This window comes from Lathyrus oleraceus, chromosome 6, assembly GCF_024323335.1.
Source record: "Lathyrus oleraceus cultivar Zhongwan6 chromosome 6, CAAS_Psat_ZW6_1.0, whole genome shotgun sequence".
NCBI classification, from domain to species: Eukaryota; Viridiplantae; Streptophyta; class Magnoliopsida; order Fabales; family Fabaceae; genus Lathyrus; species Lathyrus oleraceus.
The window spans coordinates 38494573-38566661 of NC_066584.1; the positions used below are offsets into that span (position 1 = coordinate 38494573).

At 37.9% G+C, this 72089-nt stretch overlaps 3 protein-coding genes across 3 annotated transcripts; 2 read left to right on the forward strand and 1 right to left on the reverse strand.

Moving 5' to 3' along the window:
* The first annotated feature begins 3208 nt into the window (after positions 1-3208).
* Positions 3209-5875, forward strand: LOC127091890 (wall-associated receptor kinase 5). The gene is made up of 3 exons (XM_051030612.1): positions 3209-4088; positions 4199-4360; positions 4508-5875. The coding sequence occupies exons 1-3, from the start codon at positions 3257-3259 to the stop codon at positions 5725-5727; spliced, it is 2214 nt and encodes a 737-aa protein (XP_050886569.1). The 5' UTR covers positions 3209-3256; the 3' UTR covers positions 5728-5875.
* Positions 5876-5934: 59 nt separating this feature from the next.
* On the reverse strand, positions 5935-7802 carry LOC127091891 (rust resistance kinase Lr10). The gene is made up of 2 exons (XM_051030613.1): positions 7140-7802; positions 5935-7065 (listed from the first exon to the last, which is right to left on the reverse strand). Exons 1-2 carry the CDS (start codon positions 7753-7755, stop codon positions 5951-5953), a joined length of 1731 nt encoding a protein of 576 aa, XP_050886570.1. The 5' UTR covers positions 7756-7802; the 3' UTR covers positions 5935-5950.
* Positions 7803-13631: 5829 nt separating this feature from the next.
* Positions 13632-29328, forward strand: LOC127091892 (cysteine-rich receptor-like protein kinase 41). The gene is made up of 4 exons (XM_051030614.1): positions 13632-14651; positions 20168-20200; positions 27756-27779; positions 27938-29328. The coding sequence occupies exons 1-4, from the start codon at positions 13754-13756 to the stop codon at positions 29146-29148; spliced, it is 2166 nt and encodes a 721-aa protein (XP_050886571.1). The 5' UTR covers positions 13632-13753; the 3' UTR covers positions 29149-29328.
* The last annotated feature ends 42761 nt before the right edge of the window (positions 29329-72089 follow it).

The following is a 72089-nucleotide window of genomic DNA, read 5'->3' on the forward strand; positions in this document are numbered from 1 at the left end:
AAAATTCGATAGTGTTAAATTTTTTTGCCTATAAAATATAAACTACTAGCACTTTTCAAAAATCCTAAAAATTATCTCACATTTAAAAAATCAGGTATTTTTTCAAACATTTACCATAAATATTTAGTGAGAATATAAAAATAATAAAAACCTTTATGTGGGAGTGTTCGGTCTTGAATTTTTTTTAAGTCGGACTAAAAATTCAATTATTATATGAGATCAAAATATATTATAGGAGCCTGACCCTAGACGGATTGCGGATTATATGATGCGGATTATATGAACGTAAGTATATTTGTTTGTTTTATAATAAAATAAAATATTTTATAATATTTATTATATAAAATATATTACTTTAAATTTAATACATTTTTAAGTATTACGATATTTTTAAAAAATAATCTAACATTATTTCAATACAATACAAGATAAAAATATTCAAAATAATACACAAATATCTAATATAACACAAATTAATAGAATATGAGAAAGTTTTAAAGTGGAATATTAAATAATTAAATATTAATTTGATTGTATTAATTACTATTGATTGTATTATCTAGTAGACATTCTTTCAACCTATTAAACAATACGATAATATTAAACTTCGATATTTCATACTGATACTAGACCTAAATCTATATATAGAGTTTAACATATCCAAACGATGAAAAATCTGGATCTAGTAATGACCAATACCTTTCAAGTATTAAGTCACACCATTAAAATATATTTTAGGTATCTAATCCAAAACAAGAATTATGAACAAAGAATTTATGAATATTAATGTATTAAAAGAATTACATAGAACACCATGATGACATTTGATACATGAGTATTTATGATGACTACATCTAACCCCAACAAAAGAAAAAATAGTTATACTTACTCATTGTAGCTTTACAATTAAGCCCTAGAAGAAAGAAGCTGAAAAAAATTTATTGTTGATTCCTTGGACAATACTTTCGCCCTTAATCTTATTCTCGTTTTTCCTCCCATATTGTATTTTTGGTATATAATGCATTTCTCCTAATCCCTACCAAATTTACACCATAAGTATTCTTAAAAGAACCGGCTGAACCCCTATTTATAGAGTGCTGATTTGCCTTTCTTGTCAAACAAAACTTGAAGCTCTCTTAGCGCACCTGCTTTCTTCTCCCATATAAGTTTTTCCAACTTAACTTACAAGTTATCTTTGCTACCTATCCTCGCTTAGCATGCCTCCAAGATCGCTTATTGAGAAAAACCTTCTTTTCCCATTAAGTAACTTAACCTTAAAGTCATAACCGCCATACCTCGCTTAACGAGGTTGATACTACGCTAAGTGAGGTTTCTTGCTTAGTCTTGTAGTTACTTGGCTCTGAAATCTTATTTTTTCTTCGTAGCTAGAAAGACAATGTTCTTGGCTTAGCAAACTTTTGTGATTTTTTACTAGCTTTTGTGTTTTCTTGGCTCTTTTTATCTGTACTTAATGAATACATAGTTAAAAAGTTCATACAAACGTTTTCTCGTGATTTACTGATAAATTGGACATTTTTCCATTGATTATTTGCAAAATAACTTGACAAGTGCGTATGAATTTTACATATTTTTTGCACTCATTAATCTATTAATGTAGAACATGTCCGCACGCGTCTCTAGTTTCTTCATAATTTTGCAGCTTTTGAGGTTTCTCTAGAGACCTTAGAATCCCGTTGTCGAGGATTCAGACTTACAACATGTTCTTCTTTCACTCAGGAGCTGGAGCATATACATCATGTCTTTCTATTCTTCAGGAATTATGTGTGAGTGAATAATGAGGACGACGAAATTCAGGAGCAGTATGGCTACCACTCCTTCCCTTAGAATTGAGAAGATGAGTTATATATCCTCGATATCAGTTATGCCAATGGGGACCGACTCTGATGTGGTAACTTGGTTGCCCCAGGAGGTACCTCTCGTACAATGTTGTTCCTTGGTGGAGTGTATTTACATTCTCTTAAATTCTGGTATCCTATCAGTCAAGAATTGTGAGATATATTGGTGTATGAGGTTATAAACTTTGTGTAGCAAGTTGGAGACTCCATATACCCTAAGATTTGCTTGCAGCAGCAAGAGCTTGTCATTTGACTTTTGATGTCACCATGCTCGATGAATATCATAATAGATTTGTATGAGGAAAAGATTAAATCAAGAAAATAGATCAATGATATGAATTTTTGGTGGAGAGACATTAGTTTTTTTTTCTGAAATGGGTGGAAATTAGAAGTCGATTCTCACCTACGATATTACTATTCAATTAGGAACTAGAAGTGGATGAAGGGGGTGGTGGAGTAATGTCTCTCTGCGCTGGAGTAATACTTTTGATGCGACGGATCGGACTTGAAATGTTAGCCCTCCAACGCTCAAGTGAGTGAGGGAGTCAAAAGTAATATGAGAGTGAGAACGAATTTAAATATCCGAAATAACGCCATTTTTCCTTATATATCAAGAACGGTTGAAATCATTTATGTGTTATACGACGTGTTGTACTAACAACTTTTTAATTGAATTACTGGGTGATTGATGCATTGGAGGACAGAAATGTCTACTTTTGATTAAAGTGAAAATCTATCTATTTTTTAAAATCTTTTTAATTTAAATTAGCTCTTGAACCATTAGCCATAGCAAGATGGCTCAAATGTTATTTGAAATTTATCATTCTTGATATTATTAAGAAGATTTTGATATAACTATTATTTACATACTAAATATTTTAATGCTAGGGATATTTTCATACAAAAATAAATACTCTCCGAATTTTATAGGCTAGACCATGCCTGCTATTGTCTTTTCTCTTAAAATGTTATACCGAATATAAATAAAAGAGGTGGTAAAGACATGGTTTTCAATTAATTAAAAATGATGCCTCCAAATTTAATCTGTTCTTCAAACTTGTCATTTTTCTAATATTTTAATTGTATATGTATAATTATTGTTTAAGAGAGTAGTTTTAAAGTATTCCACTTCAATCCACCAATCGCTTGTACACTAATAGCCCCCTTTTAGTTTTTCTATCTCTAAAATCTATTTGCATTTTTAAACCCAATAAATCCAACACATATTTGCCACGTTCGTTCTTTTATGCAATATTACCAGGTCAATCTTCATTCCAAGTCAATAAAATTTAACTAGCACCCAAAGCCGGCCAAGAAACCATAAAATAATCTTTACAAACATCACATATAAATCAAACCCTCTCTTCTTTTCCTACAAAGCAATTCAAGAAACAAACACAATGAAACCAAACACAAATCTCACACTATTATTATGCACAACTTTCTTGGTTACAACATTTGCATCATCCTTACCCGGTTGCAAAAACACATGCGGAGACATAACGGTTCCATTTCCATTTGGTATATCCACATCATCAATACCAAATCAAGGACCATGTTTTCTAGAACCAAAATTCAATCTCACATGTGAAAACAACACAAACTTAATATGGGGTGATGTTCATGTCTTAAACATAAGCATCCTCCAAGGCCAACTCGAACTCCTGTGTTTTGTCTCAAGTTATTGTGACAGCAAAAACAACAACCAACCAACTTTAGACACTGCCAGTTTCAGCATATCAAGAAAAGAAAACAAGTTCATAACTATCGGTTGCGACAATTACGGTTTTATCGACAGCAATTACGACCAAGAAACATACACCACGGGCTGCTTAACAAGATGTAACGGTAACCGAAGGCGAATCGAGAACGGAACGTGTTCCGGTATTGGTTGTTGTCAAGTTGATATTCCACCTATGATGAGGAATATAAGTGTTAACGTTTTCGAGTTTACTAATTCGACGGAATCATTCGGATGTAGCCATTCGTTTGTGGTTAAAAATGGGTTTTATAATTTTTCTGTTTCTGATTTGGATAATTTTTCTCATGAGAAGCTTCCTTTGATACTCGATTGGAGTGTTGGGAGTGAAAACTGTAAGGCTTCAAAAGGTGAAGATGGTTATGCTTGCAAGGCGAATAGTTATTGTGATGATAAGGATATTGATTTTGGTTATCAATGTAAATGTAAAAACGGTTATGAAGGAAATCCCTATCATCCAGATGGCTGCAAAGGTAATCTATCTACTTACTTTTTATTAAGTTGGACGTTATCATCAGGGTTCGAATCGAACGACAGTAATCACAATTTTTTTTTACTATACAATTATTTTTTATGCCTACAGACATTAACGAATGTAAGACTTCGAATAACACATGTATAAGTGATGAACATTGTCGCAACGAAGATGGATTTTACGAATGTTTTTGTCCACATGGACAATCGGGAAATGGAACATTGGAAGGAGGGTGTCATAGACGCGATGTAATTACCAAGGTTGCCATCGGTAAGTTCCTAAACATATCCGAAATTTATTTTATCAGACATGTTTGTCGTTCTGAAGACTATCACATCAATAATATTACGCTCATGATTACAAATGTGCGAGTGATTTTTAGTACATTTACTTAACTTCGATACATTTCAAATGCAGGAGCAAGTGGTGGATTAATTGTCCTATTTGTGGCGATTTCTTCTCTATACTTGACATGCCAAAAAAGAAAACTAATCAAACTGAAACAGAAGTTCTTTCAACAAAATGGTGGCTTCATTTTGCAACAACAACTCTCCACAAGAGAAGATGCATCTCAATCAGCTCAAATATTCACAGAACAAGAACTGAAAAAAGCCACCAACAATTACGACGAAAGCTTAATCATTGGCAGAGGAGGTTATGGTACAGTCTTCAAAGGAATTTTATCCGACAACAAAATCGTTGCTGTCAAAAAGTCCAAAATAATAGACGAGAATCAAATCGAGCAATTCATTAACGAGGTAGTGGTTCTGTCTCAAATAAATCACAGGAATGTCGTTAAACTCTTAGGATGTTGTTTGGAAACAGAAGTTCCTTCTTTAGTTTATGAATTCGTTAGCAACGGTACACTTTTCGATTTCATGCATAGTACTAAAGGTAAAGAAAATAATCCAACATGGAAAACACGATTAAGAATCGCAGCCGAAACAGCAGGAGCTTTATCGTATCTACATTCATCTGCATCAATACCAATTATTCATAGAGATGTTAAGAGTACCAACATTCTCTTGGATGAAAATTACATTGCAAAAGTTTCCGATTTCGGAGCATCAAGATTGGTTCCGATCGATCAAACCGAGATAGCAACAATGGTGCAAGGAACACTCGGATACTTGGATCCCGAGTATATGCAAACGCATCAATTAACCGAGAAAAGTGATGTCTATAGCTTTGGAGTAGTTCTTGCGGAACTTCTAACGGGTGATAAACCTATTTCTTTTAATAGGCCTGAGGAGAAAATTAGTCTTGCTATGCATTTTTTGTCTTGTTTGAAACAAGATAGAATTTCCGAAGCTATTGAAGTTGGAGTTATGAATGATGATAACAAGAAGGAGATTATGGAGGTTGCTATTCTTGCAGCAAGGTGTTTGAGGCTTAGAGGAGATGAAAGACCTAGCATGAAGGAAGTGGCTATGGAGTTGGATGGTATAAGGTTAATGGAGAAGCATCCATGGAATGATACAGATCAAAATTTTGAGGAGAGTCAACGGTTACTTCATGAGGCATCTTGTAGCATTTATAATGAAGGTGAAAATGGTGATAGCTATAATCTTGGTTATACTGTTGGGTTTGATAGCTTGAAGGATCAACCATTGATTGCATTGGATGATGGAAGATGATTGTGAGATTTCAAAATATGTATTTGCTTCAATTATTTTATTGATTTTGAAAGGGTTTGTAAATTAGAAACCATGGCTTACTAGAATGTAGTCAAGAAATAAAGTTTTTTTTTTACTTCATTAGACCACACAAGGAAGTGTGATATTATCCTAATAACTTGAGTTGGATAGATTTAAATGCATGTTGTTTGCAAGTATGAAAACAATATGGAAAAGTAAAATTCTATTCTAATTCTTGAATCACATCTAGTTCTAACTTCAAATATCCTGCAGCAGTATTTGCAGTTCTATTAGCCGAAGATGAAGCATTGAAAGGATTTTTTGGAACTTTTAACTTGTCTCCCTCTCCTTGTAGCATCTGCAGCACGGTTTTCATAGACGGACGATCCGCCGAGTGCCACTGAATGCACCAAAGTCCTACGACTGCAAGTTTCTTTGCAATTCTAAAATCTCCCTCTTCATCAATTGGGATATGTATGTCTCTCCCTTCGAGCAAACCGTGGATCCAATCTGGATACAAAACTTGGAAATTTTCTTCACCTATGGTCACATTAGTATTCTTTCTTCCTCCAACCATCTCCAACAGCAACATACCGTAGCTGTATATATCTGACTTATAAGAGACATTCCCAAAGTTTCTAGAAAAAACTTCAGGAGCCATGTACCCTAACGTTCCTCTCGCTGCAGTCATCGAGACCGTACTTTGATTTTTCGAACACAACTTAGCTAAACCGAAGTCTGATATTTTTGGAACGAAATTGTCATCTAACAGCACATTATGTGGATTGATATCAAAGTGAAGAATTCTATGATCACAACCCTGGTGAAGATACTCAATCCCATTGGCAATGCCTATAGCAACATGTTGCAATAAGTCCCAACCAAGGAAAGCATCCTTGTTGTTGGGCGGAGATATGAATTTTTGTAGTGAACCATTCGGGAAAAAGTCGTAAACCAAAGCTCGATAAAATCCATCCGCGCAGAAGCCAAGCAAGCGAACAACATTAACATGGTGAATTTTTCCCATAGTTCCCACTTCATTAATGAACTCTCTCCCATCTCCTTCTGTATTGTTAAGCATCTTCACAGCAACCATAATTTGGCTCGATAGTTTGCCTTTATAGACAGCTCCATGAGCTCCTTCGCCTAGTTTTTCGTTGAATTGATCTGTAATTCTCTTGATATCGGCGTAAGAGAATCGTGTAGGCTTTGAAGCTTCGTAATCCTTCAAAAAGTTTTCAAGTCTAGTTTGATCTTCACTTTTCATCCGAAAATACAAGTATACTCGAAAGAAAACACCAATAAAAAAAACCAGCATAGTTGAACCAACAATTGCTCCTGCAAATTCATGATTTAGTTTAACAAAAAAATTGAAATATTAACAGAAGGTATATATAATCAACTCTATTCACCTGTTGTTTCTAAAATAATAGATGTGTGGTTCTTTGACTTGTTGTGTAACTCGTACTCTAAACATCGACTGTCAAAATTTGTTTCAGTCCAATTCAATTCAAGATTGTTTAGCCTTATATAAAATGCGTCTATTGGCAAAACTTTATCAAATATTCTTGTGCAGCTTAATAAGTCTAGATCAACGATACTTTCGGTCGGATCGGCTACATATATCGGACAAGACAACATGTCTTGGGCGCCGGGGTTTGTATCGTCCCAGCTTTTGAGACGGTGTTGTCGAACTGAAGAACAGTTAAAGAAAGTGACATTGTTGCTGCTAAAGCGAAAACCTGGTTGAAAATGGAATGGATAAAATAGTGATACGTTGTGTCTTAGAAAGAGACTAGAAAAACAGTTGTGTGAGTCAGATAGGACTATACGTTTCCTTTTGCAATCTATGTCTTCGACAATGAATTTTTCAGATACTGGTAGTGAGGGAAATTCAAGGATTTGCTGCTTGTTATTAGAACAAGATAGACGAAAGGGGCATCTAATGGAGGAGTAGTTATTATTCAGACAATTTACAAAGTTCATTATCTGCAGAAGTAGCAGTGCTAGGATTATTGTGACTGACATGTTGAAGATAATGACTTTTCAAACTTGCTATAATTTCATATATAGCATATAGCATATAGCAAGTCGTCTCAAAGAAAAGTTTGCATTATTGATTAGACTAAGGGAAAAGTATATGTCTTTAAAATTGAAAATAATGCATAAGAAATATTCAAAGTCCAAGACTATAATGTCATCTAAGGAAAAAAGAAGAGACTAAAGATATAACAATTCTTCCCCTTTATTGTATGTTAAAAAAATAAATCAATCCTTGACAAATTTTTCTAACAACTACAATTTTTTATTGATTACCGGTAGGGCTGGAAATGAATCAAACCAACTCAAAAATAGTTCGAGACTCGATTCGATAATTAATTCGTTAGACTTAATTCATGAACCAAATTAGTCGAACTTGAACTCAAAACTAAGTTCGTAAACTAAATGAGCTGAACTTGAGTTATGTATAGTTCGACTCGTTAGGTTCATGAATCGACTCGATAAAATATATATATATATATATATATATATATATATATATATATATATATATATATATATATATATATATATATATATATATATATATATATATATATATATATATATATATATATATATATATATATATATAATATTTTTAAATTATATATCTCAATAATATCATTTAAAAAATAATGTTTAGATTTTAACCTTTTAACTTATCAAATTAAATATTTTAAAAAATACTTGTGACATTTTTTTTTACAAAGTAAAATACTTCTAACTCAAAAAAAAAACATAATGCACCGTGACGTTTAATTTTAAAGTGTCATTTTAAACTACTTCTAAATTTGTTTTTTAAACTACCACTTTAAAAATAACGTTTTTTAAATATTGTACCATTTATATGATTTAATTTGTATCCTTTTATATTATTTTTGACTTTATTATTATTATTAACTATTTTTATTATATTTGTAATAGTTTTTGAGACAAACTTAAATTCAAAAAGAATAGTTTTTGAATTAGACTTTTAAGTTTATCTCTTGAAAGCTTTATTTTGTTTTAATATTTTCCCTTTAAAAAGAATAATTTAAAATGTCAAATATAATAAAAAAATTTAAACTTTAAAAAATGACTTTTTAGTCCGTGAAGTAAACAAACTGAACCTAACGAACTGAACCTAACGAGTTAAACCGAGTTGTTCAAGAACTTAAAACGAGTCGAGTTCGAGCTTAAAAAAAAGTTCGTGTCGAACTCGAGTCGAGTTTCGAGCTAAACCAATTCTTATCGAGTCGAGTCGAGCTGACGACGGGTTCGACTCGACTCGACTCATTTCCAGCCCTAATTACCACTAATCTTACACTTTCATTTTAACAATTTTTTTATATAGGGAAATTTAGGTAGGTCTCTCCGTTTTTGAAAATATATACTGATGCGGGAAGGATCATTTTGATTCGCGTACATGAAGTGAAAATGAAGATTTAACGGATAACTCTTATACAATCTTTTGTTTTGGTTCAATATGTGAAACCTTGTTTTGCAGATGATCGATATGTTTTTAACAAGGATAATAGTTTTTGATGATGACAAATGTCTTTTGCAAAGTCAGGCATAAACAGTTATGCGGATAAAGATACAAACCTAAGTATTAGAGTTTAATGGACTTGACTATCTATAATGACAATCAAATGGAATATAACTCAAGTCTAATCTCAAGGCAACTCAAGCAAGTGTCTACAAAAGAAAGTATCTGACAAGAAAGTCCTATCTTGATTAGTCTAAGTGAAAATTTTGTAGAGAATAAGAGCATTCTCGTAAAAGTGCTTGGCTAAAAAAAACACACATACACACACTAAAATATCTTTTCAAACTAGTTTTTCTCAATACAATATCTTTAAAAATATCTTGAATTTGTGTCAGATGAATTGGGAGTTGTCATAATAACTTTGGACAAAATTTTGTCTTTGTTAATCGATTGACAAATTGACCTAATCAATTAGATCAGTTTAAAATTGAGCTCTAAACGTTTAGGACAACATCTTAATGATGGACAATGACTAAATAACTATTCTTTTCTATTTTGAACTTATAATCGGTTATATTTTGAATATCTAATCGATTGGCATTAGGTGTTAATAGATGTCTTACAAAGTATTAAATGTTAGAAAATTAATTTAAACGAATGGATCGAGGCTAGAATCGTGAACGGAATCACTTTCCTTATAAATATTCCAAGCACTATCAAATGTCTTACAGTTGCAACGCAGAAATACCCAAGATAATTCAGCCTATACTCAAGTTTTCACAAGACTGTTGAAAACTCGAATGTAGGAAAAAGTATTTGGAATTTTAGTAAAGATAATGTATGTTTTTGTTATATTTTTATGAATCCGGGATGAATTATTTATAGGCCATATTGGTGTTGTTTCACAATCGAGAAATAGTGGGAGCACTCAATCGAGTCACATTCCCGTGATTAGAAGCACATAAAGCGACGACAATGTAGAAACAGAACTTCGACGAAGTAAAAGAGTAAGAATTGCTAAAGACTATGGGCCAAATTATGCGGCTTATAATGTAGAAGAAGATCCAATAAACCCTCAAGAAACCTTGTCATCTCTGGATGCAAATTTATGACAAGAGACTATTAATGATGAGATACAATATCAAGAAACTAACTAGACCTGACACTTTGTCGACTTCCCTCATGGTTGCAAACCAATCGGTTGTAAATGGGTTTTAAAAAAGAAACTAAAACCTGATGCAACTATTGATAAATACAAGGCTCTCCTTGTAGCCAAGGGTTTTAGACAAAAAGAAAATATAGATTTCTTTGACACCTTTTCTTCAGTTAATAAAATTACATTCATTAGGGTACTTATTTCAATAGCTACTATTTATAACTTAATAGTACACCAAATTGATGTTAAAATAACTTTTTTAAATGGTCACTTTGAAGAAGAAATCTATATGGAACAACCGAAAGGGTTTGTGATCTATGGACAAGAAAACAAGGTTTGTGAGTTAGAAAAGTCTCTGTATGGACTAAAACAAGCTCATAAGCAATGACATGAAAAGTTTGACAACTTAATGATACCGAATGGGTACAAAGTGAATGAAAGTGACAATTGCGTTTATTACAAAACTGAGAATCACATATGCATTATCATATGTCTCTATGTTGACGATCTACTGATATTTAGATCAAACATTCAGACCATTAATTATGTGAAATCATTATTGTGCAACAACTTTGACATGAAAGACCTCGGAGAAGCAAGCGTAATCATTGGTATCAAGATCACGAGATCCAAACAAGGATTTTCTTTGGATCAATCACACCATGTGGAGAAAATCTTAAAGAAATATAAATAATTTGACTGTAAACCTGTGTACACACCATATGATCCAAGTGTGAAATTGTTTAAGAACACTGGTGAAAGTGTCAAACAAATAGAATATGCGAGCATCATTGGTAGTCTTAGGTATGCCACTGATTGTATTAGACCCGACACTTAATATTTCGTAGGATTGTTGTGCAGGTTTACGAGTAGACCAAGTAACGAGCACTAGAAAGCTATTAAGAGAGTCATGAGGTACCTTAAAAAGACCATGCATCTCGGCCTACATTATCAGAAATTTCCTGATGTACTGGAAGGGTAAAGTGATGCATATTGGAACACCTTATCAGATGATTCCAAAGTTACTAGTGGGTATATATTTAGCATAGGTGGAGGAGCAGTATCTTGAAAACCAAAGAAATAGACTATCCTGGCTCAGTCCACAATGGAATCTGAGATGATAGCACTAGTCATTGTTAGTGAAGAAGCAAGTTGGCTAAGAGACTTGCTAGCTGAGATCCCTTTATGGGAAAAACCTATGGCAGTTGTGTTGATCCACTACGATAGTACCGCGACTATTGTAAAAGTTGAGAGTCGTTATTATAATGATAAAAGACGTCAAATAAGAAGAAAGCACAGCACCATCAGAGACTAGGGTCAGTCCAATCATATCGGAGGCTCCGTTCTAATTTCAAAAATGGGCCCAAATTTAAAAAAAAAAAAATACAATTGTAATAATTAAAAAAAATATATCAAAAATATAATTATATATTAATTAAAAATAAATTTAATTATAATTATTTTGAATTTTGATCAATCTTGATTTTTTTGTATATATTGAATTTTTATACTAACATTTCTTTCAATTATTGAGTTTTTAAAATAACATTTTATGTATTTTTATTAATATTTATGAAAAAAATTGAAATTTTCAAAAGTTGGGGGTCCTGTGCTGCGGCACATGCTGCACTTGCTCAGGGTCGGTCATGTCAGAGACTGTATCTCTAAAGAAGCTGTGAGAGTAGATCATGTACGCACTGATGAAAATTTACCAGATCCTTTGACGAAAGGAGTAGCTAGAGAGAAAGTCCACAATACATCTAAGAAGATGGGACTAATGCCTATAAAGAAATGAGTTTCTCATGATGGTAACCCGACCTAGATAACTGGAGATTCCAAGAAATAGGTTCAATGGGTAATAACAAGTTAGGAGTAATATGAGATGATCATGTAAGTGAAGCATGAATCTTAAAGAAATAAGAGGATGAGATAATAGAAGCTCTTAATGAGATTTATATTCTGTATGAGGGAGTACCTAAGCTAGATGAGTATTCTTGATAGACTCATATTTGTGATTGTGGAACTTGGGCCGATTCCTATGGAATTTCGGGGAAGAATTCCTAGAGCCTTCACTAAATCGAGATACATGTGCAGGGTCATTAAAGCACGAACTATTAGAATACACCTAAAGAAAAGTTTGTGTGTGGGTCTAATGTCTGAGATATAGTTCAAGACAATTGTGTCACTCTTGTTGAATCAGAATCCTACTTGTTACGCAAAGGTTCAAGTCGTAGACATCTTTGCTTATGCACAATCTTAGAAACGTTTGACGTTACTTCTAAAATCACCTTTTAAATTCAAGTGGGGGATTCTTGAAAAACTTGATGTCAATTTGAAAAGTTCATCCTATTAATTAATGAAAGTTAATTACGTGAAAATTAATTAATTAATATTAATTAATTTTTGATTAATTAATAATTATAATGCGTCACTCATCAAAACCTAATTTTAACCTAGTTTTGACTAAGTAAATCCCTCTCATTATTTTCTCTCCACTCAGTTGAATCTCTTACCCACAAATAGAGTTCCTCAGTTCAGTTGCATATCACTCCAGATTTCTGAATTTTTAGAATCTCTCTTCTCCATCTTTATTCTCTTCATCTTAAATTATTTGTATTTTTCTTTATTTCTTGAGTGGTTTATTGTGTCCTCGACTGAATTTTTTCTTCGAACCATTTATTATAGTGCAAGTGATAATCGTAAAATTGAACTGACTGTTTTATCCTGGAGACGGTGTCGAAAATTTTATCCTGGAGACGTTGTCGAAACTCAACTATATTGCATAATTATTGACAGTACATCGAAACGTTTTAAAAAAAAGACCTACGCGACTCGTTTCGATAATAATTTTCTTTGGGGCAAATTTTTCAAAACCGAAAAACAACATTATGTGTTCAATTATGAAACGATCCTTAGGTGTTTAATCGGTATCAATCTAATAAGATATTAGGGTGTAACCATTCTACACACCTAATGTTGAATCTTATACGGTTATGGTATTTATTGATTGACCCTTGACTCGGACCCAAACAAATATTTAAGTTAGTGAAACTTATATGAATTTAATATAACAAAAGAGAATTTTTTATTCCATAGGATAATGAATCTAGAAGGATTGAATTTTCATAGATTGTGAAACAACAAATTCACAGAGATGAATCGTTCAAAAAGTATTTTTTATCATAATCTCCTGTCAAGAAAAATTTATATTTTATAGTTATTATACCAATAAAAGTCAAGAAAGATGGCTAAAAGACTTTTGAGTCTTAGAAAGACAATTTTGTTCTCAAACACATGTTCGCTTTCAGTTGATAATCAATGATTTAGCTCAAAAGTGAAAACCAATTTTCAGCATCAACATGTGTAGAAAAAAATCACTCTTATGTTTCCTCCAAATATTCATGCTAGTTGCTGTGATACTACTTCATCATCAAACATGTGATGCAACAATTACTAATAACCAAACATCCTGCCCACCTTCCTCATGCGGCAAAATCAAAAACATAAAACATCCTTTTCGACTTCAGAATGACCCAGCAACCTGCGGTGATCCGAGGTACGAGTTATCCTGCGAAAACAACATCACAACCTTAACTTTGTTTTCCGGTAAATACCATGTGAAATCAATCGACTACAAAAACTACACAGTTCGGTTAGTTGATCCCGGAATTGAAGAGGGTGATTGCTCCTCTATTCCTCGCTATTACTTTTACACTTCTAATTTCACAAGTTATTACAATTATGGCTACCAGGAGGATCCATATCAAGTTTCCCAACCAAGAATAATTTCTGGAGATGATATTTATCTTGATACTGTATCATTACCAATGTTCCAGCACGTAATTTACATGAATTGTAGAAATCCTGTACGGGATGATCCAGTGTATTCGGATACAGTTTCTTGCATCAGGTCACAGTCTTCTCAAGGTGGTTATGTTTACGCAGTTGCTGGGGATTTGAAGGTTAGCAACTTCAAATATGATGACTGTCATGTGGAGTTTGTTACTGCTATCTCTTTTTTCGGCTATAATAATAGTGGAGCCGGTGGATGGGACATTCCGAATCGAAAGTATTCGTACAATGAAATTCATGAGATGTTGGTGGGTGGATTTGAGGTTTCTTGGATGAATTTTGCTTGTGAAAATGTTTGTGGAGATCCATTTTGCTATTTGAGTGAAACCACTTGGAGTATTGAATGCAACGATCCGGCTGATCCATGTGTAACCACGTTGGGATTTCATGTTGCTTGTGACAAAGGTAACAACAATTTTACATTTTTAACTTTTGATATTTGGAAACTTATAATTTTCTAACATAATTTTTTTACTTTTTATCATATCATCAACTATTTTGAATGAATGCATTCCAATGAGTTTCAAAAGGTGGTGACATAAACTAATAAGTTTTATTCACACTAAGGGCAATATATGTCCTAGTTATTGTCACATAGTGCAGGCACCGACCATGGATCTGTAAAATTGAGGATCAAAGAAGGTTCGAGAGTCGTGGACTTGTATAATTGTTAATGTCACTCATCTTTGCTCTCGCAAGTAACTCTTTGATGTACTTTGATTGAGTTAGCGAAAATTATCCATTGGTCTAAGGCTTAATTTATATCCCCGTGAAGTACTCAGATTTGTCAAGTCATTTTAGAAAAAAAAGTGTCATGTAGCTTGTTGATTAGATTATGCATTAGATCAAATGCAGGCCCTTTAGTTAGTATGTAATCAACATACACAAGTACATAAAAAGTTACACCATCTTTACAATACACAAACATAGAATGGTCACACCTTGAGGGAGAAAAACCAAATTGAACTAAAGCTTGAACTTGTTTCTCATGCCATACATTGAGGTCTTAGTTGATCCCATAGAGAGCTTTGCTAAGTTTTCATACAAGAGCCTTGTATTGGTGAACGAATCCTAGTGGTTGTGTTGGTTCATAAGATGAAGAAGATGGAGATGTAAGAAGAGAGGGAGAGAGAGAATAACAAACTTCCACTACTCTTTTAAAACAGTTACAGCAAAATAGTTGCACACACATTATTCTACACAGACCGCGCTTATAGCTATTGACAGCCACACTAATTTATATACACAAACAATAATGTCATGTTATACTAAAATACTGAATTATCCTTCAACATGATCTCTTAATTCAGAATTTAACTAATCAAAACTAATAACACCATATTCATCCCTCAAATGGAGAAATTGATCAATCTTGAACGCTTTCGTCAGAACAACTGTCAGCTGCTTCTGGATGCTCCATTCCATAACTTCTAGCACTCTATTATGAACCTGTCTTCTCAAAAAATGATACTTAGTCTCAATATGCTTGCTTCTCCCATGCATCACTGAGTTCTTGGCAAGACTGATTGCATACTTGTTATCAATCATTAGCTTCAGAGGTTTGTTTACCTTGATCTTCAAATCCTGCAGTAAATTCATAAGCCAAACAGTTTGACATGCAGCCACAACACCTGCAATATATTCGACTTCACAGGTTAACAAAGCAACATCTGGTTGCTTCTTGGAACACCAAGAAATAGGACCTCCTATATATTTAAACAAATATCCATAAGTACTCCTTTTGTTAACTTTATCTCCACATTAATCAAACTTTGAGTAAAACATCAGCTATGAATTAGTTTTTTCTCTAGAAGGGAACAAAACTCCATACTTCAGAGTCCCCTTAATATACCTAAAAATCCTGACATCAGCTTGGTAATGAGACCACTTTGGTTTACTCATGAACCTACTAACCATTCTAACTACATAACTTATATCAGGTCTGGTATTACACAAATACCTCAGAGAGTCAACTAACTGCTTAAAAATTGTAGCATATACATCATCACCTTCAGAATCAGAATCGAATTTGTGATTTGTTTCTGCAGATGTGACAACAACCTTATAATTCGGCAACTCGAATCTCTTCAGAAGCTCAAGTTCATATTTCAGCAGATACAAAATGATACCCTTCTCAGAGTACATAAACTCCATCTCTAGGAAATATGTCATCTTTCCTATATCAGTTATCTCAAACTCATTCATCAAAACTTTCTTGAACTTAGCTATCTCATGTTCACAACTTCCTATTAGCAATATGTCATCAACATACAGACATATACCAGAACCATATTGCCTTCAGAAGTATGTTGAACATAAACAACATACTCCATCTCACACTTTCTGAATCCTTGGAGCTTGAAAAATGAATCAATTTTCAGATTCCAAACTCTAGGAGCTTGTTTCAGTCCATATAACGCTTTATGTAACATGTACACCATCTCTTCCTAATTATTTTTCACAAATCCAGAAGGTTGTGACACACATATGTCTTGTTGTAATGGACCGTTCAAAAATGCAGATTTCACATCGAGATGCATCAGAGGTCAATTCTTGTTAGTAACTATCGCAATCACTAGTCTAATTGTCTCGTGTCTCGCTACAGGAGAAAATACCTCAAAGTAGTCTAACTCAGGTTTTTGTAGAAAACCTTTTTCCACTAACCTTTATTTTTGTTTACCAATTGATCCATATGGCTTCAGTTTCTCCTTGAAAACCAGTCTGAAGTTGATGGATTTCTTCTCCTATGGAAGCTCAGTCAACTTTCAAGTCTTGTTTCTTTTTATAGCCTCGAGTTCTACTTTCATGACCTTCATCCATACTTTCTTCTTGAGCGATTCTCCAGTACTCACTGGTTGAAAGTCTACTAACATGGCACACTGAATGACTTCTCCTTCAGAGTCTACTTCAGTATCTTGCAACATGTTAAACTCTGCAAACCTTCTTGGTATTTGTATGATTCTTTGTGGCCTCTTAAATTGTTTAGAATCTCCTTCGAATGTTGGAACAATATCAGATGATGGAACACCAAAAATACCACCTTCAGAGTCTGGAATATTCCCGTAGTCTGTATCTTTAGAGGTTAACTTGACACCAGAGTTGGATTGAGATTTACTCCAATCTCACACTTCTGATTCCTTCACAATGACATCTCTGCTGATTTCAACCTTGTTAGTGACAAGATAGTAGAGCTTATAAGCACATGTATTGTGGTACCCTACAAGAAACATAACTCTGCTTTTATCATCCAACTTGCTTCTCGCAGCATCTAGAACATGTTTGTAACAAACAAAACAAAACACCTTCAAATGGCTCACATTTATCTTATCTCTAGTCCACTTCTCTAAAGGAACAATTTCCTTCAGCTTCTTGGTTGGACACCTGTTTTGAGCACATATGCTGCAATGGAAACAACTTCTTCTCACAAGGTGTGAGATCGATTCTTCTCCTTCGGCATGCTCCTTGTAATATCAAGCAAAGTTTGATTTCTACTTTTACCAAGACAATTGTGCTAAGGAGTGTATGGAGTAGTCGCCTCATGCTCAATTCCATTCTCCTCACAAAACTTTATGAATTCTTTAGAGTTATAATCACCTTCATCATCGGTTAAGAGAATTTTCTGCTTCTGACCACTCTGATTCTCAGCCTTGATTCTGAGTTTCTTAAATTCAGCAAACACCTCGTGTTTGAACTTTATAAGGGATACATGTGTCATTCTTGCGAACTCATCAACAAATAACACAAAGTATTTATTCCCTCCAAGTGAAGGTACTGGAAATTGTCCACACACATCAGAATGCACCACACTCAGAGCATGCTTTGCTCTTGGAGTCATTTCAGATGCAAATGGAAGACTTGTTTTCTTCCCTCTCATGCACACACTGCATGACTTATCTGGATTTTTAATTATAGGAATTCCATGTACTAACTTCTTTAAATTCATATGCCATAAGCTTATGAAGTTCAGATGATCGAATCTTTTGCGCATCAGCCCACTTTCCTTCACAACATTTATTGCACTAAGGCATTCAGAGTCTGGGGTTTTAACACTCACTTTGAATGTTCTATTCCTTCCATATTCTGACTTCATAATCAGCTTCTGATTGCAGTCATACAACTTCAAAAGATTGTCCTTCATGGTAACTGAAAAAACTTTCTCAATTAATTGACTTACACTTATCGTATTGCTTTTCATGCCAGAAACATACCACACATTCTGAATCAATGTTGATTTACCATTATTCAAAAATACTCTGAAATTTCTCATACCTTCAGCATTGACGTATTTATCATCAACACGTCTGATCTTTGTCCTCTTTATAAAGTTAAAGTCAATCAGCCATTTCTTATTTCTAATAAGATGATTTGAGCTGACAGTGTCTATATACCACCAGTCTGCTAAATACGCATCATCATATTCAAAAGCCATTAATATCACAAATTCATCATCAGAATCTTCTCTGGCTACATTTGCTTCTTCTGAATTCCTTTCCTTGTTTGACCAACAATCAGCAGTGAAGTGGCCAAACTTCTTACAACAGTAGCACTGAGCTTTCCTCTTGTCATACTTCTTCTTCCCCTTCTTAGCACTCCTCCTCCTTTCAGAACTTGAGGTTTCTGATTTCTGAACACCATTAGATCTCTTCCTGACTTTTGACCAAGACTGCTTCTGATATTTCTTACAAGAAGCTGTTTTTAGAGCCTGCTGCTCTACCTCAATTTCAGAGTTTCTCTCAATCAGACGCAACTCTTGCGTCTCTAGACTGTTTTGCAGTTTTTCAATTCTCATGGTGCTAAGATACTTAGAATGTTCATTTTCTACCACAATGTAATCAAACTGAGGAGTGAGATATTTAAGTACATTCTCAATGATACTTTCTTCAGAGAGAGTTTCTCCACACGACTTAATCTCATTCGTGATCAAAATCACTCTGGAGATGCAGTCAAGTACCTTCTCATTGTTCTTCATGCTGAGATTATCATACTGCTTACATAGAGACTGAAGCTTTACCTTCTTCACTGATGCATCACCACCGTAGCACCGTACCAGTGTGTCCTACGCAGTCTTCATCGTCGTCGAATCAACGATTTTCTCAAAGACGTTCACATTCACACACTGATGGATGTAGAACAACACCTTCTGGTCCTTCTTCCTCAGATCACGCTGAGCATTCCTCTGCGCATCCATTGCATTTTATGGAAGTGAAATCGGAACATAACCGTCGTTAACGAGATCAAGAACATCTTGTGCACCAAACAACACATGCATCTGAATCATCCACCAATTTTAGTTCTTGCCATCAAACACTGGAAGCTTAGTACTCAGACTATTGTTTCCGTTCATCTTCAACTTTGTGCAAATCATTCAGATCTCACCAAACACTAGTGTTTCCCAATCCCGCATAATAAAGAAATGTGATTTTGTTATTATTCTGATTCAGAAATTCAATATGAATTCAAGAAACGTAATCAATCACACAACGTCTCACCATTCACTCGTGTTTCCCTGTGGATCTGAACCGGAGCTCTAGATAACAATTGTTTGGGCACAAGATGAAGAAGATGGAGATGTAAGAAGAGAGAGAAGAGAGAATAACAAACTTTCACTACTCTACTAAAACGGTTACAACAAAATGGTTGCACACATATTTTTATACGCACTTACGGTTATTGACAACTACACTAATTTATATACACAAACAGTAATTTTACGTCATACTAAAATACGAACTACCATTCAGCATATTGAAACATGTACACTTATTTTTGAAGATTGTCATGTATTATTGATGTCTATTCGTAGAATATCCCATATATAAATATGTGATTTTTTATTGACAATGAATATAAATTAAAGGTTTTGTAATTATGTCCTCAAACTTTGAAAGATAAGTTGACTAAATTTTTTATTTTTATTTCAGGACCTCCATCAAAGCTTCGAATGTTTGTAGAAGGTAAGTAGAAATTTTCATTCTAACTTCTTTAAATTTACAAACTCTATTTTAAAATAAATGAGCAAGTATATTTTTAATCCTTGCAGATATATTATTTTTTATTAATCCTCGTAAAAAATTATTTTAATCTTTTAATCTATGCAAATATACAACTTTTTACTTCTAGTCCTTGTAGCTTTGCTCTAGTTCTTACAAAATCTGTCCATACTAAAATTGCTCATTGTAATTTTTATTTTAGTCTTTATTTCGAATAACTAAAGTAAAATATTATATTTGTATACAAAGGAGGGCTAAAGTTGATAAAACAAATTAACGCATAAACTTATGTGGGTGGTTAGCCCTATTACATTGAGAAAATTTGAAGTACTTGTTGGACAAAGTGAACTCTAAACGAGAAAGCATGAGATTCGTTTAGGTTTGATTCTTTTCATTGGTTCTTTATGAAATGCACAACAACACTAGAATCACATTCAATAATAAGGTGTTTTTTTGTTGGGAGAATTTTTTTTGTCACTAGGGAGCATTGAATGTTATGGGACTTCCATATTTTAGAGAAACACCTTTGTGAGAGACACACCACATATTCACCTAAAACCTTAAGGTGATAGATGAGTGGGTTCTCTCACTTATAAATTCTCAAGTCTCCACATTTGCAACTAATGTGGGACTATTACCCATACTATTCACATTTGATACATTTTCAACACTCTCTCTCAAGTGTGAGTCTACAATGCTCCCCATCAAGTGAAAGTTTTTCTTACTTCCATAAACTCTTGTACCGCACAGAACGTTTCTTACTCACCACACTAGCGTCGTTGACACTCTTCAACAGAACGTTTCTTATTCACCACACTAGCGCTGTTGACTTTCGATATAAGTAAGTCGGTCCATTTCTCAAACCAAAGGCTCATGATACCATTTGTTGGGGGAGTTTTTTTTTCATTAGGGAGCATTGAATGTTGTGGGACTTCCTTCTTTTTGGAGTAACGCATTTGTGAGAGACACACCACATATTCATCTAAAACCTTAAGGTGATAGGTGGGTGAGTTCTCTCACTTATAAATGCTCAAGTCTCCATATTTCCAACTAATATGGCACTATTACTCATACTACTCATACTTGATACATTCTCAACATTTTTGACATGTAGACAATAATCATTATAAACTCATAAACACAAGTGTGAGGTCCCATATTTGAACATATTGAGCTAGACCTTATAAACTCAATAATCATCTTTTGATCTTCTTGATTTTGCACAATTCCAATTATTGTAATAAGTTCCCAAATATCTACCATTAAGTCTTAGAAGTACCTAAACTAAAGATAAATATTCTCAACCAATGGTGACCACTATATTTGAGATCACCCTCCCAGGCTACAAAATTGTCAACATTAACTAAACCATATACATCATAAGCAACTCAGTAAATAGGAGACTTCTAATGGACTTAAGCATTATGATACTTATTAACTTACCCCTTAGTCAGTAACCAAACTGTTAAAATGTAATTCAAATTCAGATTCTGTTTCATTTAGAGTTAATTTGATTTTGCATTTTGATTACATTTGACTTGGGCTTGTGTATATAAGCTAAAGCTTAGTTTAGTGTATAATAGAATTTTGTAATCAATTATGTTTTAAAAGTTAGTTACATTTCAGTTACAGATTCTCTCTTTTCTTTCTCTTCCATCATCTTTTTCATTTTCAACCTTGTGCACCAACAATTGGTATCTAGAGCTCCATATCAGATTTAGATCGGGAAATACGAATGTACGTGAGGCATGTGTGATTGATTTTGTTTCTGAAATTTACAATGAATTGAAGTTCTAAATCGAAACAGAATCACGTTTCTTGATTCCGGGGGATTGGGAAATACGAGTATTAGTGAGGTTTGAGTGAATTTACATAGGAACGAAGATGAACGATGGAAATGATATCTTGAACATAAAGCTTTCGATATTTGATGGAATCGATGGATGATTCAGATGCGTGTGTTGTTTGGTGCTCAAGATGTTCTTGATCTCGTCAATGATGGTTATGCAACGATTGCATTAGATGCAACTGAAACAGAAAGAAATACGCAGAGAGAAACGAGGAAGAAGGATTAGAAGGCCTTGTTCTACATTCATCAGTGTGTGGATGTGAATGTGTTTGAGAAGATCATTGATTCAACGACAACAAAGATTGTGTGGGACACACTGGTATAATGTTATGGAGGTGATGCATTAATGAAGAAGGTGAAGCTTCAGTCTCTATGTAAGTAGTATGAGAATCTGAATATGAAGGACAATGAGAAGTACCTGATTACATATCCAGAGTGATTCTTATCACAAATGAGATGAAATCTTGTGGAGAGACCCCCTCTAAACAAGTCATCATTGAAAAGGTACTGAGATCACTTACTTCTCATCTTGATTACATTTTGGTAGAAATTAAACATTCTAATGACCTTAGCACCATGAGAATTGAAGATCTACAAAGTAGTCTAGAGGCACAAGAGTTGCGTCGGAAGAGAGGTAGAGCAGGCTATGAAGGCATCTTCTGATAAATAGAATCAGAAGCAGTCTTGGTCAGAGGCCAAGAAGAGACATGGTGATTGTTATCAAAAAGTTAGAAGTCTCTAACACTAATAAGAAGAAACATCGGTAGGGAAATGAGAAGTTTGACAAGAAGAAGGTTCAATGCTACTACTGTAAGAAGTTTAGTCACTTTGTTGTTGACTGTTGGTCAAACAAGGAAAGAAAAATCAGAAGTAGCAAACATAGCCAGAGGAGAGTCTGATGATGAACATGTGTTATTGATGGCTTCTGAGTCTGATTGTGGATATGTGGTAGACTTGTGGTATATGGATATTGGCTGCTCAAATCACCTAATAGGAAACAAACAATGGCTGATTAATTTTGACTCTAGAAATAGGACAAAGATCAGATGTGTTGATAATAAGTATATGAATCTTGAAGGAATGGGAAATGTCAAAGTCAGAGTGAAGAATGGAAAAAAAATTATGATCAAGGATGTTTGGTATCTTCCTGGCATGAAGTGCAATCTGATTAGTGTAGGTCAGCTAATTGAGAAAGATTTCTCAGTTACTATAAAGGACAATCTCTTAAAGTTGTATGATTCAGATCAGAAGCTGATTATGAAATCTGAATAGGGAAGCAACAAAACATTCAAGGTGAATGAGGAAACAACTAAAACTAAATGCCTTAGTGCAGAAGGTGTTGGAGGTGACAGTGAGTTGTGACACAAGAGATTGGGTCATCTGAACTTCAGAAGCTTAGGGCATCTGAGTTCTAAGAAGCGGGTACATGGCATTCCTAAGATTGTGAAGTCTAAGAAGTCACGTGAGATGTGCATGAAAGGTAAGCAACCTTGATTGTCATTTGCATCAAAAGTAGCTACAAGAGAAAAACATGATTTAGGAGTAGTGCACTTTGATGTATGTGGACCATTTGAAGTACCTTCACTCGGTGGAAACAAGTACTTTATGCCATTTATGGATGAGCTCACAAGAATGACATGGGTAGCACTTATCAAGTTTAAGCATGAGGTGTTTGTTGAGTTTTAGAAGTTCAAGGTGAAGTGTGAAAAACAAAATGGTCAAAAGCTGAAAATTCTCAGAACTGATGGTGGAGGTGAGTACACCTCATCAAAGTTTAGAAGGTTCTGTGAGGAGAATGGAATTGAGCATGAGGTTACTCCTTCATACCCTCTACAACACAATGGTATTGTTAAATAAAGAAACTGAACTTTACTTGATATGACAAAGAGCATGCTGAAGGAGAAAAAGCTCACTTACAACTTGTATAGAGAAGTTGTTGCCACTGCAGCATATATGCTCAACAGGTGTCCAACTAAGAAGTTAAAGGAAATTGTTCCTTTTGAGAATTGGACTAGAGATAAGCAAAGTGTGAGCCATCTGAAGGTGTTTGGTTATGTTACTTATAAACATGTTCCAGATGCTAAGAGAAGGAAGTTGTACGACAAAAGCAGAGTCATGTTGCTTTTATGCTACCACAATACAAATGCTTATAAGCTTTATTGTCTTGTCACTAACAAAGTTGAATTTAGTCGAGATGACATTGTGAAAGAAACAAAAGCATGGGATTTGAGCAAGTCTCAATCCAACTCAGGTGCAGTGTTAACACCTGAGTTAACTTCTGAAGATATTTTAGACTCTGGAGGAGGTTTTGAGTATGAAAATGAGTCAGAGTCTAAACGTGACCCTGATGCTTAAGTTGGGTCTAAAGGCCAGTTTGACTTTGAAGTTGAGTCTGAAGGTGAGTCTGACTCTGAAGGTGAATATGATTCTAATCCAAATTATGATGATGATCAAGACTCTGGTGGTAATCATGCTTCTGAAGGTGGTTCAACCTCTAAAGGTAGCCCATCATCTAATATTATTCCAGCATCTAAAGAAGATTCTAAAGAAAGTCAGAGACCACAAAGAATCAAACAAATACCAAGAAGATTTTCAGAGTTTGAAATGTTTCAAGATACTAAGATAGACTCTAAAGGGGAGGTCATTCAGTGTGCCATGTTGGTAGACTATGAACCAGTCATGACTAAAGAAGATCTCAAGAAGAAAGTATGGTTGAAGGCCATGAAATAAGAACTTAGGCTATAGAAAGAAATAAGACTTAAGAGTTAACTGAGCTTTCAAAGGACATGAAATCCATCAGTGTGAGATGGGTTTAGAAGTCAAGACGGAAGCCAAATGAATCACTTGGTAAACACAAAGCAAGGTTAGTAGCTAGAGGATTTCTACAGAAATCTGGATTAGATTACTTTAAGGTGTTTGCTTATGTGGCTAGACATGAAACAATCAGATTGGTGATTGTTATAGCTGCTAATAGAAATTGGCCTTTGATGCATTTAGATGTGAAATATGCATTTCTGAACGATCCTTTACAATATGAAGTTTATGCATCACAACTTCATGGATTTGTGAAAAAGAATATATAAGGGATGGTGTACAAGTTTCATAAAGCCTTATATGGACTGAAACAATCTCCTAGAGTCTGGAATATGAAAATTGATTTATTTTTCAAGCTTCAAGGATTCACAAAATGTGATATGGAGCATGGTGTTTATGTTCAGCATACATCTGATAGCAATATAATTCTAGTGTGCCTCAATGTTGATGATATATTGCTAACATGGAGTTGTTTTGATGAGATAGCTAAGTTCAAGAAGGTGTTGATAAATGAGTTTGAGATGACTGATCTAGGAAATATGACATATTTTCTAGGGATGGAGATTATGTACTATGATAAGTGTATAATATTGCATCAGCTGAAGTGCGAACTTGAGCTTGTGAAGATATTTGAGCTAACAAATTGCAAATCTACAATCACGCCCGCTGAAATAAGTCACATGTTAGACTCTGATTTTAAGGGTGATGATGTAGATGCTACAATTTTTAAACTGTTCATAGGCTCATTGAGATATCTATGTAGTATCATGCATGAAATTTGTTATATAATTGGAATGGTAAGTAGGTTTATAAACAAATCAAAGTGGTCACATTATCAAGCTGTTGTCGGGATACTGAGGTATATTAAGGGGACTCTAAAGTATGGAGTTTTATTCCCCTCTGATGTTGAATATGATTCAGAGTTGATATGTTATTCAGACTCTGATTCGTCTAGAGACAGAGTTGACAGAAGAAGTACTTCTGGATATTACTTTAAGTATCTGCAAGGTCTTATTTCTTTGTGCTCCAAGAAGCAACCAGTGGTTGCATTGTCAACCTGTGAAGCTGAGTATATTGCAGGTTCTTTGTCTTCTTGTCAAGCTATGTGGATTCTGAACTTGTTGCAGGATCTGAAGATCAAGATGAGCAAGCATGTGAAGTTTATGATTGATAGTAAATCAGTTATAAGCCTTGCCAAGAATCCAGTGTTGCATCGAAGGAGTAAGCACATTGACACAAAGTTTCACTTTCTTAGAAATCAAGTTCAGAATGGAGTGCTTGAAGTTGTTCAATGTAGCACTCAGAAGCAGCTGACATATGTTCTAACCAAAGCAATCAAGATGGAACATTGTATCCATTTGAGGGATGGAATTAGTGTTGTTGATTTTAGTCTTGAATGTGGATTAAGGGATGATGTTAAAATGTAATCTAAATTTAGATTCTATTTTATTTAGAGTTAATTTGGTTTTGCATTTATATTACATTTTCCTTGGGCTTGTGTATATAAGCTAAATCTTAGTTTAGTTTGTAATATAATTTTGTAATCAATTTTGTTTTAAAAGTTAGTTACATTTAAGTTACAGATTCTCTCTCTTCCGTCATCTTTAACCTTGTGCACCAATACAAATATTCTCCAAAAGAGAGCATCCTGCACATTACCATTTTTCCATCTACACCCATCTTTAACTCATTTATATTTTTTTACATTGCTCTCCAAACCTCTGATAAAGAATATCTAGTTAAGACGTTATAAACAAGACAAACCATATTCATAGTTGCATTAGTGTTTTTATCGCCTAAACCATTTTTCACGAGGTAACCTATTACCAACATGGGGTAATTGATTATCACAGCCTTTCCTTTGAAAAATACCACTTTTGATGGTTTTGTTTCAATGGTTTTTATGCATAATATTTAAGAACTTTTAAAAGTTTGAGTGATATTTTATGAGCTTTTAAGTGATATAAGAGATGAATCATTATATTTTAAATATGAAGACTGTTAACCAAAACTTTGAAGATCTTCGTCAATTTCCTTTGATAAAATAATGTTTTTACCTTTTGCTTTCTATGTTGTCATTGTTGTCTTTATCTTTTTTTTTTATGTATTTGTCTTCATCAAAACCTTAGGCAAGGTCGACGAGAAGCTCTTCTTCACAGTAAATGGGTGTTTTATGGCCTAAATAAATATGGCTTAATACATGTTTTAGTCCTTGAACTTAATTTAATGTTCCACTTTAGTTCGTTAACTAAAAAACGTTACAAGTTACTCTATTAACTTTACTCATATTATCCTATTTGGTCCCTCTCGTTAATTTCAGACAAAAAATGTTAAGTTCTAGTGACGTGGCGTGACAACAATGTCATTGGTAAAAATCTGAGTCAGCATATGTAGTTAAAAACGGATACACTGTTTAAATTGCGAGGTTTTATTTTCAACCTCTGATGACAAAATCCTTGCAATTTGAATAGTGTATCAGTTTTTAACTACATACACTGACTTAGATTTGTATCAATAGTCTTCCTGTCATGTCACGTCATCAGAACTTAATATTTTTTAGAAATTGACGGAAAGCACAAAATAAAGTAACCGAAGTGAAGTTAAGAGATTAACTTATAACGTTTTTTAGTTAATGGACTAAAGCGGAATATTAAATTAAGTTAAAGGAAGTTAGTAATTAATTATGCCAATAAATATTCAAAAAGTTATGAAACAAGACAACCCCTAGCTCTTTTCCAATTACGTCTACTAGTGGAGGGGCTTGGTGCTTCTACTGGACAATGTTTAGTTAGATAAATATATTATTTTCTTTCTACAGGCTCTACTAGATAATAACTTTGTTAAAATTTCTCGCAGGTATTCTATATGGCATTGCTCGAGGTAATATTTTTGTCTTATGGATATACCTATATTTTCATATTGTAGTGTCTTTTTGGTATAATTATATTCACATTACCATTTAATCATTAATTATATTATTCTATCATTTAATGCATACATTATTGCCTTCATATATGACATAGTATAATTTAATGCAGGACTACTACATGCAATAGGTGTTAGAATATACGATGGGGCTGAAGGAATTCCTGAATCCGAACTTGGTATTGAAATAGGAAAAATCATTGGAAGGTATATTTTGTCTTCATATATTATCATTAGATTTATGTTAGGTATCATGGTTTTCTTTATCAAAATGATACACACATATCGAACAAGACATGCATCAATATATGAAAACATTGAAGATTTTCTTCAAGGGAATCCCCTCGTGCCAATAAGGTACTCATACAAAGAGATAAAGAATATGACTCAAAATTTTAAGGACAAGTTGGGAGAAGGAGGCTATGGCAAGGTTTATAAGGGAAGACTACGCAGTGGACCTTTAGTAGCTATAAAGATGTTGGGAAAATCTAAGGGTAATGGAAATGGACAAGATTTCATTAGTGAAGTTGCGACCATAGGAAGAATACATCACACAAATGTGGTGCGACTTATTGGATTTTGTGTTGAAGGATCAAAACGTGCTCTTGTTTATGATTTCATGCCTAATGGCTCGCTTGATAAATACATTTCATCTAGAGAAGATCATGTTTCCTTAACATATAAGCAAATGTACGAGATATCTCTTGGAGTGGCTCGTGGAATTGCTTATTTACATCAGGGTTGTGACATGCAAATTTTACATTTTGATATTAAGCCACATAACATACTTCTTGACAACGATTTTATCGCCAAGGTTTCGGACTTTGGTCTTGCAAAACTTTACCCGATTGACAATAGCATTGTAACCCTAACTGCAGCTAGAGGAACAATTGGTTACATGGCTCCAGAACTGTTCTACAAAAATATTGGCGGAGTTTCCTATAAGGCCGATGTGTACAGCTTTGGAATGTTATTAATGGAAATAGCGAATAAGAGAAGAAATTTGAACTCAAATGCCGATGATTCGAGCCAAATTTTCTTCCCCTATTGGATTTACAATGAATTAGTTGAAGAAAGGGAGATAGAAATATTGGGAGAAGCTACCGATGAGGAAAAGAAAAATGTGAAAAAGATGTTCATAATTGCTCTTTGGTGTATACAATTGAATCCTAATGATCGTCCTTCAATGGACAGAGTAATAGATATGCTCGAAGGAGATATTAAAGACATTAAAATTCCTCCAAAATATGATGCATATCCAATTGAAATGATTCAAGATGATGTAACTAGCTTTAGTGAATCTATAGAAGATCCTTTACTTTAGTACTACACTTTTGATGATAATAAGTATTAGTGTTCACTTTTTTAGTTTTATTAAGCATTTAAATTTTACATAACAAGTAAAAAATAAGTGGTATACTTATGTGTTATTTTTTCATTTCTTGTCACTTCTATTTGTGAACACAACCAATTTAGTATTGTTTTTAATTTATACTTTTAGTCTCTATAAAATCATGAGTTTTAGAGTTTATTTATTGTTTTCATGTAGTAATGAAACTCTAACATTACATATAAGCTTAAAATTTATTTAAACTACCATTGATAGTTACTAAATCTTCTTTATAAACTAAAAGTGTTTACTTAGTTTGTGTATGGAACTATGATTTATCGCATTTGATGCATGTTAAAAATGAAGTTACACTACAAAGAAAACAGTCATTAGCCACGTGAAAATCACGTTACAAACCCAACTATCACACCACAAAACGCAATTAGCGACGTGACTGAAACACATCGCACTAGCACTCATGACAACTAGTTGCCACGTGAAAACGCACCACTAAATTATGGTAGGATAATCATGTCGCAAAAATTATTTGGTCCACATTGCCACGTGAAAAACACGCCACTAATGATTTTTTTCCAGCATTTTTGACACTTGGTTTCAATTTCGCAAGATATTTATTTAATAAAAAAAATCATAAAATACAAAAATTAATAATTAATAGAAATATTTTCAAATAATAATTATCACTAAAAAAACTAATTAATAATTTATAAAATACAAAAATTAAAATTATATTCGATTAAAAAAATCACATTTTCTAATAATTATTATCACTAAAAAATATTAAAATTATAGTCACGTAATATTCACGCCATAAACATAAATAACAATAAAAAAACAATCATCACTAAATATATTGTCTTCTTCATCTTCAACTTCTTGGTCACCAACTCCTTCATTTCCATCCATTGAACAATGGTTTGATTGTGAGGCAAAAAATTATCGCATTTGCGTCTCCATCTCATATTGCCTCTTCTTTATTTCCTCGATTTCGGCCTTTAGCACTGCCTCACGTGTCGTCTTCTTACATCTTGCCTCAGTTAGAGATTGTTGTCTCATTGTTTCCATCATTTCGAGTGTCAATTTTGGTGGATGAGACGTTCCTTCCCCGTCTTCAAGTCTTTGAAATAAAGTTATATCCCATCTTCTATAGTTTGTGGCCAAAGGTCCAACACCAAAAAAACACTCATTATCTCCCTTCCCGCCTGTTGTTAAACTCCAAATATAAAGATCCACACCTGGATCAATCGGATCTGAAGCGGTCGGAGTATACTGAGAATTTTCAACTAGAAATTGTGTGAGCAATCTCTAATATAACTTATATACATACATAAAAAAACTAAATTAAATATAGTTTTAAAAAAATAGTTATATATAATAATTAAATAAAATAATGAAATATAAAAATAACTTAATAAAGTTGTTCTGGAACGGGTGTGTCGTAACCCGAAAAATGAGAATACGACTTCACAAAGCGCAATTACACGTTCATGTGATGGACTTGATAGAGTCGCCACCTAACTTTATTTATTCCCAAAGAGGGAAAGTAAAAATATTGATAAAACCCCTAAAATAAAGACAATGATATTGGTCGTCACAACCATATCAGGGTCGGGAGTCGATTACGCAAGGGGAAAGCATTAGTATCCCTCACGTCCGTTGTATTCAACGAGAACCATTTGGTTAGTTGTGCACTATGTGTTAGCTTATAAATCCTAGGTTTCTCAAGTTATTAAAAGGAAAAAGAATTAGACAAAAAGCTTTATTTTTTATTAGGGTGTCTGACAAGACTTTGAATCTCGCTCCTACGTATCTCCGGGTGCAATAGAGAACTCAAGACTTACCTAGTTTTGGATAGAAAATATTTTGTTTGTTGGCCGACTTTAGTGAAAGTTATTTTATATCAATCGACGAAAAACATTATTTTACACAAAACAGGTAAGGAACGGGTGTTTGTATCACATTGAATGGATTTACAAATCAACATTCACGAGAAAATGCCACTTATCTCAACTCAACGGTTGTGGATGAAACATTGTTTTGCATCATCTCGAGACAAAATATCTTTCGTTTATGAAAAGGTTTTGATGATTGCCGCATGACAACGAGAAAAAAGAGTTTGATTGGTTGGATGTCTTTTTGGGTTGAAGACAGATATTTATCACTTACAAGTAATTACTACTTGGGTCTAATATTCGGGATTATGACTGGAACTTTCACCCAGGTAGTCTTTTTCTTCCAATTTTACTATGAAAAAGGTTTGAATATTTACAAGTGTTTTGAAGAGAAGACAAACGCTTATGGCTTGCAAGCTCTTACAACTTGGGTCTAGCATTCGGGACTACGACTGCACATTTCACTCAGGTAATTTTTTTCTTCCAATTTAATTAAGAAAAATGGTTTGAAGTGGTAGAAATGATTAAAGGAAAATGGTGAGATCTTTTGAAAACTAAATTGATGTGCTCAAGGTTTGAATCTTATTTTAAAAGATTGATTTATTCATGTGCATTTTGTCATGTTTAACAAATGAGGTCTACATACAAGATCACATAAGTCATGCAATGACATACAATCACACATAAGTAGTAGACAAGATATGCAAGCAAACCAACACTTCAAGCAGAAATCAAGCAAATAGGGATCCAAACCAACACTTCAAGCAAAAATCAAGCAAATAGGGATCCAATGATTCATACCAAGAAACAAAGATCAATTAAATAGACAATAATCAAGACCATATTTAAAACTAATATGAACTTTTTTTGAATTTTTAGAAAATCTAGAGAACAACCTAAAACCATACATCTAAGCAAGTCTAAATATTTCTTTTTAATGAAAATAGAACTATATAGAAAGAAGATCATATGAAAACAACTAACTTCTCTTTTTATGATATCTTATTAAAACAAAGTTTTATTTAAAAGGATATTATAAAAGAAATTTTATATATATATATATATATATATATATATATATATATATATATATATATAACAATAAAAATCTAAAAAATAAAAGAAATCAAAGAACTAAAATAAACTAAAAAAAAGAAAGCAAAATGGGTCAGGGGTATCAAATGGTGGTTGCAGAGTGATGAGGTCCAACCTAAAAAAAAGGGAGAGGGAGACCCAAGATTTCTAGCCCATCTCCAAAATGGCGTGGGTCATAGTACCTGGTTTGGAAAATTTTACCTTGTACCCCTACAGTTAGCCTCATACCCCTACATAATTTTAAAAATTCTCATTCTACCCTTAATTGATTTTAACCAATTTACCATTTCATTTTTACCATTCAGTTGAAAATTTCAGAAATTACACGTTTCACACCCCTCGCACCGGAACTCCTGCAAAAAGACTTCCGGTATGTATTTTTCGCAAACCGGAAGACTTCAAGAATGACTTCTGGAACACACAAAACAATGAATCGGAACACTTCATGAAAGAGTTCCGGTTCAATCAGAAAAAATTTACAAACCGGAACACTTCTTGAAAGAGTTCCGGTGAACAAATTTACACATACCGGAACTCTTTGGAGAAGAGTTCCGGTTTGTATGATATGTGTTCCAGAACTCTTTCAAGAAGTGTTCCGGTTTGTAAAAAAAAATTAATCTGTTTTTTATTTTGCAGGAATGGAAAATCTTCCCCAAATATGTGTAGATACTACTGATGCGTTTATAACGACGGAAAGATTTGGTACACGAGAAGAGGTTATCAGATGGATTAAAGAGGTTGGAATCGATAATAAAGTAACTGTTATTATCAGTCGTTCAGATACTGAAATGGGGAAGAGAGGGAAGTAACAAATTAATATTTGGTTGTGATAAAGGTGGGAAACACAAGATTACTGATAGTGGTACCCAAAGTGCGTCCAAGAAATGTGGATGCCCATTTAAAATCAGGTCGACTCCGGCGAAAGATGGATCTGGTTGGAAGATTGATGTAAAATGTGGGTTACATAATCATGGTTTACCTAATAGATTAGAAGGTCATTCGTTTATTGGTAGGTTGACCACAGATGAGAAGCAACATGTCGCTGATTTGGTAAAGAGACATGTACCACCTAGACACATATTGCTTTCCTTGCAAGACCGATATCCTGAGAATGTCACTCGGATTACGCAAGTATACAAGCATAAGAGTGTGATACAAAAAGAGATAAGAGGTCCTAAAAGTGAGATACAACATCTGTTTAAGCTTATTGAGGATGCAGGCTATGTCTATTGGAGTAGAAAAAAGGATGACTCGGAAGTGGTGAGAGAGATATTTTGGGCACATCCTGATTCAGTTAAGTTGTTGAATATTTTTCCGATTGTGTTAGTTATGGATAGCACCTACAAGACAAACAAATATAGACAACCTTTGTTTGAAATTTTTAGCATGACATCAACCGAGTTGACTTTTGCTGTTGCATTTGCGTATATGGAGTCTGAGCAAACAGAGAATTTTTGTTGGGTATTGGAGAAATTAAAAGAGTTGTTTGTGAAGAAAGACATGTGTCCACAAGTGATTTTGACAGATAGAGATCTTGCTTTGATGAAAGCAATTGAAATTGTGTTTCCCAGGTCGATTAATTTGCTATGTAGATTTCACATTAACAAAAACGTTGGTGCCAAATGCAAAGAACATGTGGTGAATGACCTGCAAAAGACGATAGACACATTATGGATGAAAGTTGTATGGGCTAGTGATGAGGTTGAGTATGGTCAATGGTTGCCTCAACTTGAGCAAGCATGTGTTGATTATATTGGATTTATTAATTATGTGAAAGACACATGGTTGACTCCACATAGGCATAGATTTGTTGGAGCATGGATTAATCGAGTGCTACATTTGGGTAACACAACGACTAATCGGTACGTCTTATAATTTTGTATGTGTTATTTTTATATATGATATTATTTCTATGTATTTGTTATGTTTTATTTTCAATATTTTTAGGGTTGAATCTACTCATTGGAAGTTAAAGCAGATGTTAGGAAACAGTATAGGTGACATGGTCAAATATTGGGAAGCCATGAATAACAACTTGAGGTTACAACTGGGAAACATTAGAGCTTCTTTTCAAAAGAGTTTTTACGAAGTTGAGCACGCGCACGTAAGTCTCTTTTATGGTTATTTGTGTGGTTCCGTATCTCGAGCTGCTTTGAGACGTATTGCTGAAGAGTTATTGAGAGTTGATTATGTTGGAACTAACAGGAAAATATGTGGTTGTACTCTTAGAACATCTTATGGGTTATCTTGTGCTTGTGAGTTAGGAAGATACACACTAGGTGGTATACCGATACCCATTGATACTGTTCATGTTCATTGGAGGAAACTAACCATGGAAGTTGAGTTAGAGGTAGGTGAAGATGATGAATCAGAGGTGGATATGACTTCTGCAATGGATGAATTATGGAGACGATTTAGGTCATTAGATGTTATTGGGAAAAGGGCATTAAAGAGTAGGGTATGTGAACTAGCATACCCAACAATGACTCCATTGTGTCCACCACCTGAGAAACTAAAAATCAAAGGAGGAGTGAAGAAGAAAGGGAAAAAACCAGCAGAATATGATGTTTATAGGGACCCTTCGTATCATGAGTATGTTGATAAGGCATCTCAATCTTCACAAGGCAATCTCAACCATCACAGACTTCGAAGAAGATAAAATTATCAAAGAAGCAACCACAATTCATTCTTCAATTTCCTAATCATATTAGGTCATACATTGAAGATGTAGTTAATGTTGAATCAGATGGTAATTGTGGATTTAGAGTCATTGCATCATTGCATGGATATGGTGAGGATGGTTGGCCAATGGTTCGCAGAGAGTTGGGGTTGGAAATAATAGACAAGGATAGGTCAACTTTGTATGATAAGTTATTTTCTAATCGGTTGTCAGAAGTGAGAGAATCTTTGATGATAGAATCCTTTGGTTCACAGCCACCTGAAAAATGGTTGAGTCTACCAGATATGGGTTACTTGATAGCGAATCGCTATAATGTTGTACTTGTCTGTTTAGGCAATCCGTGCATGACTTTCTTTCCGATGACAAGTTCACATTCACCAAATGTCTCTATTTTTTGTATTGGTTTTGTTAACCACAATCATTAGGTTCAGGTACGTATTTATATGCCTAAATATTTTAATTATTTCACTACATTATTTTAGTTAATATTTTATGTTATATGATTTAATATTTTAATTATTTTACTTTATCGGGTTAACATGAAAGAGGGGTTTCCGTTGCCACCGGTCACATTAGATTGGAGGAAATTTCGTTCTCATACAGCAACTACTTGGGTGTTAGGATTTGCAGGACGTATGCAACATTGGCAATTACTTACATCTGTCTTAGCATGAATATGTACTCAAAACATAAATATGTTATCAAAACATGAATTTTATATTATGTCTATTATATTCAGTTCTAAAACTTAATACATAAATCAATGTGAACGAGAAATATGCAAAGCTTCAAATAAATCAGCAAACTGTGGATCTTCCTCTTCGGCATTAACCTGTCTCAGATAGCGATGAATCAATGTAGATACACGAGCCCAATCAGGATCAGATGGTCCGGCGTCATATACAGGAACTGGTACCTCTCTAGGATCGTCACGATGGGGAGGGACCAACCGTGGATGCGAAATACAATAATACCACTCCAGATAACCATCTTCTACATCAGATGAAGTGGTGGCCAGGGTAGATGGACCGATCACAACGATAACACTCTGATGGTAACTAATCCAATCAACATCAATATCCGTCGCCATCATACAATCCAGAGGTGGGGATGGAACATACTGCCTATACCCGAACTGACGTAAACATCTGTCAGGCAAGTATGGAACAACTGTTTCACCCCATTTCAAACAGCCCCTGTAAAGACATATCTCATCAAATAGACGCCATGCTCTATGATCCTCAAATGGATGCCATATGACGTCGGCAGGTGTCAGCTCGTCCAAAATAGGTCGTAAATCATCAACCTTCAGGACTCCTTGCCTATACGACCATCTCGTCGCTCGGGGAAGACCACAGTTATCAGCAGGTTTCCAATTCTCCCCTCTTTTTCCAACAGTTGGAAAGTATTCGTGAATCCAGCACTGTTACAAAATACAAACATAATAAATAAAATAAATTAAGTTAACATATTCTATAAAATGAATCCAACACTTAATAAACAAAATTAAATTATATACCTGTAGGAGAGTAGGATATCCACCGAGCTGTTTGCAACTGTACATGGACGCATCTCCAAGATATCTGTATAGGGTAACTAGTGCAGCTGCTCCCCAACTATATCCTGAACATCTATCCAAGTTCGTAAACAGGAGGAGGTATCGTGCCTCTACAAGTGTAAAGGTCTTATCGGCAAATATGGTGGAACCCACCAACATCAATAGATATGCTCTGGTCGCATATGCCCAGCTGGAAGCAGCTCTATGCTCTACGAATAAATCGTATAACCACTCCAACTTGTAATACGACCCCCTGCAGCTACGAACATGTGATTGTGCCTGACCCTGTGACACTCCTAGGTAGCCACCAGCAAGTTCAACAGCTACCTCTTCCGTCACATCCTGAGGACTCCAGAAGATACCCCTGATCGGCCAGTGAAGCAGACATGAGACATCATCTAAAGTAATGCTCATTTCACCAAACGGCATGTGAAATAAAGATGTCTCTAGATGCCATTTTTCCACAAATGCAGAGACAAGATTTGTGTCTATCTTGTTCAGACTGATTCTCTGAAGTGAAGATAAACCAGATCTAGATACCCAACTCTCCATCTGTGGTGGAAGAGCCAATGGAACCCTAGAAGTCAACTTCAGTCCATGTCCAGCAACCTTCAACTCTTTCTTTGGACCTCTTTCCTAAAAACAATTAAAACACCTATTAGAAAACACAATATAAAATATTCAACTATTATTCATTTTCAAATATATCCCGTTTACTTACCTCACCGAACCATAAATGTCGAGCAACATGATGCTCGTACTTCAGTAAAAGAGACGTATCGTACGGCCCTCCTAGATATCCAGTCGGCTCAGCTGCAGATGAAGATGCACCCCGATCTAACGTGCGGACTGGAATCCTACCATCTACACCTCGTCTTCGAATCACTGCAAAATAAAATTTAAAAAAAAATACGTATCGGAACACTTCAAAGAAGAGTTCCGATGAATAAAAAGAAAGGATGACTACCGGAACACTTTTTAAAAGAGTTTCGGTTTAGATCATCCAAACCGGAAGTCTTTAAGAAAGACTTCTGGTATACAACAAACCAAACCGGAAGACTTTCTAAAAGACTTCCGGTTCAGTGCCCCCTAAAGGCAACAAACTGGAACTCTTTAGACATGTGTTCCGATATACATTTCATGAACCGGAAGACTTACTCTGAGTGTTCCGGTTTACAATGCCAAAAAATGAAAATTTGAGTGTTCCGGAACTCTTGAGACGAAAATGGTAAAAAAAAATTAGAAATGAAAAATATACCCTATTTATATGAGGGTATTTTGGTCAAAAAAATTTAAATGTAGGGGTGTGGGTACAATTGTAGGGGTACGGGGTAAAGTTTTCCCTGGTTTGAATCCTGAACTGATCCAAAACAAAAGAAACAGAAGAGGATTGCTTCAGACCAAATCTAAACCCTAGTCTTTTTCCAAAGTTCCCTCTTTCTTTCTCATTAGAACCGAACGCTCAAACCAGTCATGAAAGAGGGGAAAAAACTCTCCTTCTTTTCATCCTAATCTCCCTCTTCACTCTCCTAGAAAATCTATTTCTCTAAAATCAATGGTAACTTACAACATTAAAAAAAACAGAATTCTGGTTGAAACCCCAACTGAGGTCAAGTTGCGGATCGCGAATAAAAAAAAAGAAAGCAACATCACAACCATAATTGTGTTCGAAATTGAACTGGAAGTCGAAACCTTAACATCGAACTAGAAATCATGTAAATGTGGGTATGTATCGATCAGATTCAAACAAGCATCACATGGCAACAGACAAGTGAAAACGAATGACAGCAAACTCGAACGTTGAACCCCTCACATCCCATACTCTGATTCATTATGCTTAGTTATAATCGAGTGCAAAAAGTAGAAGTTAATTACATAAAGAAGCAAAAAAAATGCTAAGGAGCGAAAGAACTAACAACAATGGCGGAGAAATCACCGACGATATGCTTTTCAAGTAAACTTTGGATGTTCTCTATTTTTCCTTCTTCTGCTATTTGATGTTGTGTTTATTAGGTGTTGCTGCTCTTTTTTTCCGATCTATGTATTATCAGTGATGTGCTTGTTATTTCTGATTTGTGTGTGTTATTAGTGAAGTGTTTAATATTTCTGATTTGTGTGTTATCAATTAAGTGAATGAGGTTCTTCTGATGATTTTTCGATGGCTGTCGGGATATTTTTTTGATGATGATTTTTAATCTTATAAGATGATAGTGGCTAGGGTTTTCTCTTCTCTTTTTCTATATTTTGCTTGTTTTTGAATTTATAGTGGGAAAATAGGGCTTCGTTTGTTGTAGGTGTATGAATGTGGAATGGTACAGAGGAATCAAAGTGGGTTCAATTGTGTTTTGCCATTTTAGTGAAACTGCAGTGCTGTATATTTTATTGCATGCTGAATTTGTCTTGTTGTGAACATTTGGAATTTTGTTGTATTTGATATTACTTACTACAATAACAATTATTCACTTCCCTCTCTTTTTGAATTTCTGAAATTTGGGTGACTTGGTTTGTGTTTGAAATGGTTATGTGTTAACATGGACTTTGAAGAGAAATTGGATAATTTTGTGTTAACATGGACTTATTGTTGACTAATTCCTCTTTTTTATTTTTTGCATTAGGTCCTTGTGGTGGTGATGATTGAAGAGAAATATTTGGATTTTGAATCATGTCGTAGCGGTTTGAAACAAAGATTTGGTGGACAAGACTTTGATGAATTTTGGCAAGGCAATTTTGAGATCAAAACAAAAGGTGGTCATGGGGTCTTTGTGCTATTGGAAACTTGGAATTAATTAGTTTTGGAAACTAGGTTTATGTGTAAAAGTTTTATGTTCTTTTTTTATGTAGAGTTAAAGTTTAATTCTAGGTTTGGTTTATGCAAATGGTTCAAATGGTAATGTAAGGAATGTCTTGAATTTGTGATATTGATAATGAAAATGTCTTCTCTTTCTGAACATTGCAAAATCATTATTGGATCACAATATAAGAAAATAGACAAGTGAATGTCTACATTATATTGAAATTAAAATGATGAATGAGGTACAAGTATCCTCAAATTGAATTTGTTTATCAAAAGAAGTGAATGAATGAAAGAGTGCATGTGGCTAGACAAAAGAAAGAAGCTAAAGAAATGTGGTATATGAATGAATGCATGTGGTTTTAAACTGATTACTTCAAATGGCATCCAAAAAAAACTCTAAATGGATAATTAGTGTATTTTAGAATGAACGCCAATGTATTCTGACATTGAATGTTACAGCCTAACTAATATCATTCATATGATCTGATGCAAAGTAAAATTGTTGGTATTATCTAATGTCTAAATGGAATGGTCATACAAATGAGATATTTAATGAATGATTATGGATGAATGATTTCAGATTAGTGCATGTAGATGAATGATTGCAGATGAATGATTGTAGATTAGTGAATGCAAATGAATGATTGCAGATGAATTAGGTGGGGCAAATTTTAGGGTATGACAATTGCCCATATTTAAATAGTTTTACCAGATTGGCATGAGTGATGAGAATCCTCATGGAATCAAGGTGAAAGGTATTTAAATGTAGAAGACTCGAATGTTGCTCCTAGGTGCAATAACATGTTATGATATGAGCTGAAGGACTTCATTTTTTTTGCATTTAGTTTGTTGGGGATATGATGTGAAATGAAATGAATCTTAGCATGATTTTTTTATGATGGATGATTAGCATACCTATGAGGAATGACGAAAATATGGTAGTGATGATCCACATGAAAAAAGACAAGGACGAATGGGTGAAGACTCACTAGGGATGATAAATTGATGGGGAAAAGGACATTGGGGAATATACAAAGTGAGTTTTATAAATAGGTTCAGGCATGATCTAGCGACACCTTAGAATATATTTGACAGTTCTGGAGATTTTTCATAAGAAATTCATCCAATCAAAGATTTTGGAGATTCCTAACAGGGAATTTATCCAAGACAAAAATAAAGGGGAGTCTTCTTACGAGAAGATCATCCACACAAATCTTTGGAGGTTCTTCAAAATGAATCCATCCAAACAACATGGACGGAGGTCTTCTTACGAGAAGATCATCCACACAAAAATATTGGAGTTTTCTTACGAGAAATCATCCAATCTTCTTGGGAATTCCTTGCAATGATGAGTCATACATGACTTTCTAGGAACCATTAGGAAAAACAGGGTAATCAAAATCTTTGTATGTTCCAACAAAGTTGAACTTAGACCATAAACATTGGTTACAACCAGGTTCTAACGGATTGGTGCCAATTATAATTGGACTTTAAAGGTGCCAATGACACTTGGGCTTTTCAACGATGCCAATGACAATTGGACTTTGAATACCAATAACATCTGGATTTTGAAAAGATACCAATGACAACTGGTTTTAAAGACGGATCTTATAACCATTGGACTTTAGACTGTGCCAATAACAATTGGACCATGCAAGGATACCCGTGACAACTGGATTTGAAGATGGCTCCAATAACAACTAGGCTTTAAGTACTAATGACGATTGGATTTTGAAAATAAAGTCAATGACAATTGGACTTAAAGATAATGTCGGTAACAACCAGACTTAGAAAATAGCACCAGTGACAATTGGACAATGGATGCTAATGACAATTGGACTTGCAAAGGGTATCCGAAACACCTAGACTTTTAAGAAATGACGCCAATAACAATTGGACTTTGAGAATAGATGTATGGTGACAAGCAAACTTTGAAAGTAGTGCCCGTGACAACTGGACTTTGGATGCCAATGACAATTGGACTTTGGGTACCAATAATAATTGGATTTTGAAAATGAAATGACTGTCCGTGACAACCAGACTATAGGTAATGACGCCAATAATAACTGGACTTTGGAGGTATCAATGAAAATTGGACTTTTTAACGTGCCAATAATAATTGGACTTTGAATACCAATAACAATTGGATTTTAGGTAATTCCAGTGACAACTAGACATCACAAGATGCCAATGACAATTGGGCTTATGACAGAGTGCTAGTGACAACTAGACTTGGAGAGGTTCCAGTAACAACTGGTCTTTAGGGTCAAGGGATAACAATCAAACGAGAGATTGATCAATGCAAATGGGCGTGAAGTACACTTCAGCTATGCATGATTAATTATGCTTTTATGCATGATCATGATATGCAAATGATGACTCTATGCGGACCGGGAGCTTACATAGGCTTTTTATGGAGGTTCTGATTCCTTAACACTAACAACTTAACCAAGTAATTGTGATAGAAGCTTCGTCAAAGGAGAATTTTATCAAACTTGACAGTTACAACAAGCCAAAGGGATCCTTTCGGGGGATTGAAACGTTGTGCTCCTTGGAGATTCTTGTTGTGATAATATGTGAGTGTTTTTGCAACCTTGAGACTTTCGGGAAAACAAATGATTTCCTTTTAATCCTCACATATGTCAAAGCAAATTTGTGTTTTTTTTCAATATGTTTAAAAATATTTTTATATTCAAAATTGCATTATTAATAAACAAATAATATTTTGCATAACAAAGAAAAATATAAAATAACATGAATGACAGTAATTGATGGGCAAATTTTATATTTATTCAAGAATGGTAGCATGCAAATGGCGTAGCTCCATAGAAGGTTACAAAATGGCAATGAGAAAAGGTTTACATTGAATCACAACAACCACTAATATCCCTAATAACCATGACTCCACAAAACCTTGCTTCTGAAGAGAACAGCTGGGTCGATCTTCCATCTTTGGCTCTTTGTGTTGATCAGTTTTATTTGATGAAGTATTTTCCTTTTGTCCCTATTTTTTGTATGGACCTCCCTTTCGGGTTTTCAGTCCATCGGGACGCTCTTTTTTTCCTAAGTTGCCCTTTCGGGTTTTCAACTTAGCGAGCTATTTTTTTTTATTTATCCCTAACTTTTGTCTGGACCGCCCTTTTAGGTTTTCAGTCCACCGGGATACCCATTTTTGCCTAAGTCACCTTTTCAGGTTTTTGACTTAACGAGTTTTTGTCAAGCATAGTATTTTTTGACTGCATCAGAGTTCACAGGGTGTGGGATCACTTCATCATCCATAGTCGTAAGAATCAAGGTACCTTCGGAGAAGGCTTTCTTTACAACATATGGGCCTTCATAATTGGGAGTCCATTTCCCACGCGCATCCTTATGCACATGAAAGATCTTCTTGAGAACAAGATCTCCTTCTTTGAATTCCCAAAGATGGACTTTCTTATCAAACACCCTCTTGAACCATTTTTGGTACAACTGCTCGTGGCACAGAGAGGTCATTCACTTCTCATCGATGAGGTTCAGTAGGTCAAATCTATTTTAGATCCATTCAGCTTCTTGTAGCTTGGTCTCCATCAGGATTCTCATCGAAGGCATCTCTACTTCGATTGGGAGAACTGCTTCCATCCCATACACCAAGGAGAATGGGGTTTCCCCTATTGAAGTAAGGATTAAGGTCTGGTATCCATGCAATGCGAAGGGTAGCATCTCGTGCCAATCCTTGTAAGTTTTCACCATCTTTTGCAGGATCTTCTTGATGTTTTTATTAGCGACTTCAACAGAGCCATTAATCTTCGGATGATATAGGGAAGAGTTATGGTGCTCAATCTTGAAGCTCTCCCATAACGCTTTCATTGTCTTGTTGTTCAAGTCTCTCCCATTGTCTGTGATGACCCGACATGGAATTTCATAGAGGCAGATAATCTCTTTCTTGAGAAAATGGGAGACCACTTGTCTCGTCACATTGGTGTAGGAGGAAGCTTCTACCCATTTAGTGAAGTAATCAATGGCGACCGGGATCAAGCAGTGACCATTGGAAGTTTTAGGCTCGATGGCACCAATCATGTCAATGTCCCACATTTAGAACGACCAAGGTGATGTCAAATCATTCAACATATTTGGCGGCACATGCATTTTGTCAGCATAAATTTGACATTTATGACACTTTCTGGCATAGATGAAGTAGTCAGACTCTATGGTTGACCAGTAATAGCGAGCCCTTGAGATCTTCTTCACCATGGCATGCCCATTAGCATGGGTTCCAAAGGATTCCTCATAAAGTCGGGGGCTCGTGTGAATTGTCCCCTAGCTTTCCCGTGCTTGATCATGCGTTTGTGCATTCAGGCAAAGGTGAAACTACCGTCTCGGGGTCAGGTCAGGATCCCGCCACCTATCGATGACCGGTACGTGGCCAAATATTGTAGAGCGAAGAATGCCAGAGGCAGTGCAGCTGCAGAGAGTACCCGGGCTTCTGATGGTCCTGGTACTTCTACTCCTGGACCAGATCCTTACCTGCAGGCTGTGTGTGATTTCAGTTTTGAATGGATGGCAGCATCCCAGCGTGCCATGATAGATATGCACGACTCTATGCAGCGGTTACAGCTGCAGGGAAGTGGTGCTCATGCCTTGATGACGCGTGAGCAGTTTCTGCTTAACGCCAACTGGCCTGTGGACAGGCCTGTGTATGGTGAGGGGGCGGGCGCTGGTGCGTCTTCGGGTGCTGCAACTGATGATGATGATGCTGAGGATGATGAGGCTACCGGTTCTGAGGCTGATAGCGAGGAGGATTCTGAGCCCTTAGAGGGTTAAGTTTTTGTATTTTTCAGTTCTTATGTTTATTTCTATTGTAATTTCGGATTCTGTATTTTGACTTTGGTTTTGTACTTTTGGGGTGTTTTGTCCCCCATGAACAAATTTAATTTTTCAGTAATGTTATTTATTTATGTTTTTAATTTTGTTTGTTTAATAAATTTTTGGTTGATTGAGTGGCAAACTTTCTAGATTGGTTGCTCCTCAAAGAAGTACCCAATGAAGGTGCATCCGAGCTTGGATGGCAATGATAAGAATAAACAAGTGAATGAGGCTAAGGTACATGGTTACCTCCGGCTAGAATTTTAGAATGCATTAAGAACTTTACTCTTTTTGGTAAATTGAATATTGTCTTTTTGCAACATAATTGAATGAATGTTTCATCTAGGACTTAAAACCACAAATTGTGAGGAAACCTCCATTGTACACTTAAATGCTGGATTCTAATAAGTTTTGTTGATTCATTTGATTCATGCTTTGTCTTTTATTATTTTGAATATGTGGAAGCAATTAGAAATGATCAAGGCACTTGTTTTCTATCGAGCACAACTACATCCAAAAACAACTTACCTGTGAGCAGAGAGAGTATTCGTTAACCCCTTTGAGCTTAAACAGTTGAATCTCAGCTTGAAATAAAGTGAGATTTCAAAAATCTTTTTTTTACAACCCGGAAAATCTTGATTATTGTTCTTTTGCTGTAAAAAGTTAAGAGCATTCACTTAGGGTGGGTAAGAAATAAGTTGGGGAGAATCGGTAAGTACCACAACTCTTGAAAAAGAAAAGAAAAATCGAGCAAGCATTGAAAATAAAAATATAGAAAAGAAACATTTGTTTTGTAAATATGATGTGAAAGAAAAGAACAAAAATAGAAAGAATGAAAATGAATGCTTGCTTGGAAGAAAAATAGCGAAAAATAAAAATTGAGTTGTGAAATAAGAGTTGTGAAGGTTTCAAATAAGAAACAAATGGAACGAAGTCGAGATGTGTGAATATGTGTACAGTGAATGTTTTTTTTTTGCATCGGCAATTTCGTTTTCAATGGCCTTAGAAATGACCCTTGTTTGTTAACCTGACCAACCTTCAACCGAAAAGCCCTTAGTGATCTTCGTGCTTCCACATTACCATTTATAATTGTTAGACATTGTATGAATCGAATTGAATTCTTCATTATTTGTTAGAGAGTGAGATTATTCCCGCGGTTGCAAACGCGTAAATTCTTCATTCCTTATTCGAAGAGGAGAGATAGGGTGATTCATTCAGAATAATATTGTTGTAGATAGATAAATATTTCGCATAGCTATTAAGTTTTAGTTCTTGTGTATTCTTTTATTCGAACCGTTGGAAACTTGTATATGCTGATTCGCTTGTGTTTGAGCCGTTTTATCCAACCTCGGAGAAACCATTTTCTTAAAGCAAATCCTCTTGTCCTTCAAGAGGCATACTTTGCTTGAGGACAAGCAAGAATCTAGTTGGGGAGAGTTGTTAGATGCCCAAAAGTGCTTATTTGAGCTATCATATGTGGGCATCTTTCACTCTATTTCCTTGCTAAAATGTCGAAACCACCTTTGTTTCAGATAAAATGCAATACACTGATAAACGATCTTGGTACCTTTGATTTGTGTGTTATTGTGCAGGAAGAAGGCATAAAATAATTGAAAATGAAGACACAAGAAAGTTGGCAAAGGAACCAAAGAGAAGATGCATTCATCAGCTTGCTCGCTAGGCGAGAGCTGTAGCGAAGGACTCGCTAGGCGAGCTTCCAGCGAGTGTTGCAGCGAACGCGTCCAGACTTGGTGAAAAGCGCAGCCAGCACTCACTCGCTAGGCGAGGCTCTAGCGAGTCCCCAGCGAGCATTCCAGTAGCAAAACCTCTCAACCTCGTTGGGGCGAAGGTTGAAGCGTGTCCTTCGCTAGGCGAAGGTTTTGTTCGCTAGGCGAACATGACAGTCTGAGATAGGCTGTTTCTCTGGGCGCAGGTGCCTCAAATAGACCCTCGCTAGGCGAGCCATTCTGCTCGCCTAGCGAGCATGACAGCCCAGTAAAGCTCTATAAGTAGCAAGTGCCACTTTTGAGAGCCATACCTAGTTTTCCATACTTTTACACTTTTTCTAGATATTTTTACAGCATTGTTCTTGGAATCTTTTGTGCCCTAAATTTCATTTCTCTTCATCTCTTAACCATCTTTTACAAAAAGAAGGTGGATTCCCATCCAATCTCGATTATTCGACTCGGATGTTGATCAACCTTCTTCCGAAACTTGCCGACCAAGCTACCATGAAAATGAGTAGCTAAGTCCTCCATTTGTCAAGGTTAGATGTAGATGATCATTAGCTTTGTGTGTAAATGTAAGGATCTTCATGTGTAAACTCTTTAATGGTGAATATATGATGAAAACTTTGTTCTTATTCAAAACTCTTTGTGTTGGTTTATGATCGAGAGATGTTTACCAACTCTTAACCTAGGTTTTCATCCAATCTTGTTTGTTAGCTAGAGATAGTAATGAATGATTTTGTTCACCATAAGGTTGAACCAAAAAGTTGTCATTTTGATAGGTTGTGTTAGAGATAAACAATCGATCAAAATGGGAAAACTCACAATGTGTGTTCGAGAGAAACACATTGGGAGGACTTTGTGAAATAATTTATCATCTAAAGGAGTTTATAATATTGTTGACCGAACAAATACATGCAAAGCGATCGTTGAACCCTAACTTTGGCAACATTTCTCAAATATTCAAATCAAACTTTTACCGCATTGTATTACCTTTTTATGCAAGATAACGTGATTAAAACCAAAACCCCCTGTGTTACTTAAGCTAAGATTAATACAACCATCGAACGGCGGTGATATCTTACAATCCCTGTGGATACGATAACAAAAACCCGACACTTAAAATTACAACCAACAAAAATGGCGCCGTTGCCGGGGATTGTAAATTGATATTGCGAGCATCGCAATGGTTGCTTAATTTTTAGCTTTCGAATTTTTGACTTGTGCTTGTAATCTGTTTGGTTTAGTGTGCAACTTACGTTTTATGCGAGGGCAAATCCCTGTGGACGAACTTCTTTTTGATCCCGAGATCGAAAGAACCGCAAGGAGGAACAATAGCAAAACGAGACGTATGAGGCAACAGGCTAGACAACGTCAAGAGCAAGGAGAAAGTTCTTCTACCACAAATCCACCACCATTCATACCTAACATGGAGCCACCACCACCACCTATTTCTACTCCATGCATAAACAGTCCAAGAAACACCGCTCAGTTTGCCAACCACACGGGAAGGCAAGCTGAGATGAAAACGGGAACTCTCAATTTATTATATGGAAGTCCATTCACCGGAATGGACCATGAAGATCCCTTTGCTTTTCTCACAAAATTTTATGAGATAGCATTGGCGGCCGGAGTGGATCAGGCTCAGGAGCTCCCGTTATTCAGAAGATTATTTCCCCACGCTTTGCTCGGCAAAGCAAAAGATTGGTACTTAGACCAAACACCAACCGTTATGACAGACTGGAACGTGTTAGAAGAAAAGTTCATCAAAAGATTCTTCTCCCATAACCGGTTCATGGAATCAAAGACGGTCATCTCGGTGTTTTCACAAGGAACCAGTGAATCATTAAATGAAGCGTGGGAAAGATTCAAGTCCATGCTTAGGAAATGTAAAGGGCATGGATTTGATGAATTAACTCAAATCCATATCTTCAAAAATGGACTTCAACCAAATTGCAAGACGTTGTTGGATGCTACCTCGGGTGGCTCTTTATTGTCAAAAAGTGCCGAAGAAGCTACAGACATTATAAATCGAATGGCTCTAAATGATCTTCAGAGTCAAAGTCGAGGCAACTCTTTGAAGAAGCCGGGAGTGCTTGAGCTAGGGACGAACGATGCCATCCTTGCCCAAAACAAGCTCATCTCACAACAAGTGGAACTCTTAACGCAACAAATTAAAGAGTTAAGGGAACCTTCTAAAGCTAAACAAATAGCTTGTTGTGAGCTTTGTAAAGGTGAGCATGACACCGGATTCTGTCCACCTCCGGGATTCGAAGATGTAAACTACATGGCAAATCAAAGGGACTACCAACCGAGACAACAACAATAACAACAACCTTATCAACCGCACCAACAAAATCAACAACAACATTACCAAGGGAACCAAGGGTTCCAACCTAGGAGTAACTATTACCATAACCAAGGTTATGGAGGTGGTTCTTCTAGCCGTCAAAACCCTCCACAAAATCCTTATATACCTCAACAACCGCCGATCGTAACTTCTAAGTTGGAAGACACATTGACGCAATTCATGCAAATGTCAACGGCAAATCAAAAAAGCAACGACGCGGCCATAAAAAATCTCGAGACTCAAGTTGGGCAACTTGCTAAGCAACTCGCGGAACAACAAACCGGTCCTTCCTTTTCGGCAAATACGCAAACAAATCCGAAGGAGCATTGTAAGGCGGTCACAACGAGAAGTGGGAAGGAGTTGATGAGTGAGAATAACAAAAGAGTTGAGAGTGAACAAAGAGAGAAAGAGAAAGAAAATGAGGAGGAAATATTGGAGGAAAATGTTGATGGTGAAGTGGGGGAGTGGAGTAAGGAGGAAGAAGTTGAAAATAACGAAAAAAATGGTGAAGTTGAAAAGAAAAAAAGTGTGGAGATTGAGAAAAATACGATTGATGAAGTAAGGGGGGAGGAAGTGAAAAAGCCTAGATGGAGGAGTGCTAGAGTTGCAAAGGGAAAGGAGGTAGTGAGCACTACTCCAATCCAAAACCTACCTTATCCTCATGCCCCGTCCAAAAGAGAGAATGAACGGCATTACGCCCGGTTCATGGATATTTTTAAACAATTACAAATAAACATTCCGTTTGCCGAAGCCTTGGAGCAAATGCCCAAGTATGCCAAGTTCATGAAGGACATACTTACAAAAAAGCGGAGGTATACGGAACCGGAGACCATCGTCCTTGATGCGAGCTGTAGTGCAATTATTCAAAGGACGCTTCCAAAAAAAGAGGTTGATCCGGGAAGAGTTACTTTGCCGGTTAAAATTGGCGATATCTATGTCGGGAAAGGACTAATTGACTTGGGGTCGAGCATCAATCTTATACCGTTGTCTATTATTAAGAGGCTTGGCAACATAGAAATTAAGTCCATCCGAATGACGTTGCAATTGGCGGATAAATCGACAACCCATCCTCATGGCGTAGCCCAAGATGTTTTGGTTAAAGTCGACAAATTCTTTTTCCCGGTCGATTTTATTGTTATTGATATGGAGGAAGATGATGATGCTCCGCTCATCTTGGGCCGACCATTCATGAAGACCGCGCGAATGATGATAGATGTTGATGACGGTTTAATGAAGGTGAGAGTCCAAAATGAGGAAGTAACATTCGATCTATTCGAAGCAATGAAGCACTCAAAAGATAGAAATGATAGCTTTCGCATCGATGTGACCGAAGACGCTATTTTGGAAGTTTCAAAGCATATTCATGAGATATCTCCTATGGAGTTAGCTCTTGACGACTCATTGGAGGTTTTCACCGTTGAAGAAGAGCTAGCTCTTGAGGAATGCTTAAAGGAACTTGATAGTTTAGACGACCTACAACCGTGGGAAGTAGAGGAAGAAGACTTGAAGAAGGAGGTTATTGACGAAAAAACGCCTATTGAATTGAAAACACTACCCTCTACTTTGAAATATGTATTACTAGATGAGACCGAGGCAAAGCCGGTCATCATAAGCAACCTTTTGACAAATGAAGAAGAAGCCCGTCTGATCACCGTGCTAAAAACAAATCAAGAAGCCATGGGTTGGACTCTTTCCGATCTAAAAGGAATTAGTCCCTCCTATTGTATGCACAAGATTTTGATGGAAGAGGATTTCAAGCCGGTAGCTCAACCACAACGCCGCTTAAATCCTACCATGAAGGAGGTTGTTTGAAAGGAAGTTGTAAAGTTGTTGGATGCGGGGATGATTTACCCGATCTCGGATAGTCCGTGGGTTAGTCTTGTGCACGTGGTTCCGAAGAAGGGTGGAATTACCGTAATCCGAAATGACAAGGATGAACTGATCCCTACTAAAGTCGCGACGGGGTGGAGAATGTGTATTGATTATAGGCGGTTGAATACCGCGACTCGAAAGGACCATTTTCCACTCCCATTCATGGATCAAATGCTCGAAAGACTCTCGGGCCAACAATACTATTGTTTTTTGGACGGCTACTCCGGGTACAACCAAATTGCGGTTGACCCGGCCGATCATGAGAAGACGGCTTTCACGTGTCCGTTTGGAGTGTTCGCATACCGAAAAATGCCCTTTGGGATGTGCAATGCACCAGCGACTTTCCAACGATGTGTGCAAGCCATTTTTGCCGATCTGATAGAGAAAACAATGGAAGTCTTCATGGATGACTTCTCGGTATTTGGTGGGTCTTTTAGTCTATGCTTGGCAAACTTGAAAACGGTGTTGGAAAGATGTGTGAAGACCAATTTGGTGCTTAATTGGGAGAAGTGTCACTTCATGGTGACCGAGGGGATCGTGCTAGGCCACAAAGTCTCAAGAAGGGGGCTTGAAGTGGATAGAGCTAAGGTTGAAGTGATAGAAAAATTACCTCCTCCGGTGAATGTGAAGGGCATCCGTAGCTTTTTGGGGCACGCCGGGTTCTATCGGCGCTTTATCAAGGATTTCTCAAAGGTGGCTAAGCCTTTGAGCAATTTGCTCGCTAAGGACCAGGTATTTCTCTTAACCGATGATTATTTGCAAGCTTTCGAAACTTTAAAAGAAAAATTGGTTACCGCTCCAATAATAGTCGCTCCCAATTGGAATGAAAATTTTGAACTAATGTGTGATGCGAGTGACTACGCAGTTGGAGCGGTACTTGGCCAAAGAAAAGATAAAAATTTTCATGCGATACATTATGCAAGTAAGGTTCTTAACGAGGCTCAAATAAACTATGCCACTACGGAAAAAGAACTACTTGCAATAGTGTATGCGCTAGAAAAGTTTAGGTCTTATCTTATAGGGTCTAAAGTCGTAGTGTATACCGACCACGCGGCGATTAAATATCTGCTAACCAAACCGGATTCGAAGCAAAGGCTCATCCGTTGGATCCTCTTGTTACAAGAATTTGATGTGGAAATTAAAGACAAGAAGGGGTCGGAAAATTTGGTGGCGGATCATTTATCCCGCTTAGTGAATGTGGAGGTTACAGCGTCTGAGAAGGAAATCCGGGAAGAATTTCCTGATGAAAAATTGTTTAAAGTTCAAGTTAGGCCGTGGTTTGCAGACTTTGCAAACCACAAGGCTAGTGGTTTTGTGCCTCCCGACCTAACTTCGAACCAAAAAAGGAAGTTTCTTTCGGATGCCAAGTATTATGTTTGGGATGACCCGTACTTGTTTAAGTTGGGTAGTGATAACCTATTAAGGAGATGCGTCACTGGCGATGAAGCGCAGAGCATCCTTTGGCATTGTCACAACTCGCCTTACGGCGGACACTATAATGGGGTGAGAACGGCCACTAAAATCCTCCAATCGGGATTTTATTGGCCCACCATTTTCAAAGACGCACACACCCATGCGCAAAGTTGTGATAGTTGCCAGAGAAGCGGTGGGATAGGTAAGAGAGATGAGATGCCTCTCCAGAATATACAAGAAGTCGAAGTATTTGATTGTTGGGGCATCGATTTTGTAGGACCATTCCCGCCCTCTTATGGGAACGAGTATATGCTTGTCACAGTTGACTACGTTTCTAAGTGGGTTGAGGCGATTGCCTCACCTCGGGCGGACGCGAAAACAGTGATAAAATTTTTGAAGAAAAACATATTTTCCCGTTTCGGAACCCCCCGAGTGTTGATAAGTGACGGAGGGTCACACTTTTGTAATGCACCGTTGGAAAGCATTTTAAAACATTACGGTGTATCACATAGGGTGACAACTCCGTATCACCCACAGGCGAATGGGCAAGCCGAGGTCTCTAATCGAGAGATTAAGAGAATTCTCGAAAAAACTGTGTCTAATTCAAAAAAGGAGTGGTCCCAAAAATTGGATGAGGCGTTATGGGCATACCGTACCGCCTTTAAAGCTCCAATTGGCCTAACTCCCTTTCAATTGGTGTTTGGTAAAACTTTCCATTTGCCGGTTGAATTGGAGCACAAAGCCTTGTGGGCCCTGAAATATTTAAATTTTGAAAATGAGTTGGTCGGTGACAAAAGGAACGTGCAACTACTTGAGTTGGAAGAAATGCGCAATGCCGCATATCACTCAAGTTGGTTGTACAAAGAAAAGGCAAAAAAGTACCACGACAAGAAGCTCCGAAGCAAAGAATTTGTGCCCGGACAGTTGGTCCTATTGTTCAACTCCAGGTTGAAATTGTTTCCCGGGAAGTTGAAATCAAAATGGTCTGGGCCATTTCGGGTTAAAGAGGTGAAGGAGTACGGGGCTATTGTCATTGAAGATATGGACAAGAAAGATAGTTGGACCGTGAATGGCCAACGATTGAAAGTTTATCTCGGCGGTCATGTGGATCGCGAGAGCTGTGCAATTCCGTTGGATGCTCCTCTGTGAGCATCACACCGTCGAGCTTAGCCGACGTTAAACAAGCGCTTGTTGGGAGGCACCCCAATATTGTAAGTATTTACTGCTTTTTCTGTGTGTTGTGATGGGATTCGTAGTGCTAGCACCTTGCTGAATGAACCTGAACTGCTGCCTTTGAAGAGGCAAGTGCTGTCATGCTCGCTTGCTGCTCGCTAGGCGAGGCAGTAGCGAGCTGATTCGCTAGCTGCTCGCTAGGCGAAGCAGCAGCGAGCGCTGCATGACAGCACTTATTAAAAATCTCAGCAGGGCACTCATTTTGGCCCAAACACAATTTTTCTGTTTTTCAACCCTGCTGAGGAAAATTTTAACCGAGCACTCTCCATACTCTCTCATTTTCATCTCTCTCACTAACACTCTATCCCTACTTGGAAGATTGCAAACCCTACTCCTCTTCACATTTCAATCAATCCGTGTAACTAAGGTTTGCCCTACTACATTTTCTGTATGTTGAACTCTGTTATTTCCGATTTGAATGACAATTAGGATGAGTTGTGGTATGGGAAACTTTAGGTTTGCATGTGGGATTTTTAGGTTTTGCAATTGGGGATTTTAGGTTTTGCAATTGGGGATTTTAGGTTTTGCATGTAAATGTGTAATCCCCAATAGCATAGAACGTTCGTTTAATTGATAAATCATTAGGTTCTGAAATTGAAACCATTAGCATGTGGGTTTTTGGGAAGATTTCTCTGAAAATGCTGCAGAACCCAAAAACCCGTAAGGTTCGCTAGCACTCGCTAGGCGAACCAGGGGCGAGCGTTCGCTGCCACTTCGCTAAGCGAAGCAGCAGCGAGCATGACAGTTCTTTAAATTTTGGTTTTGCTGTCTAATCTGTTTGGTGTGTGTTGTTTCCTTTTATATTTTGCAGATGGAATCAAGGTCTGGAAATTCAAAGAAGAGAAAGGGAACGAGCACTTCCCGTCCAGTAACGATCCAATTTGATAACGACAAATTTGTCGGGGCGAAGCAGGCCGCCAGGTACGTTGCTCTGGAGAAACGGAAAATTCTTCCGGAGAAGCGATTCCTCATCAACCCCCAAGGCACAAACAGAGCATTTGCCGGGTTGATGGACACTATGAAGTGGGATCGGTTAATTTCCCCACTTGAGCATTATGACATAGCAACGGTGCGTGAGTTTTATGCAAACGCACTGCCTGATGACGACGAGCCCTTTACTTGGATATCTAGAGTGGCCGGCCGTCCAGTTGCATTTGATAGGGATGCCATTAACCGAGTCCTTGGTGAGCCGCTCCAGCTGGGAGCTGAAGAAAGAGACACATACCACACTGATTTACGGCTTCACCGAGATGTTGAAGCCATTTCTGCCGCCCTGCTATTAAGAGGGAAATCTGTTGAGCTGAACCCATCTGGGGTTCCAATGAGGTATCATAGAGAGGACATGACTCCCTTGGCTCAACTGATTCTGCTTTTGGTTCTGACAAACATCCAGCCAAAGTCCCACACCTCTACAGTGCCGATCCCAGTGGCACATTTGGTTCACAGTATCCTCTCCAACGTCCAGATCGATGTGGCGAGGATCATCGCTAATGAGCTTAAGTCCGTGATTGAGAGCGGGCTAAAGTCGGGGGCTCGTGTGAATTGTCCCCTAGCTTTCCCGTGCTTGATCATGCGTTTGTGCATTCAGGCAAAGGTGAAACTACCGTCTCGGGGTCAGGTCAGGATCCCGCCACCTATCGATGACCGGTACGTGGCCAAATATTGTAGAGCGAAGAATGCCAGAGGCAGTGCAGCTGCAGAGAGTACCCGGGCTTCTGATGGTCCTGGTACTTCTACTCCTGGACCAGATCCTTACCTGCAGGCTGTGTGTGATTTCAGTTTTGAATGGATGGCAGCATCCCAGCGTGCCATGATAGATATGCACGACTCTATGCAGCGGTTACAGCTGCAGAGAAGTGGTGCTCATGCCTTGATGACGCGTGAGCAGTTTCTGCTTAACGCCAACTGGCCTGTGGACAGGCCTGTGTATGGTGAGGGGGCGGGCGCTGGTGCGTCTTCGGGTGCTGCAACTGATGATGATGATGCTGAGGATGATGAGGCTACCGGTTCTGAGGCCGATAGCGAGGAGGATTCTGAGCCCTTAGAGGCTACCGGGTGCTGCAACTTATGTTTATTTCTATTGTAATTTCGGATTCTGTATTTTGACTTTGGTTTTGTACTTTTGGGGTGTTTTGTCCCCCATGAACAAATTTAATTTTTCAGTAATGTTATTTATTTATGTTTTTAATTTTGTTTGTTTAATAAATTTTTGGTTGATTGAGTGGCAAACCTTCTAGATTGGTTGCTCCTCAAAGAAGTACCCAATGAAGGTGCATCCGAGCTTGGATGGAAATGATAAGAATAAACAAGTGAATGAGGCTAAGGTACATGGTTACCTCCGGCTAGAATTTTAGAATGCATTAAGAACTTTACTCTTTTTGGTAAATTGAATATTGTCTTTTTGCAACATAATTGAATGAATGTTTCATCTAGGACTTAAAACCACAAATTGTGAGGAAACCTCCATTGTACACTTAAATGCTGGATTCTAATAAGTTTTGTTGATTCATTTGATTCATGCTTTGTCTTTTATTATTTTGAATATGTGGAAGCAATTAGAAATGATCAAGGCACTTGTTTTCTATCGAGCACAACTACATCCAAAAACAACTTACCTGTGAGCAGAGAGAGTATTCGTTAACCCCTTTGAGCTTAAACAGTTGAATCTCAGCTTGAAATAAAGTGAGATTTCAAAAATCTTTTTTTTACAACCCGGAAAATCTTGATTATTGTTCTTTTGCTGTAAAAAGTTAAGAGCATTCACTTAGGGTGGGTAAGAAATAAGTTGGGGAGAATCGGTAAGTACCACAACTCTTGAAAAAGAAAAGAAAAATCGAGCAAGCATTGAAAATAAAAATATAGAAAAGAAACATCTGTTTTGTAAATATGATGTGAAAGAAAAGAACAAAAATAGAAAGAATGAAAATGAATGCTTGCTTGGAAGAAAAATAGCGAAAAATAAAAATTGAGTTGTGAAATAAGAGTTGTGAAGGTTTCAAATAAGAAACAAATGGAACGAAGTCGAGATGTGTGAATATGTGTACAGTGAATGTTTTTTTTTTGCATCGGCAATTTCGTTTTCAATGGCCTTAGAAATGACCCTTGTTTGTTAACCTGACCAAGCTTCAACCGAAAAGCCCTTAGTGATCTTCGTGCTTCCACATTACCATTTATAATTGTTAGACATTGTATGAATCGAATTGAATTCTTCATTATTTGTTAGAGAGTGAGATTATTCCCGCGGTTGCAAACGCGTAAATTCTTCATTCCTTATTCGAAGAGGAGAGATAGGGTGATTCATTCAGAATAATATTGTTGTAGATAGATAAATATTTCGCATAGCTATTAAGTTTTAGTTCTTGTGTATTATTTTATTCGAACCGTTGGAAACTTGTATATGTTGATTCGCTTGTGTTTGAGCCGTTTTATCCAACCTCGGAGAAACCATTTTCTTAAAGCAAATCCTCTTGTCCTTCAAGAGGCATACTTTGCTTGAGGACAAGCAAGAATCTAGTTGGGGAGAGTTGTTAGATGCCCAAAAGTGCTTATTTGAGCTATCATATGTGGGCATCTTTCACTCTATTTCCTTGCTAAAATGTCGAAACCACCTTTGTTTCAGATAAAATGCAATACACTGATAAACGATCTTGGTACCTTTGATTTGTGTGTTATTGTGCAGGAAGAAGGCATAAAATAATTGAAAATGAAGACACAAGAAAGTTGGCAAAGGAACCAAAGAGAAGATGCATTCATCAGCTTGCTCGCTAGGCGAGAGCTGTAGCGAAGGACTCGCTAGGCGAGCTTCCAGCGAGTGTTGCAGCGAACGCGTCCAGACTTGGTGAAAAGCGCAGCCAGCACTCACTCGCTAGGCGAGGCTCTAGCGAGTCCCCAGCGAGCATTCCAGTAGCAAAACCTCTCAACCTCGTTGGGGCGAAGGTTGAAGCGTGTCCTTCGCTAGGCGAAGGTTTTGTTCGCTAGGCGAACATGACAGTCTGAGATAGGCTGTTTCTCTGGGCGCAGGTGCCTCAAATAGACCCTCGCTAGGCGAGCCATTCTGCTCGCCTAGCGAGCATGACAGCCCAGTAAAGCTCTATAAGTAGCAAGTGCCACTTTTGAGAGCCATACCTAGTTTTCCATACTTTTACACTTTTTCTAGATATTTTTACAGCATTGTTCTTGGAATCTTTTGTGCCCTAAATTTCATTTCTCTTCATCTCTTAACCATCTTTTACAAAAAGAAGGTGGATTCCCATCCAATCTCGATTATTCGACTCGGATGTTGATCAACCTTCTTCCGAAACTTGCCGACCAAGCTACCATGAAAATGAGTAGCTAAGTCCTCCATTTGTCAAGGTTAGATGTAGATGATCATTAGCTTTGTGTGTAAATGTAAGGATCTTCATGTGTAAACTCTTTAATGGTGAATATATGATGAAAACTTTGTTCTTATTCAAAACTCTTTGTGTTGGTTTATGATCGAGAGATGTTTACCAACTCTTAACCTAGGTTTTCATCCAATCTTGTTTGTTAGCTAGAGATAGTAATGAATGATTTTGTTCACCATAAGGTTGAACCAAAAAGTTGTCATTTTGATAGGTTGTGTTAGAGATAAACAATCGATCAAAATGGGAAAACTCACAATGTGTGTTCGAGAGAAACACATTGGGAGGACTTTGTGAAATAATTTATCATCTAAAGGAGTTTATAATATTGTTGACCGAACAAATACATGCAAAGCGATCGTTGAACCCTAACTTTGGCAACATTTCTCAAATATTCAAATCAAACTTTTACCGCATTGTATTACCTTTTTATGCAAGATAACGTGATTAAAACCAAAACCCCCTGTGTTACTTAAGCTAAGATTAATACAACCATCGAACGGCGGTGATATCTTACAATCCCTGTGGATACGATAACAAAAACCCGACACTTAAAATTACAACCAACATATAGCCACCATTTGAATTCATCAAAACATCTCCCACTCCATGCCCCGTGTAATTGTAGGAACCATCGAACATAAGCTTCCATCGAGATCCTGGTTTTGGTCTTGCCTCAGATCCTGGGATTTCATAATCCTTTACTACCATAATATCTTCATCGGGAAAGTCAAGTTTCAGTGGCTGGTAATCTTCAATCGGTCGGTGCGTAAGGAAGTCCGATAACACACTTTCTTTGATAGCTTTTTGAGACATGTATTATATGTCATACTCAGACAGTACCATCTATCGACTGGCGAGTCTTCCGGTTAAGGTAGGCTTCTCGAAGATGTACTTTATTGGATCCATTTTTGAGATCAATAAAGTCGTATGACAAATCATATATTTCCTTAAACGACGAGCGACCCATGCTAAATTGCAACAAGTTTTCTCTAAGAGGGAATGTTGGGTTTCACAATCATTAAATTTCTTGCTTAGATAGTAAATGGTATGTTCTTTCTGTTGGTGTAAGCCCTAGAGGCCAATACTTTTGGTACTTGTATCGAATAATAAAAGGCTTTTCTTTATTACGTTTGTTTAATAAAGTCCCTAGAATAGCTAGTCCGTTTAATGTATTAAGTGTGACTTAATCATGAGAACACATTAAACATAAGGACACTATTCTTAAAGTATCCATAGTCGAGCTTTAGTGTGAAATGGGATAACATTAAAGCATTAAGACTATTATGTTTGTAGACTGATGATCACATCTCATGGATCATGGATAAAGAGTTATCAAGTCTTAAACATAGGTATGAATATTAGGAGTAATATTTATACCGGATTGACCCGCTATGAGAATACTATATAGAAAGTTATGCAAAGTGTCATAAGTTATTCTCATGGTGATAATGGTGTATACCACTCTTCGACCTGAAACCACTATGGACCCTAGATGTGGAGTCAAGTGCTTTATTGCTGATCCAACGTTGTTCGTAACTGGATTACCATAAAGACAGTTGATGGGTACTCCACGAAGCATGCTGAGGGACATGAGTGACCTAGATGGAATTTGCCCATCCTGCATAACAGGATAAATGTCTATGGGCCCAATATTGAACTGGACAAGGATGACACGGTCTATGCCTTGTGTTCAATATAGACATAAGGGCAAAAGGGTAATTATACACATAAGTATTATCACAGAAGGTTTTGTCAGATCACATGACATTTTCGTGTCTTGGGTAGCAGCGATGTGTTGCTAGATACCGCTCACTGTTTATTATGTTAAATGCGTGATTTAATATAATTGCCAACGCCGCGAAAACCTACAGGGTCACACACAAAGGACGGATTGATGAGAGATAGAGTAACTAAGGAATACCGTAAGGTACGGTGCCCTTAAGTGAATTATAGAACATCGTAAGGTACGGTGTACTTGAGTAGAATACGAAATATGGTAAGGTACCATGGGCTTAAGTGATTTTGGGCATATTATAAGATATGGGCCAAAATACACTTAAGTGGACTTTTTAGCTTGAAGCCCACACAAGTGGTTCTATAAATAGAACCCTTGTGCAGAAGCATTCATTACGGTTGCATTATTTTCGTTTTCTCTCTCTCTCTCTCTCACTCAAAGCCTTCATTCGTACCAGCTAGCATTGAGATTGAAGGAATCCGTTCGTGTGGACTGAGTAGAGACGTTGTCATCGTTCAACGTTCGTGATCGCTCCGTGGATCTGCATCAAAGGTTTTGATCGTCACAAGAGATCTGCACCAAAGGTTTCAATCGTCACAAGAGATAAATATTCTATCACTGATCATGACCATTCGTAAGGATCTCTAAAGGAGAAAATTTTAATTTCCGTTGCGTTTTGGACCGCAATTCTCCTTCACTTTCCGGCCAATTTCATCATGTTGCCCCAACATACATCCCATTGACTCTTCAAGCACAGTTAGATATGTAAACAGTGTCTTCCCCTGAACAGGTGGAATCAAAATAGGAGGCTCTTGCAGATAATCTCTAATCTTCTCGAAAGCTTTTTGGAAGTCATAGTTCCATTCAGTTTCTTGATCTTCTCGAAGCAACTTGAATATAGGCTCACACGTAGCGATCATATGGGAGATAAACCTAGAGATGTATATTTCAATCATCCAAGGAATCCTCTGATTTATCTCTCGGTATGTGTGTCGCAACCTGAAAAATACAGTGCGCGAAAAAACAATCGGCGAAAGAAAATGACAGAAGAGTCGCCACCGTGCGTTATTCATCCCAAAGGAGGGAAAGGAAACGCTCGAAGTAAACCTGAAAAAGGAAAGGACAAGACGGGGTCTCGCAACCAAATCTTGGGTTCGGGAGTCGGTTATGCGAAGGGAAGGTATTAGCACCCCTACGCATCCGTAGTACTCTACGGGATCCACTTTTGTAGTTCTTGTCTAAAGGGTGTGAGTTTATCTTGTGCTGTTTACCAAAAAAAGGGTTAAATGAAAATGACTCGCGCGGATGTCGCATCCACTGCATACGTATCTCATCTGAATATGAGAATCAGAGTCTTCGTAGCTCGGCTACCTATGGGTTGGGGGGATGTGTGCTCGCTAAGACATCGCGTCTTATGCCTACGTATCTCATCTGGCCTGAGAATCAGAGCAAAACGTAGTTCGGCTAACTATGGGGTTGTGGATTGGGTTTTGGATGAACGACGTCACTACGCAATCTACCGGATGCTCGACCTTTGGAGACTTACTCGCCTGTAGTAGAAGGAGTTAACGTGTTGCTTTGGGTTTTAGGGTTTGGGATGCTCAAGGGCAAAAAGGCAGTCCTTGATGAAGGAACCGCGCTACCTGCAGGGATACGAACACATACAAAACAAACATGTATAAAGTAAATGTGCCAACAAGGGGCTCAGAAGTAAATAAACAAAAGAAAACAAATTCCTCCTATCGAGGTCTTCCAGCTAAGAAAGCGATAAAATGCGGAAAAGAGGTAAAAGTACCACACAGATGAAGATCCGAAGTAACAACAATTAAAGGAGTAAGAAACCCAGGGACCTTCCAAGCTAATGCCATCAAAGAAAAGTGAGTCAGTACAGGTAATCGGAATGAACCTCCAGGGGGTATCCCACAAATAAAGTGGGAAAATCACGCAAACCATCTCTGCAAGAGTCTGTGAGCCCTCACAAAAACTCAACAAAAGGGTTAGTGAAACACGATAAGCATTTTTTTCATGAATAACAGTATGGTTTCAGAAACCTCAAACCCTGTGGCATACATTTCAGAAATCATGTGATTAAACATTCAAGGCATAGGTTTCACCCATTCATGCATAATTAAACCCGTGGGCAAAAACATAATGAAATTCATCCATCATACCTCATACATTCAGATGATCCAAATTAAGAGCATAAAATCATGGGAATGAGGCAAACCTGATGGGAGAGACCGGTTGAAATCAAATGGCACGGCTGGGTTTGCAAGGCAATGAAAGTGTGTGAGTCAGATTGAATTTTTCAGAGCTGCCTGGGGGTTGCTCTGAGTTCTCGCAAGTTATCCCTGATTGGAGAGCTTGATTGAAATTGAGTTGCACCCGTGAGGCCCTTCAGGGTTTGGAGGCTGCTCTGAGTTCTCTGTCAGGTTTCTCTTCAGGTTTTGTCCAGGGTTTTGTTCCAAGGAAACCTCAGAGTATTTTGCTTCTCTCCCTTTTTCTCAAGTGAAACCTTGGTATTTATAAACTGAATTTCATGGTTTTGTGGGCTCAAATGAGAGAGACCCAAGTCCAAAATTTTTTATTATATTTTATTTATTTATTTTTTATTATTTTTAATTTTTATTTTTTTTTGTAAAAAATTATTATACATATTTTTTTTTTTGTTTTTTTGTTTTTATTTTTTCCTTTTTTTTTCGGATCTAATTCTGATTGACATGATGAAATGCAATATGAAATGAATGCATGAATGAGGAGGGCAAATTTTGGGGTGTTACAGCTGCCCCTATTCAATCATCAGCTAAACCGAGTAGGATGAAAGCGAACAGCTTATCAGACAAACGGGGTGAGCTGTGATTGAATACCAAAGATAGACCGAAAATTTGCGCTCCGAGAACACCACAAAAACGCGGAAATACACCGTGCTGTTTATTTTTCTTCCGATCCTCTGGCTTAATCTGGAGTTTCGATCCTCTGGCTGGATATTAATTTTGATCCTCGGGCTGGATACGATTTTGATCTTCTGGCTAGATCTTCTTCGATCTTCTGGCTAGATCTCCTTCGTTTCGATTCTCTGGCTGAATCTATTTCCTTTGATTCTCTGGCTGAATCTACTTCGATCTTCTGGCTAGATCTGAATTGTTTCGATTCTCTGGCTGAATCTATTTCTGGTCTTCGGGCTAGACCTGACTTCGATCTTCTGGCTAGATCTTCTTCGATCTTCTGGCTAGATCTCCTTTGTTTCGATTCTCTGGCTGAATCTATTTCGATCTTCTGGCTAGATCTGGATTGTTTTGATGATAAATTCTCATCATTAGGATCCCGCATCTGAGGCATGCGCTGGTTGACCCTCTTTTGAAATCTACACCCAACCTTCATATTAGATATGCAGCTTCGAGAATATTCCACTTTTGGGCTTCGTACATATTCTTCGGGCTAGAACATGTTGTAACGACTCCTCAATTAGACTTGGCCTTGCTGGGGAAATAAAGCTTGTAGGCGACTTCACTGGGGAATCTTCAAATTGAGCCTTAGGCTGGCTTACTGGAACACGATTCTCAGGCTGAATCTTCGAAATGACCCTCAGGCTGGATCACTGGAACACGATTCTCAGGCTGAATCTTTGAAATGACCCTCAGGCTGGATCACTGGAACACGATTCTCAGGCTGAATCTTCGAAATGGACCCTCAGGCTGGATCATTGAAACACGATTCTCAGGCTGAATCTTCAAAATGAACCTCAGGCCGGATCACTGGAACACGATTCTCAGGCTGAATCTTCAAAATGACCCTCAGGCTGGATCACTGGAAAACGATTCTCAGGCTGAATCTTCAAAATGACCCTCAGGCTGGATCACTGGAAAACGATTCTCAGGCTTAATCTTCAAAACGACCCTCAGGCTGGATCACTCACGCTTGATCCTCTGGCTGGATCTCATGACCTTGGTTGTAAAGTAATTCTTCAGTCTGCTTGGAAGAAATTGTTTATCAGCTTATGTGTATGCTTGATATGATATGCATGCAAATGCAAATGTTATGCATGGTGTAAAAAGATATCTGCTTGGGGAAGCAAACTCCGGTAGGGAACAAATCGCTGTATCAATCCTTGAATGTTCTGTGGGGAATGATCCGTCTGCCGAGACCAATGAGCCACCAAAAATAAATTGGCTGCTTGAAAAGTTGACCTTGCGGGGGGAGTATCAACTATGGAAACTTTGTTCGGCGAGGCTCTGTGAGGAGAGTCTGTGGGGAAAACACTTCTTGGGGAAATGTCGTAGGAAACGGCCTTTGCAGGGGATATGAACTTGCTAATCGCCCTCAAGCTGGGGATTAACAAATCTGTTAAAAATAATCTGCTGGGGAATGAGATGAACACTGGGAACGCCACCCTCTCATCTGTTGGTTATGCAACCACTCCGCTGTTGCTAGGAAGATACAGTCTGACACTGTCAACTCCACTGGGGATATATAGTCTGGATACTGTCAACTCTACTAGGGATAGACAGTCTAGATACTGTCAACTCTGTTGGGGAACATGCTCTGCTGAGGAGAGACTTTGTCAACCGCTTGGGGATGAGGATTCATGACTTGGCATCCGGTTCCTGTAACCTGCAACCAAAAATACATGTATGCCTCGGGGGAATTACTCGGTTTGAATTCACCGTTCGGGATTAAGCACATTCAAAGCAATTTTAAATGTTTTCCTGTGCAAATCATCTGCAAAAGCCACCATTATGTTCATATGCAATATGTTTTATCAAAAATTCGGACATTTTTGCAAACAAACTGATAAATGAAAAATAAAGAGGCTTTTTAACTGAATTATTCGACTCTTAGTGGGGAGGAAATTTGTGCCAGGAATAGGCGAGGGTATCAGGAAGCTGATCCCTGAAAAGAGGTGATCGCTATAAAAAGAGAACTATCCTAATGACAACGGGGATACGGGGACCCACTGAGTTTCGACTCTGCTATGACTCGTATGTCCTCAAGACGCTCTGCTCATCTTGCTTTCTGAAGTGGATGACTAGTCGATCTTTAACCTTCGAAGATTGTCGGATTGAATGAAACGGTGATATAACACTGATGAACTCAGATCACAGTCATTCGCTTATTCCCTAACTTTTGCCTGGATCGCCCCCTTTTCGGGTTTTCAATCCATCGGGATACCCATTTTTGCATGAGCCGCCCTTTTGGGTTTTCGACTCACCGGGTGTACTCTTTTTTTATATCCCTAATTTTTGCCCGAACCTCTTTATTCTCTTTTTTTTTTTTTGGTTCGTCGGGATGCCCTTTTTTTGCCCGGACTATTCTTTTTATCGTCCAGCGAGTCTATTTTATGCGAAGTATATTTTTTTTAACTGCGTCTGAGTTAATAGGGGACGGGAATCCTTCGCCATCCATGGTTGTTAGCATCAAAACTCCGCCATAGAAAATCCTTTTAACCACGTACGGACCCTCATAGTTCGGTGTTCATTTGCCCCTGTGATCTGTGTTGGGAGGAAGAAATATTTTGAGTACCAATTCACCGACTTGATACCCCCGAGGGCGCACTTTCTGACCAAATGCTTTCTTCATTCGTCTCTGACCGAGATACGTCAATTCTGGGTACGTAGTTCCAGCATAGCACCTTAATCATCGAAGACAAGGTAAACAAAGCATCAGCAAATTGGTTTTCTTCAAAAGAAAATTAACAATCTTCTCGTGTAGTCTCTGTAAGGAACCAGATGAGGCTGAGGTGTATACCATTTCCCGTTGGTTTGATTGATGACCAAAGCTGAATCCCCGTATACATCCAGGGTTTTAACCTGTATATTGACGGCTTCCTCAAGTCTTAGGATACAAGCTTCGTATTCGGCTTCATTGTTGGTGGAGGGAAAAGTTATTCTGGCACCAAATGGCATATGAACCCCCTTCCGGTGTGATCAACACTACACCAACTCCGCGACCATTGACGTGGACCGCCCCATCAAACATCATAACCCATTTGGATTCAGGGTCAGGCCCCTCCTCCGGGAGTGGTTCCTCTCAATCTTTCGATTTGAGAAACATGATGTCCTCATCAGGAAAGTCAAACCTCATAGGTTGGTAATCATCAATCGGTTGCTCTGCAAGATAGTCTGACAAGACACTTCCCTTGATGGCTTTTTGTGAAGTGTATTGGATGTCATACTCTGTCTGTATCATTTGTCACCTAGTAACCTTTCCGGTAAGTGATGGCTTTTCAAAAATATACTTGACTGGATCCATTTTTGATATCAATAGAGTCGTGTGAGTCAGCATATATTGTCTTAGTCGGCGAGCAGCCCATGCCAAAGTGCAGCAAGTTTTCTCGAGCAATGAGTATCTTTGTTCACAGTCGGTAAACTTTTGCTAAGGTAGTATATTGCATGCTCTTTTCGACCTGACTCGTCATGCTGACCGAGCACACAACCCATTGACCTTTCTAACACAGTCAAGTACATGATCAACGGTCTTTCCTCTCGGCCCGTAGACTTGCCCCGATCTTGATCTCTTTCTTGTCGTCTGCGGTACCAATGTTGACGGTCTCAATCACCTCCTGATAAGGTGTAATAGCTCGGTCCTCCTGTTTCAACAATCTGGCTAACCCTTCAGGCAATTCACAATCTTCCTCAACCCCTTCTTCGGCTTAATAGATAGGATTGTCGAAGTCATACTTGGCCATAGCAGTGTCGTTAGCAGTGAGATCCGAGTGGTCGGCTCTGCATGATGGAGGATCATGCTTTTCCTTAGAATGAGAGATTTTTTTTTTGGAAAGAAAGAAAAAACGAAAAAAGAAACATTGCCATTTTTTATTTGTAAAAGTAAAAAAAACTGAAAGAAAGAGAACACAAAATTATTTGCAAAAGCTGTCCTTTATTGATGATAAAAATAATTGCGAAATGTAACTAAATGGATGGCCCTACAAATGAGCCGTTACACCTTGGGCAAAGTGTAAGACTTTATTATGCATGTAATAAAGGAAAACAATAAAAATCACTCTTTCAGTAGAGTAACCCGGACGGTTTTTTTCAGACGACCAATTGTCGAGCTTTTCTTCCGGGACACACGGGCGAATCCAGCTATCTAAGTCACAGTCGCTGTCAGCCTTGTCTTCATTTGCAGCATTGACGATGTGGGGAGAAACCAAACCCCCGCTGGAGAGAGTATCGGTTTCATTCTTCTGAGATCCCGGAGCATACCCCAATCCAAACTTGTCTTCTTTGATGACTGGCTCCACAAATTTGCCCCAGCCTTAGGCATTACCAGCTTTAACCACTTCGACAGCTTGCTTGTATGAAGAGATAGAAGTCCCGACCTTCTCAAACTCAGGTGAAAAGACAGCTTCGGGCGCGACCTCATTGATGTTTGTAGTTTCGAAGTCCTGACACAACATCTCATGCATCTCGCCGTCCATCTCTACATACTTAAATGTAGACAGGTGGCTAACAAAAATATCCTCTTCACCACATACAGTGACGATCTGACCTTCTAGTTCATATTTGAGCTTCTGGTGGAGGGTAGAAGTAACAGCACCGGCAGCATGAATCCAAGGCCGGCCTAGCAGACAGCTGTAGGCAGGCTGGATATCCATCACATAAAAGGTGCTCTTGAACATCTGCGGTCCAATCTTAACTGGCAACTCAACTTCGCCAAAGACAGCTCTCTTAGAGCCATCAAAAGCCCTCACAACTAAGTTACTTGGCCTCAGGATGATGCCATCGCAATCCAACTTCATTAAGGCTTTCTTTGGAAGAACATTCGGAGAAGAGCCTGTATCAACCAAAACATGGGAAAGCATCACCCCTTTGCACTTCATTGTGATATGCAAGGCTTTGTTGTGATTCCTGCCCTCAGGTGTCAGGTCATTATCGGTGAAACCTAGCCCCCGCCTAGCGTTTACATTGGAAACTACCGACTCCAGCTGGTTAACAGTTATCTCCGGTGGAACATAGGCCATATTCAGTACTTTCAACAAGGCTGCTCTGTGCGCCTCAGAGCACAGCGGTAGTGAGAGAATGGAGATCTTTGAGGGTGTCTGATTTAGCTGGTCGACTACCTTGTAGTCACTTTTCTTGATAATCCTCATAAACTCATCCACTTCCTTCTCGAATGCGGTCTTAGGAGGATCTTCCTCAGTAGTAACCTCTTCGGTGGATACCTGTTTCCCTTTAGCCTTGGCAGCTGCCTCGGCTTCAGTATTCGCGCGTAATGTTGATGGTGCAAATAGGCGTCCACTGCGAGTGAAGCCACCAACCCCTCCAACATTGTCTATAGCGGAGCTACCAATGTCAATGTCTTCTTCGTTAACTTTCTGCCCCTGGCAGTAGATATCAGCCCCATAGTGCCACGGGATAGCACTGTCTTTCTCATACGGAACAGGTCCTGGTACCGTGATGGTGATTGGACCAACCAAAGTCGGTTGAGGGCTGTCAGAGTAAATTGCGACTGGTGCTGAACTTTCGATGTTCACCGCTGCTGGTTCTGTACTTTCTGGGAAATATATTGTTGTCGGAGCGAGTCTCTCGGGAACATATATTTCTTCAGGAGTGAAATAAAACGTCACCGTCGATACATCATTCTTCCCCGTACGGGCCTGATCGAACTGAAGACAACCTTCATCTATCAGCTGCTGAATACCCCTTCTCAAACTGTCACATCCATTTTCGGCAACTTGACAATTTCTGCATTCTTCCCCACAGCCCGGGAAAATCTGTCCTTTCAGAAGTCGGTCTTTAACCACCGATAGCGAAGTCTTCACCTTAGTCACATCAGAAACCAAATTCAAAGTTTCCCCACTATCAACAGCATTAATCCTCTGCCCGCCGTGAGCCGGCATCGGGTTCTGGATAACATTAGGCACCGGAGCAAAATTGATAGCCTGGGCATCTCTCAAATCTTGTACCTTTAACTGGAGAGCCTTGCAATTATCTGTAGTATGGCCAGGTGCGTTGGAGTGAAAAGCGCATCTGGCGTTGACATCATAACCTCTAGGAAAATTATTGGGATCGATTGGTGGGGCCAGAGTTCTCAATGTAACCAGATTCATGTCAATCAGCTTGGGAAGTAATACTGAATAAGGCATTGGGATTGGCTCGATGACCCGGTCCGTCTGCCTTGGACGTTGTTGATAGTGTCTCTGCTGACCCGGATTACCTCCTTGTTGTTGATTGTTGTACCTGGGTTGTTGTTGCGGATGATATTGCGGTTGAGGAACAGGTGTTGGAATAGTGACTGCGGCCACTTGATCTTGATAATAATTAGGGCGTCCTTTACTCCTGCCTCTGTCGGCATACACAACGCTTGCCTCGCCTTCTTTTCTTCGCTGACTGTTACCAGCAAACGGTCTCTTGGGACCTGATGGGTTGGAAACACTATTGTCTTGAATTCGGCCCATCTTCAACAGACTCTCGATTCTTTCTCCAGCAATTACTATCTCTGCAAAGCTGATTGACGGGCAAGCAGCCAATCTCTCAATATAATTGCCTTGAAGAGTGTTCATGAACATGTCCGCCATCTCCCTTTCAGACATAGGGGGTTGGACGGACGCAGCAATCTGTCTCCAACGCTGAGCATATTCTCTAAAGGTCTCCTTGGCAGTCTGGGACATACCTTGCAACAAGGTCTGATTTGGAGCCATGTCCAAGTTGTATTGATATTGCTTGATAAAAGCCTCTGCCAAGTCTTTCCAGCTCTTGATGGTAGTACGAGACAAATGAGAATACCATTCACGAGAAGCTCCAGTTAGACTGTCTTCAAAATAGTACATCCACAGCTTTTCATCTTCCGTGTGAGCTCCCAACCTTCCCAAATAAGATTGGAGATGAGTGCGTGGGCAAGAAGCCCCGTTGTATTTCTCAAAAGTAGGGGGTTTGAACTTGTGAGGAATCTTTACTCCCTGAACCAGACCAAGATTTGTGACATCAAAGCCTAAGGAATTTTGAGACTCCAAAGATTTGAGCTTCTCAGCAAGCTCATCCATACGGCGAGTGGTCTCGAGGGCCTCGTCGTGCAAAGAAAATTGATCATACTGACAATCTTCAGTAACGGGGCGCCCGTTAATCCGAATTCCTTGATTCACATTGTATCTTCCGTCAATACCATTTCCAACATTCCCTGTGTTGCCAACATTACCCGGGTTTCCATCAGCATTTGCGTTACCCGCGTTACCAGTGTTCACAGGGTTATCAGCGTTCCCAGGGTTACTAGGGTTTCCCTCAGCATTTGGTATCTCCACCTCCGGATCGGGCCTCGGTTTCTCAACCAATTCCCTCAGCCTTTCCTGGCCTTCTGTCATACCAGTCATCAATGTCATGAACTGATCCATCCTTTCACGCATATCAGCCAGCTCTTTCTGTACTTGGTCCATCGCTAGTCGTGGACGGTTTTCCTTTGTCGGGTATCTGTGAACTCGGTTGGGACCAATAACTGCCTGATACAGGGAACAAACATTAGACACTGCGGTGACACCTGCAAAACAGACAAGGGTTAATATGCATGGTATGCGATGCACTGCTTGTTCAGTTTTAAGGCACCCCCGTTTTGAAAGGGAATACCCTGCAAATGAATAAGCATGAGATATTGGATGCAAATATGCAGATGATGTTATGCAATGCAAAGGCATGTCAATCAGAATTGATGGATCCGCTTGAACATCTGTCAGGTTGCACTTCCTGGAGAGAAATTCACTGAGGAATATAATACAAGACCAAAACTCTGCTCCAGAAAACCGGGTTGGTTGGAGGTTAAGGTTTCCTGAATTTAGCCCACCCCTCACTGGTAGGTTCTAAGAACAGAAGTTCGTCAACTTCAGCCCTTCAGTCGCGAATATTACGTTTACCACTGAAGGTTTGGCATTATTACGGGATAAAAGACCTCCACTGACTCCCCTCAACAGGACATCCTAAAGCAAGTTCCCAGTCTCGGGGTCCTCGGATTGATCAGCGAGAATGTGCCCACCAGAGCTAACATAATCACGTCTCGGAGGAGAGGCCTCGACTGAATTCTCGGGAAATGGTCACCAGAGTCGACGATTTCTAAAGGAACACCATGTCGTTACGGAACATCCGTAGGACATAATATATCCAAAAGAAACCCCGTCTGGGTGTGGTTCTTCACGAACGACTTAACGTAGCAACATGCCACGCAAGCCTCATGATCATCCACTCTAAAACCTATGTGTACACTCAAGCCTGGGTAATGGGCTTATCTCTCATAGAACATCTCATCCCAACAAACAAACAAACAGATCCAATAGATACAACAGATACATGCAAGCAGGTAAGCAAATAAATGTACAAAAGCATGAACACCCAATAAACAAGAAATCACACAAGCTAGGAGGGACTCGCTTAGGGAAGATGGACCAGCAAGAGGTCAACTTCTTAGTCCCCAGCAGAGTCGCCAGCTGTCGCAACCTGAAAAATACAGTGCGCAAAAAAAAAATCGGCGAAAGAAAAAGACAGAAGAGTCGCCACCATGCGTTATTCATCCCAAAGGAGGGAAAGGAAACGCTCGAAGTAAACCTGAAAAAGGAAAGGACAAGACGGGGTCTCGCAACCAAATCTTGGGTTCGGGAGTCGGTTATGCGAAGGGAAGGTATTAGCACCCCTACGCATCCGTAGTACTCTACGGGATCCACTTTTGTAGTTCTTGTCTAAAGGGTGTGAGTTTATCTTGTGCTGTTTACCAAAAAAAGGGTTAAATGAAAATGACTCGCGCGGATGTCGCATCCACTGCATACGTATCTCATCTAAATATGAGAATCAGAGTCTTCGTAGCTCGGCTACCTATGGGTTGGGGGGATGTGTGCTCGCTAAGACATCGCGTCTTATGCCTACGTATCTCATATGGCCTGAGAATCAGAGCAAAACGTAGTTCGGCTAACTATGGGGTTGTGGATTGGGTTTTGAATGAACGACGTCACTACGCAATCTACCGGATGCTCGACCTTTGGAGACTTACTCGCCTGTAGTAGAAGGAGTTAACGTGTTGCTTTGGGTTTTAGGGTTTGGGATGCTCAAGGGCAAAAAGGCAGTCCTTGATGAAGGAACCGCGCTACCTGCAGGGATACGAACACATACAAAACAAACATGTATAAAGTAAATGTGCCAACAAGGGGCTCAGAAGTAAATAAACAAAAGAAAACAAATTCCTCCTATCGAGGTCTTCCAGCTAAGAAAGCGATAAAATGCGGAAAAGAGGTAAAAGTACCACACGGATGAAGATCCGAAGTAACAGCAATTAAAGGAGTAAGAAACCCAGGGACCTTCCAAGCTAATGCCATCAAAGAAAAGTGAGTCAGTACAGGTAATCGGAATGAACCTCCAGGGGGTATCCCACAAATAAAGTGGGAAAACCACGCAAACCATCTCTGCAAGAGTCTGTGAGCCCTCACAAAAACTCAACAAAAGGGTTAGTGAAACACGATAAGCATTTTTTTCATGAATAACAGTATGGTTTCAGAAACCTCAAACCCTGTGGCATACATTTCAGAAATCATCTGATTAAACATTCAAGGCATAGGTTTCACCCATTCATGCATAATTAAACCCGTGGGCAAAAACATAATGAAATTCATCCATCATACCTCATACATTCAGATGATCCAAATTAAGAGCATAAAATCATGGGAATGAGGCAAACCTGATGGGAGAGACCGGTTGAAATCAAATGGCACGGCTGGGTTTGCAAGGTGTCGCATCCTGCGAAAAATCAACCGGCGAGGCTCAAATAAAAACACACACAGAGCCGCCACTAAACGTTATTTATCCCAAGATAGGGAAAGGAAACGCTCAGAGAAACCTGGAAAGACATGGTCTCGCGACCAGAGAGACAAGGTTCGGGAGTCGGTTACGCGAGGGGAAGGTATTAGCACCCCTCACGTCCTAGGTACTCCTAGGGATCCACGTTCTAAAATAAAGAATAGGTTGCTAAACATCACACACACACACGGGGAACGCAGGTGAGGTTAAGAGGAACGAGCTCGATAAGGTATCGCACCTTATGCCTACATATCTTGTCTGCTACAAGAATCAGAGCCTCTGTAGTTCGGCTTACGCACGCCAAACAACACAAAACATACAAACAAGCAAGGGTGGCAAACATGGAGCCCGACAACCACTGGATGGAGTTACGTCGGCATCCGAACCAAAACACGCACAAAACGGCAAACGTGGAGCCCGACAGCCAATTATTGGACTTACGTCGGCATCCGAGCCAAAACACACAGTCATATAACAATTAAACACACGCAAAAAAGAAAAAGGTTGCCCGGAGTGGTCTCGCACGACCACCTGCCTACATACCTCGTCTGGAACGAGGATCAGGGCGATGTAG

What these genes read in the sequence shown, in the direction of transcription:
- LOC127091891 (XM_051030613.1), bottom strand. Translation starts at nt 7,755, where the DNA reads ATGTCAGTCACAATAATCCTAGCACTGCTACTTCTGCAGATAATGAAC. An exon ending in TATTATTTTAGAAACAACAG is followed by an intron (nt 7,066 to 7,139) that starts GTGAATAGAGTT and finishes ATGAATTTGCAG; the next exon opens with GAGCAATTGTTGGTTCAACT.
- LOC127091892 (XM_051030614.1), top strand. Translation starts at nt 13,754, where the DNA reads ATGTGTAGAAAAAAATCACTCTTATGTTTCCTCCAAATATTCATGCTA. An exon ending in TCATGTTGCTTGTGACAAAG is followed by an intron (nt 14,652 to 20,167) that starts GTAACAACAATT and finishes TTTTTATTTCAG; the next exon opens with GACCTCCATCAAAGCTTCGA. An exon ending in GCTTCGAATGTTTGTAGAAG is followed by an intron (nt 20,201 to 27,755) that starts GTAAGTAGAAAT and finishes AATTTCTCGCAG; the next exon opens with GTATTCTATATGGCATTGCT.
- LOC127091890 (XM_051030612.1), top strand. Translation starts at nt 3,257, where the DNA reads ATGAAACCAAACACAAATCTCACACTATTATTATGCACAACTTTCTTG. An exon ending in TCATCCAGATGGCTGCAAAG is followed by an intron (nt 4,089 to 4,198) that starts GTAATCTATCTA and finishes TTATGCCTACAG; the next exon opens with ACATTAACGAATGTAAGACT. An exon ending in AATTACCAAGGTTGCCATCG is followed by an intron (nt 4,361 to 4,507) that starts GTAAGTTCCTAA and finishes TTTCAAATGCAG; the next exon opens with GAGCAAGTGGTGGATTAATT.